Here is a 71,600-nt window from a genome sequence, read left to right as displayed (position 1 = left end):
CATCTATTTTAGCTAGTCTACCATCAGTTACTGGCGTCTGCTGTATGAGTAGGTTTTTTTTGTCGTTGTTGTTAGAAAGACTTCGATTTTATGATTTGTCTTAATTCTCAACTTTTATTTCAGACGTGCCCCGCAGTCTATACCATCGCAGTGTGTCCCAGGACATCAACAGAGCGCTGAAGTGTGCTTTTTGTAAATCAGGCCCATGAGACAGAGGGCCCTCTGGAAGCTGTGGCACCTTGTTTCTGCCTGGCATGAGTTTTCGACCTTCAGTACTTCGTTAAATATCGTCTCACATTTGTTTGTTTTGAGATACATGTAGGTCTCAAACATTCAGAGCTGGGCTGCATGGGCACAAGGCTGCTGACCACCCACACATGCTGTTAACAAAAAGTTCTCCTTTGCTTGTGTAATGCATTGAAGGAATGCATTCGCATTCAAGTGAACATTTTTACTTTTTTGGGCACATATATTCCTGAAGGTTAAAAACCCATGCCAGGTTTTTGTTCTGTATTTTTTTAATTTTTAAATATAGGGTCACCAAGTCGCCAGGTTCTATCTAAAATGGACTGTAAAAATCGTCGCCTTCACGTAGCAATCTAAACTTTTCGTCAAAGGTGTATTTCACAGGTCGGTTTTTTCTTGTAAATTTACAAAGCGTAACTCCCTTTCTGTAAACAATAGGGCCAAGAAACTTGCCAGAGACTATGGCGGGCGGTTCGTATTGATAGATAGCGCTACATCCTTATCGCGGAGGCCCGCGACTACCGTGGTTTATTAAAATGAACATAAACTTTTTGAAATGTACTTTTGGTTAAAAACTAAATGCGGACCATAAAAGCAAAACCTGAAAGTTAAAAAAAATGTGTCTGCATAACGACGGCGCTTTTGCTACCAACGGATTTCGTCTGCTTGTCGTCTGCTTTCTTTTGCTGGTCGGCTGCACCTTCGGACGCTTGCTTTTTTCCAAATAAAGGTATACGACTTTTCAGATGTACTGCCATATTTGCACCTTTCGCTGTGAATGGGAGGGAAAGGTCTGCGGTATTGAATAACCTCCCTGTTCTTAAAAGACACTTTGTGCAACTTTTTAGAAGAGATAACTTTTCAAACAAGTTGCACAATCTGCCTTTTGTGAATAGGAAGCTGTTATATACCACAAACCTCTCACTCCTATTCATAGCTGAAGGGTCTCATTACTAGCAAATTCGTCTCTAAGGGTGTCAAAATTCGTCCTCAAAAGGACGAAAGTTACTTCCTCATTACCATAAAACTCATCTCTAAAAGGGTCAAAATTTTTTCTCAAAGGGACAAAATTTACTCCCTCATTACTGTAAAATTCATCTCTAAAAGGGTCAAAATTGATCCTCAAAGGGACGAACGTTACTTCCCTGTCACTATAAATATCATCCCTTTAAGTGGCAAAATTAATCCCCAAATGGACGAAATTTAGTCCCCAATCATCAGTGCTAATCCTCAAAGGATCAAAGTTCCTCCCCTAATTATGGACACAACGGCGCTTAAGGGATCATAATTAATCCCCTGAAGAGTTAAACTAGTCCCTGATGCCCTGCTGTAAAGATAAAAAAACGCTCCTTTTAGCGCATCAAAACGTTGACCTCAAGGGATCAATGGAAAGGGGCTAAAAGAAAAGGCAGGGGCTAAACCCAGGTTTTGCCGTTTTTGGGAGATCACTCTCAGTGTCATCGATTTAGTCCCCAAAAAGGACGAAGTACTACACCTTTTTTTTAAGAGTGTAGTTGCAAAGGCAAATGACGGTCCAGACCCAACCTTCTTGCTGCATTTCTTCAACGAGCCTCATCGATTCATCCGTGAGATTTTTACAGAATGACATCCACATCCTGGGGTCGCAACCGGGAGTCCACCCCCCGCGGTTCGCCGCAAAGGCTGAGACAAGCCTTCTGCACAGGCTTCGGGCTGGTTGCCCATACACAGCCATGCGGCTCCACATTATGCGTGGCAGAGCGGATCCTAACTGCCCCACCTGCGTCGACCCAGAGGACACAGCACATGCCCTTTTGGATTGTTTCCCACATCAAAAGGCCAGGATAACTCTTTTTTCTCACAACACGCTATCTGTCCTGCCATATGGAACTGTTACAGAACTTTTGAACCCCAGAAAAACCAGAGGCACAGCGAAGAAAGCCTTCCGCGCTATTCTGCGCTTTCTTTATGACACTGGGCTCGCGGATAAACTGATATTCGCTTCCACTGCTTTTCCCAACCAAAGGCCCTGAACTACATTGATAACTATCTGGGCCAAAATTTACACTAGATTAGTTGTTAAAAATTGATAATTTAATATATACTTTTTGTATATAATTTTATCTCCTCTGTATATCCTTTTCCCCCGCCACAAGTTAGCGACATGCCCACTTATTGAAACCCACACATCTCCTGGTTTCCCCTTTTCCCAACGCCTCATAATAAACAGCAATCTTAGAGCTGAATGGCCTTTCCATCAGCATCGCTGCTTCGCTAGTGACCTTTCATTTGCAGAGATCTCCGACTCATGGGCTGTCGTCACGCCCCTATGGAAAAAAAAACCTTCTCTCCGCTCTTGGCACGAGGCCAGGGAAGTCGGGTTTTCCCGTCGGCCGCACAGCGCGGAGAGTGAAGGAAGAGGAGCTCCGGCATCTCGCCAGGAACGACGCGACGAAAGGAGAGTCTTCCGTGTTGTCTGCTTCAAACACTTGTTTTCATATATTATTCGCATTATGCGAAATCCCACTTTGCCAGTATCCAGTTGCTACGCGTAATGTTTGATGGTATTAGAAACTATCACCGCCCTTACCTACTTAATTTGCGGATCACCAAGCACTGGCGGCGGTCTTCAGTGGCATCCACGACGTTAACTACTGCGGCTATGAGAATTAACCAAGTCGTACTTCCGTCCTGAGGTACGTGACGGCACAATACCCCCCGTATTTCTCAACAGTGCTACAGCTACCGCTTTCATTTCTTTTTTTTATAACATAATTTTGCATTTGTCGCGGACGATTACAAAGCCTGTCCCTGGCACGTCTACATCCCAGGCTTCAATGCTGCTAACTGGAGTGTTACTATTCTGATTTTGTCCTTGGCAAAACATGGTGAAGACGCTCATTTTTAGCTCACTAATGTTTTATATCTACCTTTTTTTAAAGGCTTTAATCGACAGTTTCAGAAAAATCCTTCGCCCCACTTCCTTGGAGAACAATCAATGGCACCATTCCTGTACTGGTTTCCTCCCTTGAGATAACCTTAAAATTTCTCTATCCCAATTGTTGCTTCTTTAAAAAGGCAGGTTCGGTCCTGTACCCATTTGCTACATATTCTGGACTTTACCAAGCTGAATTTAGATCATAAGCAACACCACGTTTAATATTTTAAGAACTACAGTGAAGAAGTGAATTCTCCAAGCATATCAAGTGTAAGTGACTGAGTATTTACAGAGTTAATTCAAAAAGTAATGTTACATTCTAAAGGGGGACACAGTATAAAAACCTAACTCGAATTGCAACAGGAATGAGAACAAATTATTATACGCTATTAAAATTTGAAAAAAAAAGACGTAGGGAAGTTTCTAGTGGAAATCGTTTTGTCAAATTATCTTTATCAAAATGTCATTTTGTTAAGATCCTGCATGTGAATCAGTTGATCGACATCTAACGCTTCAATGACAGCCATTCAAGACATTGCACAGATGTAAATATTATGTGATGACCATAATGACAATATAAATTTAAAAAATAGGATATTTGAAATTTCTGTATATGTAACCTGCGAACGAAGAATGTACTTCTTGGTCCACTCATAATTACTGTCAATAAAACCCACTAAACCCTACAATCATAGCCAGTATTTAGGGACGTTACATGATATTTCATCTTGCTGCTCATAAGCCGTCTAGAATAATGAAAACTCATAGTATTGAGCATAAACGTTCAGAAACGCGCATTTTATTGCACGAAGAAAAAACATCTCAATGATGTAGGCGAAATAGTGCAACATCCAGCATAAATGTAGTTTTTTTTTTGTTGTTTTTTTCTTTTTTATCACATTACGCCGCAGCTACTGCATGCTAATGAAGGCAACACTTACTCGAATGTGGGATCCTCGGAACCCGATTTGTTGAACTGACACAAGAGCGTTCTTTCACGGCGAGCATCATAGAGACTACTGTCCCTTTTTTTTTTTTTTTTTACTTTGCATCACCACACGTGACACGGACGACGCGAAGCAAGGAATTTGTGCGGGAAGGAAAAAGGAAGGCGGGGATTATTGGATTATCGTTGGCGTCGAGTCCCTCTAGTGGAATCTGTGCGAAGGACGAAACCGACACTCGCGAAGAAGAGCGAAACATGATACAAAATACAACACGATTCGTCGTGAAAGCATCCGATAATTGTTTCGAGCACACCATAAATCGCACACGCCAACACCCTTTCTGCCCCGTTTCAATGCAATCTCTACTTCCCCACTTGTTTTTCTCTTGGATAAGGATTAAAACTTACACCTTTTCCGGTTGCGTATGTTGTGCCACCGTTGACAGAACAATAACGAACCACCGCGCCGCGTCCGACAGCAAGTAGTCATGCCGTACCAATGTTACGGTTTGCGCGATGTAAACACACTTGGCATTCTCACATTCCGGGTATCACGTGACGTTCATGTGCTGCTCAATGGCGCCCCCTAGTGTGATAAACGGCTGGTGTACCTCTAGAGTGCGCGCGCGGCCAGAACACAGTGGAAGCAAATTCCATGGTGGAAGGAATGGATTTTGTGTTGGAGCCCGGGTGTACGAAAAACGCGCCCTGCTGTTTTCATTATTTCAATAACAATAGTTAAAATAAAAATATTCATACCATTACGGCCCTCATTGATTACAGTAATTTCAACTGCAATTATTGATTGCTAAAGTTTTTTTTGTTTTTTTTAGAAAGCAGAAGTTTATTTTATAGCTGGACATCCAAATAAAGAACTGTGTTGTAATGTTATTAATATTAGCAGTATTAACAATCTGGTATTACCGCTAGTAGCGCACTAAAGTAAAACGACGCCTTGGTGATTAGTAGATACAACGTTTTCTAATATCATGACACAAGCTTACGTGGTGTTATTAATCAAGTAAGATTCACAAATCCGAATATAACTAAACACTCGCAGAGGAGTACGAAAAAAAAAGGATTGATATCGATATAAGTTATAAGCTCAGGTTCGACGAGTGGTGATGTTGCAAGTTCTACCTTGCTCTGGATCGCCGTACACTTGCGGCAATAGACAACTTCGGAATTACTGAAGTGTACTTACTCTCACTGATAGCCCGGGTGGCGGCAGAGCAGGTTTTGAACAGCCTGATTAAATTTATAACTCCAGCCGTGATGACAAAGTGTAGAGCAGAGCTGCACTTTGGTAAACAAAACTTTAACGTCAAAATATTGAGAAAAAAATGTTTAGACGTATGTTTTGTATAGTTCAGTTCTTTTTTCATAAAAACAAATCGCAAACTGTTTGATATTTTTCTCGTTGTTGAGAGCCCAAAATGAAAAAAAAGGCTGCAAAGCCGTTGTTGTTGTTATTTTTGTTTTTTTACATGCCTAGTCGAACATCCAAGATCCCTAAAAAAAGTGTAACTCGAGCTGCGATGAAGAATTGCAAATTATATGTGCACATAGCTAGACAAGAGTTTAACGTCGAAACGTCGAAATGTGCTCTAATATGAACGGAGCTTCTTTTTTTGCGTTTGTTTTTGTAAAGAAGCAGTTGATTGCCTTACACAAACCGCAATTAGGGTATGGGGAATTGGTTGCCGAGTGGGCTAGCGCACACAAGCTCGAAGCAGGTGGATCGAAAGCTCGTGCTGCAAAACCCAGAGATCCTGGGTTCAATCCCCATCACTGCCCGTTTTGCTCTGGGTGAGCTTCGTACCGGCCTTAAAGACCCCCAGGCTAGCGGTTGTACTCGACTGGGTAGAGTGCTCATCTAGCACTGAGACACCAGATGTCCATTGGGGGCTGACTAACTTCTGGCTCTATACAAACATACACACCAAACAAATACTTTTAATCGTATATTGTTCTGCAAAGGCCGCAACGCTGTGCCTTGACAATGCACCGTCGTGAGAAAGTTCCGCCCGAAGTTTGAAATTCACTAATTAACTACGTCCGTGTTTACGTTAACATCCGAGCAAAAGAAAGCACGGACGTTCATAACCGGAGTTTAATATCACATTTCAATCATATCTGAAAGTGTCAAGCTTTGGATGCAGTCGGAAATGCGGACAAACACTGGCCAACAACAAAAACGGAAGGCGCACTTTTCCTAATTTTATGACATCTACTTCCGAGTCTCAAAACTATCCCCAAAACGAAACCTGGAGAATTACGCTGCTCACGGTATCAAAAGCCACCCTTCCACAGTGCAAATATATATATTTATACACAATTAAGTAAATGAATGTGTTATAACTTATAACCACTGACAAGGTGGGAACATAGAGAGGAGCGTAAGTTGTCTCACCTCCAGCTCGGGCTTCTACGACAAACGCTTGGACGTCTCGTGCCCCTCGAGCGTGAGCGCAACCAGGTCACGACAGAAGACAGTGGCTGCGTTTACATGAATGCAATCGTAGCGCATTGAATCGAGCAGGGACCAATCACAGGCAGCTTGTCTTCTTACTTCTTCCTCTTCTACCCAACTGCTACCAATCAAAATCGTGAAATCTCGGCTCGACGCTCTACGGTCCCATCCATGTAAATGCAGCCATTGAGCGCGTTCTGAAGGTCGGGCGTTCTGCCGTTCTCGCTCCGGCAGCAGTGGTTGCATCTGAAACCTAAATTTCAAAAGCTAGTGTAGGATACCCTCGGGTCTTCATAAGTTAAAGGAACCATGAAATGATTTTCCAGCTCTGTCCAAATGAAGACGCCAACGAATCTTGAATGTTCATGGAACCCGGAGCAGGAATCAGTTTTCGTTTCACTGCCTCCAGTTTTGCACTAAAAACAAAATATGTGCACTCAGGTCTGCTTTCCTCCTTTATATCACGTGGCCCTGACGTAAAGTATGTCTTTTCTACCGGAAACGGAAGTTCTCTCAGCAGAGCGTGGGGAGCCGCGTTAGTCAAAGTGTCGCGTTGCGTCGACGTTTCGACGCAAGACGTCGCAACGACGTCACCTACTGAGGTTTCCATGATCGCCGATTGCTTTGAAGGACTCGTAGATCCTCGAGGCTTGTGCGATCAACGCCATGGCTGTGCATGCGTCGCAGTTGACTGAAGTGCAGCTTAAAATGTTTAGGTATAGTGAAAGTATGGGCCTTGTTTCGTACGCCCTGGACGCCCCCGCGACCAAACGAGAACTCGTCCCACGAAGGTGGTAGCAGTTCGGCGCCGAAACCGGTCGCGGAGGAGATGACATAGTACAGAATAGTAGGCTCCCATTTGGACTGCTAACACAAACCGCTAGAAACGAAGTAATATAATTTCCTAATGAAATTTTTCGTAGAGAAACCTCTCGTGCACTCGTTTACTCTCAGACTTTTGGAATCAGATATTGAGCTCGGTAATTTCGGTCTAGGGTATTCATCGACAGTTTCATCGTTTGCGAGCACAGTTCTAGTGACATACTACGCGTATTCAATACAAAAGCTAAATGCACCTGACGTGCTTGGAAAAAAAGGGGAAAAAGGCTGCGACATTGTGGATGTGTCGGTTGCATCGCTAGGTGGCGCAAGCCCATTACAAATCATTTCGCTACAACCTATTTGTTATTCCACACGTTCATACAATCGGCTTTGTTGCGAGCGTTCGAGGGAGAGAGTGTAAGATACAGTCCGCTTTTATTTGCCACAGTGTCGTGCCAAAAATAGGCATTTAGCCTTCTTAATCTCGCGCGCTAGTTTTATTTTTGATCACATAAACAATATGCAGTCAGCAAAATTTTGTAAAATCGTTTCATGGCCCCTTTAACAAGACACTCTAGCATTGAACTGTATGAAAGAATAATTTGATAATTGATGAACTGGGGGATCGGTGGCTGAGAGATTCCATTTTCGTGAAATCATGAGCTCCGAAGGAGCGGCGATAACGGCCCTCGCCGGCCGCGGTGATACTGTTTTTCCCGGCTCAAGTGAGTACAGGTTTCTGTTGCCCCAGCTTCCATCAGGTGATTCAATGAAGAAAGCGGTCGTCCTTCACTGCGACATGGCCGGGAGGCCATACAGGATTGAGGATTTCCGGCAACCGCTCGACGAACTGGGGGTCCTCAGGGAGGTAGCCGGAATTGGGGCGTACCAGATGTCCCATGTCTGGCTGCTTGACCTGAAGACCGACGCGGCCAAGCTCAAGCTGGTGAACGCAGGGCGGCTCGCTGTCAAAGGACGCACCTGCATCGTCGTGGACCCCTTTAGGCAAGAGGTGCGCATCAAGTTGCACTGGGCGGCGTTCGACGTGTCGAACGACACCATTCGCAAGGCTTTCTCGGATTACGGCGAGGTGAAGGACGTTGCGCCCGATCGCTGGAAGGTGCCGGGCTTCGAGGGAGCCGAGTCTACCACCCGGATAGTGCGGCTGGTACTCCGGGAGGGTGTCAACCTTGACCGCCTCCCCCATCAGCTGCGCTTCGGAGGCGGCTTGGTATTGGTCGTCGTGCCTGGTAGGGCCCCAGTATGCCTCCGGTGCAGTAGGACGGGGCATATCCGTCGAGACTGCCGGCTCCCAGGTGCTCCGAGTGCCGCGCCCATGGCCACAAGCGTGACGACTGTGTCCGCTCCTACGCCCGAGCCGTGGGACGAGGAGTCAACGAAGACCACGTCGACGACATGAGGGACGAGGAAGAAGCGGAGAGAGCGGCCGCGCCCGTGAAAACCCAGGCCGAGCAAGCCAAGAGCGATGACGCTTCCGGCACCTCCCCCGAAGTGAGCAGCCCCGTGCTGCCGGACAAGCCGTCGACTGCGGCTCCTGCAGATCCACCTGCAGTCGAGCGCTTGACGGTAACTCCAACAGGGATCGCCGGCGGCGCAGCTGGTGCTTCGCCATTGTCAGACGAGGTCTCCATCACACCAGAGATGGACGCCGAGCTGGGCTCTGCGAAGCGTAGGTTCGACGTCACGGACACGACTGGTCAGGAACTTCGGCTGCGTCAGCTCGAGCGCAGGTGGAGAATGGTGTCGGGCGGGAGCGGAGTGGATGGACCAGCGGTCAGGCGCAGTCTGCGGAGGATCACAAGACAAACTGTCGCAGTGAACGGCAGTGCAGGCGGGTTGGTCCTCACTAACCCATGGTCTCCTTACAAAGTCCTGTCCGAAAAGCGACCCTTAATGTCCGAGGCCTCCCAGATCGCAGGAGGCAGAGGCAACTCTACCGTCTAGCAGTCGAACAGGACCTCGACATCATCGCTGTGCAGGAGACCAAGGTCGAGAGTGAGGACCAGACCAATTTTATGGTTAGACCTTTTACGGCGCATTACGAAGTGTGTGTTAGTCACGCGGTTGGGTCGTCGGCGGGCTGTAAGTTGTTAATGCGCCAGAGTTTGGGTGCAGCAGTCGAGGCGGTGGCGACGTGTGCTTCAGGACACTTTGTTCTATGTGATTTTTCTCTTTCATCGTATGATTGGAGGGTCATTTGTGTGTACCCCTCCAATAGGGTTGATGAGCGGCGGGTGTTTTTTTTATTTCATGCATCAGTATTGCAAAAGTGATCGCCTTATTATTTTTCTTGGCGATTTTAATTGCATCTGCTCTGCTGGGGACAAGCCCAGCTCAACGCCCTATCGCGATTTAAGCACCGAGAGCCTTCTTAGGTTAATCAACGAGTCCGACTTAGATGACGTTGGGGAATGTTTGAGGAATGGCCGCGAAATCTAGTACACCCATTTCCAAGGGTCGAGTCACGCCCGTCTAGATCGAGCGTACACTCTTAAAATAGTTCCACATAGGTTCCGCATAAAAAAACGTTCCACATATTCTTTCTGGAACGAGTCAAAATTTTATCTGGGTCGAGAAAAATATGCGGAACGCCAGTTTTTTTTGCCTTATTTCTGTTTTTTTTTACGTGGAACACGCTGGTCTTATGCGGATCAGCCAGTTGTTCCGCTTACCATGTTCGTTTTTCGCGCCAACCTGTTCCACTGAAAACCATTGCAGTCTATATTTTGTCTTGTTCATGTTCCGCTTAGAATTCTTGTGCATTGCAGTGAAATGTGTCGAAAGGAAGTGTATCAGTATTATTACGTTGATGCTGACTCAAGATATTGTACCGAGATATCTGACTATTTAGTGGATGCAGGTTATTAATACTAAGCTCTGGATGTTTTGTGACAAAAGGTTAAGTGCACTTACAATCGTGTCAAATTACCGGAACAGGTTGAACAAATTTCTAATCGAATGAGAGGCGCGCCGGTCCCCGCCGTCCTTTGATAAGTTTGCAAAACATATTTGTTTATTTTTTCCTCTTAGAAGCACATACGGTGATGGTCGTTGCTTGATTGTTGAGATCTTTTTTAATTAAACTTTCGCTTCAAAGTGTTATAGCAAGTCCAAACTGATTATAAAATAAATACACGCCCTGCTGTGCTCAGTTCTTGTTACATATCTCTTGTCATCTGAGTCCGTTCTGCTTCCTTCACGTTTCTTTGCTCCTGACCATTGCATATATATACATATATATATATATATATATATATGTATATATATATATATATATATATACACATATATATATATATATATATATATATGTGTGCGTGTGTGTGTGTGTGTGTGTGTCTGTGTGTGTGTGTGCGTGTGTGTGTGCGCGTGTGTGGTCGGTAAGGCCGTCGACGGGTGGAGCTTTATGAAATAGTTCTGACAATTGCTATAGTGATTGGGGGTGCCGCGAACCGACCGAGGTTCGAGCTCGACCAGGTTCGACTTTTGCGAACTTTTAGTGGAAAATTCGACGAACCTTGTATTGAGGTTTGACTCATGTGCGCATGCGCCACAGTCTGGGCAGTTGGCTTCGGACTGGATGGTGGTGGCTAAGGAATGAATTAAGGACAGCGCTGATTTGTTATTTCAGTTTATACAGTAAAAAAATTAAGTTATTAACTTCTTCGGTGATTAGAATTGGTTCCTTTTAATTGCAACAGGTTATAAAATTAAAAAAAGAAACATTTTGCATATTTTTTTTTCCAACCTAGAAATGCTTGTATCAAGGCCTGGCCACACTGTCCAGAAAGTCGAACCGGTCGTATCTGGTGAAAAGGTCGAAAGTTCGTCAAACCGGTCGATTCAGTCGAACCCCGGAAGTTCGACCTAAAAATCTGGTTCGACAAAAGTTCGCGACACACCTAATAGTGATAGCCTGGTGAGGCCCCCACAAAACTGCTCAAAACCAACTACTCATGTTGTAAGTGCTGTGTCGCCAGGTTATGTTATAAAAACTTTAACAATTACCCAGCTAAAAAGAATGATCTCAAACTGAAAAGCAAAAATCGTTTTTTTTTTCTATTGTCTGAATGGGATTGCGCTCCGGAACATCGAGTCTGATTGTCACTTTTACCGTTTGACTGATTTGCGCTAACGAACGCAGGCTGCTCAAAAGAAACAAGCGATTTCGTTGAAGGCACGACCAAGAGTATTCTGGTAGAAATCCGCATTTGTCCCTCAACATCATGGTACTCTAATAAGAGATATGTGTCCGATGTATTGTGAAGTCGCGAAATGTCAAACGGCGGATCACTAAGTTTCACGCAGTACGAACTCCGACGCCTGGCGCATTCAGACAGCGGAAAGACGCGCGTCGTGGGGTAAATTTTTTGCTTATTTTTGTATTGAAAAAAGTCGCGCGCCGTGGAGGACGACGCAGGGAGACGACGCCTCGGAACCCAATTTTTCCCACGACGCGCGCGCTCGAGCCAATCAGCGAGCGTCCGGACGTTACTTGTCACCCTTTTCCGGTTAGGACATTTTTCGCTGTTTTTATTTTCGACCTACAATGAAGGCGAAAAGGCGGAGGCGTCGACCTGGTTACGGTGGCCCTTCTAGCCACCGTAACCTGGTCGAGGAATTTGTGCAGTCGCCAAACGTGGCTGGAAGCCGAAACCGAAACCAATCTTTGGATGAACGCTAGCGACCCGTCATGGCGCTGCTGGCGTCTCCCGTTTCTATTATCTTCATGGGTTTTGCTGTGTTGCTTAATAAAGTTGACTTCCTTGTGCCTACGCTCTACCCGAGTGCCAGAAACCATGGTGGTTTGATTTTATTCGCCGCTATTTTCACAGTGTGTGACTTGCTCCCGAAAGGCTGCCTATCGTTCCGGATTTTGCTTAGCTCACATGTAGCGCCCCCTGCCTTCCGCGCTTCGACGACTAGCAGCCAGGCCTGTAACAGCAGCGCGCGCGCGTGAAAATCGGTCCAATCGGTCTTTCACCACGGTTTACGGTTTGCCTGAAACAAAGAAACGTCAGCGTGGGGAAGCCCGAGGAGCGGCTTCCAAATCAAGAGTGGCGTTCTTCACTTCGATGAATTACAAGGTGAGCGGTTACCAAGCTTTTCTGTATTTATAATGCGCAAGAAGCTCTGGCTCCAGACCAAGCTTTCTGTCTTTGGTCACTTCGGTACCTCGTGAATTTGGGGTGAGTATGCGGAGGCAAAGCATGAGTGGTGGCTATCTAGCGCGTGTACTGGAAGCGGAGCCGGAGCTTCTGGCGCAGAGTTAACCATTGCGAGAGTTCATGCACTCCAAGAGCCTCGCGTTTATGGCCTTCGCCGCGGAGTGTGCACGTGGTTCAAATTTGGCTGCGGAGTGTGCACGTGGTTCAAATTCGTTCAAGTTCGATCCCACACCAGGGGCGGCCGTACGTGCATTTTTGTTTGTAGTGTGCGGCGTGCTCGCCACTTAGTTCTATTTTTTTTCTTTGTATATCATGCTCTCTGCCGATTTTTTGTTTTCGATGCCCGTCTTCGTGCTCATGTGCGACGCCTCGCCAGTGTTTTGACTTGTTAAGCTTTTCTTTGTACATACTCATCTTTGTGCATATTTTAATTCTCGCGTAATGACGCCACATCGGTTTGAGCCCGTACTTAAAACAGTGAACACGAACGGTGGAGTAGTACGTGGTTTTTCGGAGCAATCTGAACGTCGGACGGTGAAGGCCTCGGTAACTGTCCGCGTGTCTACCTTTAATAGCGAGATTGCGCGTTCCCACTGTATTGATGGAGCCAGGGGTCGTACCCGGAAAATTTATTTGACAGAGATTGGGGAGTATATCTTGACAGGGCATTTGCATTTTATCTAAATATGAGATAAAATTATCAACCAATATCTTAAAAAATTTCAAATATCGGTATGTATGAGGAAGAAATCACAATAAGTGTAGAGAAATGTTTCACCTTCATTACTGCAGCACCTTTAGTTCGCCCAGCCAACCAGGTTTAAGGAGGACGACATATGGGTTTTTGCAAGTCCTTTTTGGCATCTGAGCCTTTTGTGAAAACTTGTGCTCGCACCTGGAGGCAGCTAACGAAGGCCACCAACCTTTAGTCACGTAACGGGGAGCTCTATAGTTCTTTCAGGCAATATAAGCTTCCGTGGTCTCATTGAAGTCTGGTCGCAAAATGAAATGATTAAGTCAAAACAACTTAAGGGAAATAAGTCAAGAGTTTCGGGATGTGACTAAATGACATCACTAAAGGTTGTCACTGAAGGAACTATATACGGGGGAGCCATGAGAGTGAAATCACGCTTGCTAACGAAAGCATGGCACAAACGGTTACTGTCAATCACTGCAATTAGTCGCTGTGCCTCATCATTCAACAGGTAGATGACCAAACATTCCTTACAGGTGTCGCATCTCTGCAAGTCACCATGGCATGTTCAACCGTCTCCGAGGATATCTCGGGCGTACTGAGAGGTCGCTGCAAAGATTGCGAGTGCAGCGGCTTCACGCGGACTGTGGAGCTCATCAGTCATGAAAGGGTGCCTCTTGGGTGGTGCATTTTGTGTGGGCATTCCCCTGTGTCACATGGGGTCCTCACAGGTTAGTATTCATTTGTCATCCAGCAGTGCTTTATTTCTACTTTATTTGTGCTTTGTGTTAGGAAGCAGGATGATCACGGTTGTTAGATGAAAAAGCGCCAGACAACGCAGACAAAGGCAAGAGTTGGAGAGGACGATGCGCTGCTTTCAGCTGATTTTTATTCCGGAAAATGAACATATATACACTCCCAGGCAAACCTTTCTTTCATAACCAAACTTTTTGCAAGATAAATTTCATTTCCTTGTATCCATTTCCTTCTCACGATAATTTATCTCGCGAGAAGTTTGTTTATGAGCGAAAGGTTTGCTTGCAAGTGTCTACATGTTCGTTTTTCTGAATAAAAATTCAGTTGAAAGTAGCGCATTGTCCTGTCCAATTCTTGCATTTTTCTTTGTTGTCTAGCACTTTTTAATCTAATGACGTACCAACTTGACCAACTGCAGGTTCTCTTAGGATCACGGTTGCCCTTCTAAATTTGCTTTCCAAAACACTCAAGTGTCTAAGCTCATCACATATACATCATTTCTTAACGTTTTTGGCGTTATTGCTCCTCAGCCATCTGTGGGACAGCTGTTTGATGTGTAGTTTGAGGATGCCTCACATCCCGACGCAGACGTTGGACAAACATCCTAGGAACGGAATGACAAAAAAAAACGAAAGCTAATTCGCATACATTTTGTAACAATGTATGAACAGTGTGGGAAGCACTGGACACAGTTGCTGGCTTTAAAACGTATACAATGCAGATAAACATGATGCCATGTTGTATGTGCACACTCAAGTAAACATTTTAAATTGAGGCAGAATGGAGTAGTGCAGCAATTATTCTCTATTTTTTCTATATTGCTTCCTTCAACTTTACATGCCTAAACATTAATGTTAAAAAGAGAGTTCGGTAAGCCTCAGAGCAGCAGCTGACATTAGGCCAAAAGTCTTGGCTTGAGGGTCCCAAAAAGCCAAGCCTTGGTGAAAGTGTGGGCACTACTCTGAGACAACTACCTTAAGAACTTTATAACATTCTTCGTCTTAGCTTTGATCCTCTTTATGTTTTGTTTGCTCTTGTTTAGCAATGAAGTGTTTCAAAAGGTCAAGCATCACCTGGCTGTTTATGTATTCCTTGCAGAGCACTGGACACACCAGTTGGAAAGGACCACAACAGTGCACGAATCTGCATCAGTCGCACCCTTGTTTGGTTCAGTATGTGAAATACCGACTGAGCCTGTACAAGTCGTAGCAGTTCCTCCCTTGGAGCAAATGGTAGAAGATGCCACAACATCTTGTGCAACGATGTGCCAGGAGACACCAGATATTCCAGTTCCACCTTTACCCGCTTCAGCCCACTCATCAGATCAAGCCAGGCTACAGGTACCACATGTGTGCAAGTGCTGTGACTTTGTTACGACTTATTTCAACCATTTTGTGGAGCACATGAGGGAGGTTCACCCTGGGGTTAAACGGTACAGATGTACAACCTGTAAGGCAACTTTTACAGCTCTGTACCGTTACAAAGAGCACTATAATAAGTGTCACAAACCTGTCTCGAGTGTCCTTGAGCCTCATGCTCCTACAAATGAGAACTGTGAAGCAGACGGTGGAGATTACAGCACTCAGCTATCCAGATCGTCTGTAATGACCGATAAAGCAAGACTTTCCGACTTGTGCAGAATGCTAGAAGGGAAGCACAGGAGTGCAAAAAATGTTGTTAATGCTGTTGTGGAGGGAGTGTTTGAAATGTTTAGTGCAAGAGGTCTTGATCTAGATACTTCACAACTGAGCACTGACAGGGACAGAAAACGCCTCTATGAGCAGAGTGGTATATATGTCAGACCCTGCCAGAAAATCCTTCCAAATGGATCTAAGGCATACTACATACAGCTGAGGCCACTGCTGCAAAACCTTCTTAGGCACCCTGAGATAGCAAGCTATCTTCTGCAACCTTTCTCTTACTCGGATGACGGTTTTCTAAGAGATTTTAGTGATGGCATAAGATTTAGAAGCCATACAGTATTGAAGGAAAAGGAGAATGCTCTAGGTGTACTACTGTATTGTGACGACGTGGAAGTGGCTAATCCTTTGGGAATGAAAAGGGGCAGATGTGGAAAACTAACACTTTTTTACATCATGTTTGCCAACATTCCTGTTTCAAAGCGGTCGAAACTCAATTCAATCTTTCTTCTTGCAGTGGCGCATTCAAATGATCTAAAAGCCGTAGAAGCGAAAACAGAACTACTTCAGGATTTCATTTCAACCATGAATGAGCTGTCATCTGAAGGAGTAGTGGTTCAAGTAGAGCAAGGGGAAATCAGGGTATATGGATGCTTGCTCGCATTTCTGGGTGATAGTCTTGCATGTCACAACATTGCTGGCTTTAAGGAGTCTTTCTCACCAAATGTTCGCCATGCATGTCGCCGCTGCAATGCTCTCACATGCAATTTTCCTCACATTTTCTTACATGCTGAATGTCCCCTGAGAACTGACACTGAGATCGAAAGACACGTCCAGAATTTGTTGACGACAGAAAATGTATCTGACCGCAAGGAGATCTCAGCTTCTTGTGGTATCAAGGGGCCCTCTGTTTTGGCTCGCATCACACGCTTTTCATTGACTGAGGACCTGCTCTTCGACCCTATGCATGTCCTGCTGGAAGGTGTTGTTCCAAAAGAAATTTCTTTGTTTTTGCATCACCAAATCCATGACCTTCGCAATTTCAGTAGAAGGCAGCTGAACGATTGTTTGAGCAACTTTCAGTTCAACTCATTAGTCAGTTCCAGCGATTATCCACGTTTATTTGATGCTACACTGAATTTGGTGTCATCTGCAAGTGCGACTGCAGTTTTAATGCTGCACCTGCCATTGATGTTAGACTCCATTGTGTCTGTCAAGCAGTTAGGGTCGACATTCAAATGCTTGATCATGATTTTTAATATCACTCAGCTGATACTTTCGCCAGTACTCAGTGTTGAGGCATTGGGTGACCTTGAGGCAACTATCATTGAGCACCAGAAGCTCTATTTGAGTTGCTACGGGGAAAGAGCCTTTGTGGCAAAGTTGCATATGCTGCTGCACATCGTCGAGCAAATAAAGCAGCATGGGCCTGGGCACCATCACTGGACCATGCGATGTGAGGGCAAAAATGCACTCCCCAAGTCAAAGAAACTTTTCAACTTTAAGAACGTCCCATTCTCAGTGAGTGAGCTTTTTCAAACAAGTTTGTCTTATTCCATGTGGCATGGTAACGGTGATGCTAAACATGGTTTTCTCGACGCTGGCAGTGACTGCACTAGTGGTGTACCCTACTCCTTGACTGATGCATTTGTGCAAGCAGGTTTGCCACCTTCTGCAATTGGTTCCATCGGTTCCTCGTTGGAATCTGTAGTGTCTGACAATGTGGTGGTCACATTGAATGATGTGATGATGACTCGAGCTGTTTCTGGTGGCACTGGGTTTCTAAGGATCACCACTATTGTTTCCTATTTGGACAAGACTTTCTTCCTCTGCAATGTTATGGTGTTGCGGCGCTATGACCCGGAACTGAACTGCTTTATTTTGCGGGGAACAAGTCATGAGACAGTTGTTACAAAAGATGCTTTTTTGCTTCCTTGGCCCTTGTATGTCTACCCATATGAGAGTGACCTGCACTGCTTGACCCGATTTTACACGCAGCTACCCTAAAGAGTGATACGGTGGTTTGATGCCTGTTGAAAAGCTCTGCTAGTTGTAATTGATCTTTGAGCTGAGATATTTGTGTATCGGAGTAAAATGGACCTATATACAAAGAAAGCATTGTTTTTATTTTTAGCAGCCAAATCTTGAATGAGCTGCCTCGCCCATCCTCTCTCTCGCTCTCTTTCCTACCGCTTGCGCTTCCTTCGCTGCTCCGACTTCAGACTCCACGCATAGCTCTCCTTGTGCATTTCGCCCTCCTTCGGCCCCGGAGTGAGCTAGAGTCACTCTAGAGTGACCACCTCTCAAACATTTCTTGGGGGAAACCGTGATGCAGTGTAACCCACTTATAACGATGAGAAAAGCCGAAATTTAAATCGTGATAACCGATTATCGTTGTATCTGGACTAGAAACTGATCATTTCCAGTCTAGAAATTCTAGAAACTGATTATTATAAGCGGTACAATGTTATATGCGGTATCGCTGTAAGCGGGTTGCACTGTATAACTTACCTGCATTACTTCAAGAAGGTGTTTCTGGGCACAGACTTTTATTTTTATTTTCTTTGTGGAAGCACATGTCTGTCCTCACTAGTACATAAATCATTATTTTATGGCCCAGCTGCACAGACCTACAGAAGTATAAATTGTAATATATTTTACTCTTAGGCTGGACGACAAAAAAGCAGTAAAGGACGCTGCAAGCAGTGGGACAACCTAAGCCTCCCGACATTCTCGGAGTACCTTGATTCATTTCTTTGTGGACATGGAATGTTGAGTAAGACCCGAAAGCACATGAAAGCACAACTGAGAGATGAAGTCATTGCTTTCTTGGAGTAAGTAAACATTAATTACTTACTGTAGTGAAATAAGCTGTTGATAGTCGTAGCAAATTATAATTGTCTTGCACAACAAAACATTTTCAGTGAGAACCAGTTGATTGAGAGCTCCAACTGTGCAATAAGAAGATGGGAGTACCATGGCCTTGGTGAAGCATTAGCTCGGTCGTTTCCTAGCGTGGTGTGGGAGACGACAAAGCACGGTCAAGTAAAGAAACTTGATTTTGAGTTCGGTTGGGTGAGTAGGGTCTAAACAGTCCATTTTGTTTGAATCGCAAACTACTTTAAAACATCATAGTACCACTGTATAAATCCTTTGTAATATCATTTCAAGGATTATTTTTTCTTGATGTGAAGTCAAAGGTTGAAACGCAAAAGTCAACCTGAGGGGCAGCTTCCCCTCAATACATTGATGTATTGTAGCTTAACAATATTTGAAATACAAAATATTTAAATAAAAGCATCCAAATAGTACCAGTCACCGTGCTGTTGTAAAACTGCAAGGCAATGTATGCGTTCTTGAAGTAACATGGCTATTTGGGCCAGGTGGTTCATAGCTCGAGAAAAAGTGCCAAAAGAGTACAAGGACCAAGACAAGAGGAAGAAGACACGGCTCCCTCACTCCGTTTTATGTTTGACTTTAAAGGAATGCCGGGGTCTTTTTTAGTACCTGTTACCGTGCAAACACACTCCAGGTGTCGAAAAGAAAGAAAACGTTTTCTGGAATTGTGGTCTCCTCTAACCTGAAATCGGTTCACGAGCCTAGCTTGTCTCCAGCGGGCAAAGTGAAATGGCCCCGAAAAGTGGGACTCATCATAAACGATACTGGTACAGCCTCTTAAAGGGCCACTGCACTCCCAAGGAGCATCTTGTTCTAATCTACATGGATCCAACAAGTGCCTCAAAAATTATTCCTGCCCCCCCCCCCCCCCCAAAAAAAAAGAAATTAGTACAATATTTACGCCATGCGGGGCACTTTATCCAAGTTTGACGTTTTCACCCAGTTCCGCTTCCTTTTTCCAGATTGACTTTATTTTGAGGACCGAGCCAAAGAAATATAGTCAACTTTAAGAAAGCATGCGAAAACAAACTTAAAATGTGCCTGATGGCATAAATATTGAGGTACAAAATTATTTTTGGGGTGGAATGGTTTTTGAAACACACTTGTTTGAACCATGTAGTTTAGAAACTTTTCTTGAAAGTGCACTGCTCTGGCCCGGGACTAAATAACAATGTGGAAACAAAACTGTTGTCCTGCATTCACGCAGGGTTATCTGACATTAATCTTGTCTTTGGTTTGTTCTTTGCATTGCTTTGTTTACCTAATAAAATATGTTCTGCTTCATCCTTAAACTTAGAAAATCGTTGGAAGTGCTCAAAGTTGCCAAGTAGTCATATTGGGTACGAATCAAATATGTCATTCACAAAATCGTTGATTTATGCTATATGCATTCTTGCAGAGATCATTCATGCGATCCGTGAGTTCAACAAGAAAAACCAGAAAACTGCGGTCCAAAAGACTGGTTGTGTCAACAACCGTGCTCTCTACCGACGCCTGTGATGGCATCCTTCGATGCAATGAAGCACAAGAAGAATTGAAGGTAAGGATGCCTCTATTTCAGATGTTTTCTGCAAAATAGGTTGTGCAGCATGTCGAACCTGTTTTGGCGACCTGTCCTCAATTTTTTTTTTCTAATTAATGCGAAAGCATTAAATGCCCCATTTTACAAAATTCCGTCGTAGTTGTTGTGACGGAGTGATGGTACCAAAAATGCTGACGGCGCACGTAGAGCAAAAACACGTCACAAATGTTTGGAATGACATCAGATTTCTTGGAGAAGGTCCCGTAAACAAAGCAAATTAAGTACTTTAAAAATAAATGTTGGACGCGGTGGGAATCGAACCCGGGCCCCCGGGTTGCCAAGCGAGAATGGTTCCCCAGTGCCATGACGGCGCAATGATTCTGGAGGATTAAAGGTGTGCCTAGTGCGTGTGTCATTGCACACGTCTTGTCGCCGCCATGTGACTGACTGGAGGCTTTAGAGATTTACCACTAGACATGGACAAATTAATTGCGTGATAAAAACCATATAATGCTTTTGCATTTAACACAAGTAAGCAGTCTTAAGTGTATGTACGTGTGTGTATTTCCGCGGTGCAATCTCTTTGGAACGAGAGCCTAACTTAGACACGCAAAAACAGGAGAAAAAAAGTGGTGGCACATGCTCGTTTCAAACATCAGAAACTACCATTGGCCCTAATTGACCAATGATGGGTGAAAGGGAAAAAAATTACATGACTACATGCAAAAACGCGCCATCTGGTTTCACCACGTAACAAAGACTAAAAAAGGAAGTCCAAGGGCAATTTGCTCAAGTGGGGCACTGTCTTCTTGGCCTTGCACACTTTTGTCACTGACTCACTTTTCCCCCACGCCTCCAGTCTTTACTTTGAACATGCCACGTGGTCGTGTTCATTGATAAAATTTCGATTTTTTTTTTTTTTTTTTAGAAATGGTATGCATTTTTTTTGTAGCAATTCATGTGATAAATACTAGTCATTGCAGCTATCATCCGTCTTGTGCATGTTACATTTGCCAAGAGTGTTAGCAGCATAAATTACTGTATGCTGTGCATGAATGCTGTGTTGTAGCCGGGTGCACTGTAATTAATTTCTATATGGTTTATATTTTTGCCTAGGCGATTGAGGACACAGTCACTGATCCTGCAAGTCTCGACATTACGAGAATGAAGGCCCTCTTGAAAGCTACGCTTGAAGCTCGTAAAGCAAGCCCAAGTGATGAACTACCGGTCTACTTCTTAAGCCCTGATGTGGTAAAATTGGTTCTGAACAAATTCATCCAGCTTATATTCTGTGGATTTCATATCAATTAGTAGTAAAGCTCAGCCTATGTTTATTTATGTCCCTAACATCAATAATGTACAAAGTAGATGGCCCTCTAGACATTATTTTTTCAGGCAGAAAGAATGTGTCCACCTCGAAAGCTACACTGAGATCCTTCCATCTTGCTAAGGCAAAATATTGAGCTTGCAAAAAATAGGTGGCTTACAGTATCATGTTATGATGGTACTTTAGTAGAATCAACCTTTACAAATTCGTTGAGAGTCATGCATGTCCTTTTATATTTGTAGCTGGCACTTGAGGCAGAACTTCGATTCAAATCCTCACTTGAAGACATGGAGGCCAAGCTGTGCGAAGTTCGACAAACACTGAACAGAGGAAGTTTCCTGGACATTGACTGCTACCTTCGGCCAAAAAGGGCAACATTTTCTCTCATCGCACTGGTAAGGACTTCTACTTTGCTGTCTTTGCCATAGACATTGTGTAGACAGGGTTATAACGGAAGTTCACTATGATGTCCGGGCGTCATATGGTGTGTGACCAGCTACTCCTTCAATTGGATTGATGCCATCACTTCTAGTGTGCAAACATCTCCATTCTCGAGTCGCTCCGACATCGAGGTTCCACCTAATATGCATTCTGCTTTAGTAGAAACAAAATTGTGGATTTTTAACAAGATCATAATTCCGAAGTTTTCATTTGAGTCATCTCGCAGGATCGGAATACCCAATTGAATCTTCAGCAGTTCAGAAAGTTAAAGAACGTGATTCTCAATGCATTGGATGATTATCCAACTCATTGATTATCTCAGTTTCTGAAGTAGTGATTTATGAAAAGTAACACTGCTTGAAGACATTTTGTTAAAATTATAACGTATGGGGGATCTTTAGAAATCATAATTTAGATTTAAGAAATTAATTTTCTCCCAAAACAAACCTAATGACTCATACAAATGACCTAATTGCAATGTTATATTTTGCCCTATATTGTATTGTGAATAAGGTATTGCAAATCTGACTGCGGATTTATAAATATCAATAAGAAATATATCCGCGTCTTTTTTGCGGTTTCTACGTCTCTTCAGGTTCGGGCAAGCCAGCGGGCATGGAGAGAGTAACTAAATATCAGTGCGTCATATTTTAACCTGACGATGCGGAAACCTCCTTCACCGATGGGGGCGACCCGCGGTACCGAAAGCGCACAAAATGTGACGTCCTTGGTCCTGTGCTTACTACTGGTCAGAGCCGCTAAAAGCTTCTTTTTAGTCGAAATACAAAATATCAGTGGCGCGAACCGTTTCAATTATTTATAAAAGTAGTCTTTGTTCAGTATTTTAGATCAGAAAAGAAACAATTGCAGTTTATAAAGGACAGAAACAAGTAATGACCTGTCGACATACCCGTCACCAAGCGGTGGAAAAGGCGGCGCATACTAGAAAGGAGTAGCGGGATCAGGCGCCGACACAGAAAAGTCCCGGATGTCCGCAGCGCTGCGGTCATATGGACAGGAGGATCCGACCGGCTCCGAGCGTTCCGAAGGCCTTCGGCGAGAAGCTTTGTCTTGCGGTTTGGTCGTTTCGCAGTATGGCAGTGCGAAGTGGCTCGCATTCTGAAATTATCTTTACCCCGTGTTTGCTGTCGTTTGTGGCCAATGAAGTGTCATGTCGATTAGTGTTTAATAGGCTCTGGTCGCCCGCTGTATGCAGTGGACGACCAGAGCCGCTCTGGCTGCTCGCTGCGTGCAGCCTATCCAAAACATGCTTTAATGGTGCCCTCTCGCGCCGTCGACACGGAATGCGGCAGCTGTCAGTGCTCGATGAGCTCACTACTCCTCCTCTAGTTCACGGCCTCTCACGCAACCAAGGACGTCATGAGGGAGGTTATTTTTTTACTTGTTTTTGTAATTTTAATTAGCCTATAGCTTTTAAAATAAAGTGAATTTGGAGAAAAGAAAAGTTTTATGAAGTTACTACGTTCAGTGCACTCAGGTTCGGTGCAAATTAACAACCAGTATAAAAGTCCTTGCAGGGCCCCTTTAATATGAATGAATTAGGTGCAGAAATAGTCCAGCCCTCATTTCCCTCATGTTAAAATTGTAACTGGTAAATTGTAGGACATCTATTGAAGCAGATGTCCAACATCTGCTTCAATAGATGCTTTAATAATTAAGAAAAATTGCTTGTCAGCTTCTAAATATAATTTAGGTTCGTCAGTCTTTTGATACTGCTAGCATCCTGGCTATTCATGGTCGTGTATTACCTTGCAGTTTTTTTATTTATGGTGATCTGGTTAAATGATCACATTAGACTACATTATATTTCTCTAAACAAAGGAGGAGCCCGCTGTGGACACGCCTTTTCCGGGACCCTTTATCATCAGGATGCGAGACGGAGAACACAAGATCACCTTTGGGAAGTGCTGTGTTCACCTGACTCCCAGATCCTCTCTTGAATGTGCTTTGATCCTGTGCCTCGCTGCTTACTTTATTTTGAATCTTTCTTACCCTTATGCATTTGGACAAACTTTGGGTCTCCTGCAAACAGTGATAGTCAAGGGCGAGGTGTTTGAGTCATGTCTCATGTCATTTAAACTAAAGACTCTCTTAAAGGAGTTGAAAAATGCGCCCTCGAAATGTACCAGCACAGAAACTAACACAAACTAGATGAGTGTTAAGTTATGTTGAGGTTACTATACAAGCCTTATTTAAGGTACCTCCGAGATGCAAATGCAATTTTTTTTTTTTTTTTAAGACACCTAGAAATAGGTCCTCTCCCTCTCAGATGCAATATTTTTTTTTTTTTTTTATTTTAAGACACCTAGAAATAGGTTCTCTCCCTCTCAGATCCAATATGTTTTTTATTTTAAGACACCTAGAAATAGGTTCTCTCCAGAGTCACATTTTCTTAATGAAAAATATAAATATCAAACCCATTTGAAAGTGGCAACCTGAGCAGTGTGACTTCACAAGTGCCCGAAAGATGTCGGGGTGGTCGGAAAGATGTCAGTCTTCTTTCTCAAGCAGTATTACAACACCGAGAAGCGAATGGAATGGAACTGAACTCCCCCTGCACTCAGAGGAGCAGACAGCAACAAACATAAATTAAAAAAGGCATACGTGTGGTCTCTGGGAGCTGCGCTCCTCCAAGTGCAGAAAGTCTCATTCCGCTCGCTTCTCGGCTCTCTAACACTGGTTGCGGAACAAGACTGCCCTCTTTCCAACTACGTTGACATCTTTTGGATTTCTCATACAGTACACTCCTCAGGCAGACACTTTAAAATGGGCTTGATGTTTTTAGTTTCTATGAAAAAAAGATATGCGACTCTGGAGTAAACTAATTTTTTATGGTGTCTTGGAACCCTAGTCAGTCGCCTCACTTGAGAGAAAACCTTTTGGACGTGTCAAGCACTCCTTAAGTTGACCTTGGATGCATCATATTTTTTTTTAGAAGCTTTATCTGTGAGAGGAGCCTCTAATCCAGTTTTTGGAACAAGCTGCATTTATTTTTACACTTCTCGCAATACTCTAAAAATGCAAGGTCCATTTGCATTGTTTCCCTCAGACTAATTACATTGTTCTTCGCCGCCTAATTATCAACTTTTTAGTTCTGAGCATTTTATAGCTGAGGGACAAGTTAAATAAACAATTGGAACTGCGTTATCACGTGGTTTGTGCTCCACTTACTCATTTTGTTTTGCAAAGCTTTGACCATGCCAGCACTGCATGTGTGACCAACAATGTGTATACATCAGCAGCCCTTACCTATAGACTAGCTGTCTGTTCACCGAGTTACAACATAAAGTTTGATTAAATCTGATCATTCTTGTTTTATTGTTTGTGTCTTGGATTTATTTACCATTTTAGTTTGTCTCAGACGTCACATGAGAGGCAAATCTGCTGTGAGCAAAACACATCTGCTAGAGCTGTGTGTGTACTGATGCAGCATTTCCTTTCTGTTAGTACTTGATAGAAATATTGGGCTCAGTCAGTTTGTTATACAGTTATGGCTACTGGAGTAATGGCTTCCACTGACTGATGTTCAAAAGGTCGGACTAGATTTCACAAATTTTGGACGCACTAACATGTTTTAAGGGCCCGTCATTGCTGCCACAATTTGTTGTTTCGTTTTGGATCTGCCTTAAAACACCAAACAATAAAAAATAACCAGTCCACTTAGCTGGGATGCCATTTCAGATAAAACAGTACCAATCATTTCTGAAACATTGTTTTATATAAAGCAGGTCATGGCCTGTTGTCCCAGGTATTTTTGCACTTGCCTTGTTGACCATTCTAAGGTGCCGTTATATAGAGATCACATAAAAAACAAGGAAGTTGCAAGGAAAGCAGTTCTGCTGCAACTATGTTTCTGATGATGTGGCTTTTTTTTTTTTTTTGTGAGCTCAATGTATTATGAAATGAGGTCACAGTGCATCGCAAAAGGAATGACTTGGGAAGAAGCCTTCTAGAATGGCAGTCTAATTTTCACAAAGAGCCCTAGCTTCTGCAGGGCACTGGTGAAGCTAGGTCTGGTCTCTTAGTGAAACGTTAGCACTGGTCTCTTAGTGAAACGTCAGCTGCCGCTGAGAATTCTAAAATGCTAAATTTCAAGTCGCTCTTCACGTGCGCAATGTGCTGCGAGCTCTTGATTTCTGGTGACGCTGTGCTATTAGAAAGCGAATACCACAGCACCAAAAACCTTCTGTGCAGCATAACTGCTTTCTTTACAGCTTCCTTGCTTTTTTATTTTGTCTGAAACCTTAGAATGGTCTATAAGAAGGCAGGTGCACAAATATGTGGGACAACAGAAGCCCCTTACCTGCTTTATATGAAACAGTGTTTCGGAAGCAGCTAGCTTCTTCTATCTGTACCAGTGTTCCAGATATAAACATATGAAACAGCGTTTCACATAGGTCTCCCATTTATATGTGGGACAACTTTCCATATCCCATTATGTGGAGCACTGTTCCGCAAAACACCTCGGAAGTCTACCTGAAATAGTGTTCCACATATTCTCAAGATATCTGGAACAGTGTTCCAGGGAGGTAAGTGGAAAATTTTTGCAATAATTTTCCACTTATAGCCGGAACCCAAGTGGAACGGTGTTAAGAGCGTACGTTTCTTAAGATTTGATACCATTATGTCTTGAATATCGCGTGCACCCTGTTTCCTTTAGTGATCACTGTCTAGTTTTCTTTTGTATGCGTAGTAAATCCCAAGCCAGGAAAGTCTTCAGCTGGGAATTATGGAAATTGAACGCGAAATGTTTGGAGGATGTTTTCACTGCCCAAGTGCAGGCCGCGGTTGAAACACTGGAGAGCCAGAAAAAATTAGCGTATGGTGTGAGATGGAGGGAGCTTTTTAAGCAGGAAATAAAAATGAAAGCGTTAGAGCGGGCAGGCGTACTTAAAAGCACTGAAAGAAACTACGAAATATTATTACGTAATAATTTGCGGATATCGCTAAAAGAAGAGACTAAAATGCCTGGGGCATACAAAGAGGATATTTCTTTTGTGAAAGATAAACTCGAGATTCTAGATCGGGAACGATATCGTGGGGCGATTGTTAGAGCCAGAGCCGAAAGATGGTCCACAGGCGAAGTGCCAACTAAGCGTGCGCTGAGCCTTGAGAAAAGATATGCTCGGCGTAACGAGATAACGGGGGTAGAGAGGAACGGATCAGTTACAACCGATAAGGAAGAAATCGAACTCGCATTTTTCGAATATTACAGTAGATTGTATGCGTCCTGTCCAGTAGATGTCCAGCTTTTTAAAGATGAATTTTGGGGTTTCATGCCGCGCATAGATGACGAAACGAAAGAATTACTAGAATCGACCATCAGCGTAGAGGAAGTGGTCTTTGCAATAGAAGCCCTAAACCCGGGAAAGTCCCCTGGCCCAGACGGCCTAAGTGCAGCTTTTTATAAGACTTAGGGCCGGTTGCACCAACGTCGCTTAGCGCAAAGCGGAGCTTAGCCGGGAACTTAAGCTTAGTTTCGGTTTCGTTCGGTTGCACCAAACTCGCTTATCGCTAAACCTAGCACTAAACTACGCTTAACTTAAGCGCTCAACATTGGGCGCTTTGCTTCTGGTTGTTTCTTAATCCTGGATTAAAAACATGGCGGCTGGTTTGTCGCGGTCGACGCGGTGGACGAAATTGGTTGTGCAAAGTGTTTTAGGCTACATCAGCGTGAAAGTTTCGACAAAATGACTTTCGATTGTGACAAGGATGCAAAATATTGTCGCGTGAAGTGTTGATCGACCCCTGTTTTCAAGTTGGCTCTCCACTTTCAGTGCGTGTTAGCCCTAACCGAGAAACGTACGGAGCTGTGGGGCTCACGTCTGTATTCCCGTTGGTTCTTCTGTCAACGAGCTTATTCGTATGTACTTACTAATTTTCGCATAGCTGTAACGTATTGTTATTTACCACCTTGTTTATCTACACTTGCAGCGCGTATCCTTCAATCTGATCAGCGCGTTGAATAGTGGCAGTACATGATCTCGGCGATCAGCTGATTGTCGACACCTCTGCCGTTTGCATTAGATTGCGGCGGTTTTAAGTAATAAAACAGCGAAAATTCAATTTCTTTCGTTTTCTGAGTTTTGAGACAATCTTCAGTGAATTTTCCTTATCTCGCGAGTAGAATCTTGGCTTCAGAAATCTGTATCGTTCCATAACTGTAACTTTTTTGGTGATCGCAATTTTTTTTATATACTTTGCTTTATATCTTTCATTCGTTTCCCGAGAACGAGATACTGTTGTTTCCGAGTTGTGCTCTGTGATGGTGTTTTCCCTTTACATTTGTCGTTTGTTGTCATTGTGACGATGGTTGAGACTATTTGCCGGAACACGTTTTCAATAAAATTCAGTTGAAAGTTGCGCCTTGTTGTGTCCTCCGTAACTTTTTTGGTGATCGCGATTTTTTAGGAATATTTTGCTTTATATCTTTCATTCGTGGCGACGACAAATCGTAACGACTACTATGCTAGATTCGTTCATTGCTGTATCGGGGCAGGCTGGGGCAGGTGATGCGAAGAGACGACCGTTCTTATCGGCACAATGTGATGTACTAGTGGGAGTTTTTTTTTTTTTTTTTCTGAACTCGACAGTGTGAAACTGAAGTCCGTTTGAGGCTGCAGCGGATGTTCAACGACGGTACAGTGCAGTTCTGTCACCTTGCTGATAGCCACGAGTGCCGTCGATGCAAGGTCTCGTGACCTGACCTCTCGACGACTTCTATTCGACGATTTCCGGGCATTTTCGCAGCTGCCGTGGCGAGTTCGTCACTGTTTTGAACTTCATCGGTCTCAGGCTTGACTTGGTTTTAGTAGTCATCTTACCTGCATACTTATATCCATGATGTTTTGTCTTCAGCGATGTAGCGAGTAGAGTGTCCTTCTCGCGTTCGATGAGATTTGGGGCCCCCGATGGCTCCTTCGCCTCAAAATGTGCGCACGAAAACTACTACCACTGTCAAAATATCCTGTTATCAACCGATATTAAACACACAATCACAGATGTAAAGAGCATTCGTGTTTATTTGAAGCTTTGACTTCTGTTATTGAAAGTTAAACGAAAAAATGATTGAATTTGGAGACCTTTAATTTGTTACTCACCGAAAAAATACAGCGAAAAGCAGGCGCCGACGACAACTACTACGGCAGTTGTTTTTTTTTGTTTACATCACGTGATTCATCTCCGCCAATCGTATTCGTCGCTCTGAGCGTTCCCTAGGTTGCTCTGTTTGTCCCTAGATTCCCTACGCAAATCCAGCGTTTAGCTAGGGGCGCGTCTGTAAAGCCGGCTTAACGTTGGTGCAACCGGAATTTAAACCCGTGCTTACCTAAGCTCGGTTTAGGGTGCTAAGCCGGCTTAGGAAAGTGCCGCTTTGGGTTAAGGTAAGCGGCGTTGGTGCAACCGGCCCTTAGAAACAAGAGATTGCCGCAGTCCTAGCCAAAGTAATCAATGAAGCATATGATTTAAATATGTTGCCTCCATTTTTTATGTCGTCGCACACAGTGCTAATCCCCAAGACAGATGACGCAGTTAAGTTGCGGCACGTCACAGCGTATCGGCCGATCAGTCTGACTAATGTCGACTACAAAATTTTAATAAAGATCTTAGCAAGGAGATTGCAATCTGTGATATCAGAAATAGTGGGGCCCCATCAAACTTGCGGCATTAAAGGAAGGACTATTTGCACCAACATTCATAAAGCACGCAGTGTTCTGGAGTGTTGCGACGCAATGCGTACTTGCGTTCCGATGCTCCAGGTAGATTTGGAAAAGACTTTTGACCGCGTGCCTCACGACCTGCTTTTAACCATTCTCGATCGTGTAAACGTCGGCGCTGTTATCCGCGAAGGTGTCAGCATGGCGTACAACGGTTGCTCGACAAGACTTATGGTTAACAAGTGGGTTGGAAAACGTATAAAAGTGAATCGACCCGTCCGGCAAGGGTGTCCTTTGTCACCACTTCTTTTTTGCATTTACATAGAATCCCTTTGCATTAGTATATTTAAAAACAGTACTATCAGTGGTTTTAAGCTTAATACGACCGAAGTTAAAGTGTTAGCGTATGCTGATGATATTGCAGTGTTTTATTCCAGCCACGAGAGTATTGTTCAAGTCGTTCACACGCTTAAACGTTTTTGCGAAGTCAGTGGCAGCTCTGTTAACTGGGCAAAGTACTTGGGATTTTGGCATGGAGAGTGGAGCTCTACTCCTTGTTCGTTTGCCAACATGCAGTGAGTGACCAGCCCCGCAAAATATTTGGGAGTACCTCTAGAAAATTATCGCGATAGCGAACCCTATTGTCGCCGGCAGTTGGTGGAGCTTCGCGAAAGAGTACAAAAAAGTCGGAGGTATGATCTGTCTATTTTTGCACGGGCCACAGTTTGCACTTTGTTTTTTGTCAGCAAACTGTGGTACGTTCTACAAGTTTTGCATTGTTCGCGGGTACATGTGCAGAAATTGCACCGGGTATTGGCAGTGCTTATTTGGGGCTCCACGTGGGAGCGATCAAGTAGGACGAATCTTTTCCGACGCGTACGCAATCGGGGCTTAGTTTGACGCATTTATTTTTACGAGAGGTTGTTAATCGGTTCATGTATTTTAGGGACATAAGTGACCCCTTTTTGCGCACTGTTTGTCAAGTGAGAGTTGCAAGCAGGTTGCCTGAATTGATTGTTCGATGTCTGGTGTATTCATGGATATTTAAAAGAAGTCGTTGCCTCATGTAAATTTCTGTTATCTCGTTTTTCAGTTCAGTATTTGAGTGAGGTTCCTCGGAAAAGATTGTATAAGGCTGTGTGCAATACTGTGTTTCCTGTACCTCTATACAGAGCCTTATACGGTGCAGGCCCAGGGCAGGATGTCTTGAAGCGCGTTAAGCGTATGGTGGTGCCCGCAGGTACCAAGACATTCTTCGTTAATTTACATTCAGGTACACTGCCGGTCAAGACATGGCTAAATGAGAGGGGACTTTTTGTACCGTGGGGGGATCACTGCTTTTTATGCAAGAAGCCAGAGACGGTTGAACACGTGTTTCTTGAGTGCTGGGATGGGGTCTTCTTCTGGGACGTCCTCCAAAGTACCCTGAAAAAGGACCTCCTTCTAGACGCGCATGGAATCCGTTATCTATCGGTTAAAAACGAGGAAGGTTTTCCCTTTGACCTGGTTATGCTGTTGGGTCTGCACAGTATTTGGAAGTCCCGAATGGCTATACACAACGCTGACAATAATGTCCATGAGGCGCGGGAATATTTTCGTGAAAGTGTATCTTTGTTAGTTGAAGTCAACAGAGCACAGAAGCGCGAGCCTGAGTGGCTTCCGCGCATTGAGGCACTTTTGTCCATGAAACAATTTTAGCCTCCGACGCCAGTCACTTCGGACTGGTTTAGTTTAGCCTTGCTCTGCTTCCTATGGTTTGAGCGATATGCCTGCCTATTTGACAATGTAAAAAATCCGGCAATAAAAAAAATAAAAAAAAATCGGTGGCCGAGTGGGCTGAAGCGCACACCCAGCTCGACGCGCCTGGAGCGAAAGCTCGCGCTGCAGAACCCAGGGATCCTGGGTTCGAGCCCCACCCCTGCCCGTTTCGATCTGGATGAGCATCGTACCGGCGTGCGGTCGTGTATCACTACTGCGTGGTCGTGGTGCACGTTAAAGACCCCAGGCTAGCAGTTGTACCGCACTGGTTAAATTGCTCATCTACAGCGTGTGACTCGTCGCAACTTTAATGGCTGACCAACTACACGCTGTATAAATATCCCCATAACCCAATTATTTGATAGACTTTTTTGTTTATCTGTTCCTTTTCTGAAAATATGTAAATGTCTAGGCCTGTTTTGTTTAAATAGGTGTTTTAGTATCGGAACAGAATAAACGAGGAAAAAAAAAAGAAGTTCCTGTTAATCCACAGTAACGTCAAAGCTATAGCTGCGACACGTCAGTGCAAAGTCGCTGGGCATCGGCGTCACGTTCGCGCACCATGAAGTGCATAAATAAAAGCGTTCGAAAAAAGAGAATATACATCTCACCATTTTGTTTGGAACGCTCTTGTTTTTCTTTTTTGTTTTGGAGCGCGTGCAAGTGCGTCTCTCCCGGCACGAGCTCTTGACATTGACAGTGCAACAATTTATGAGATCGTAAATGTAGTGGACACTGGGTGTAAGAATAAATCGGGTCTTTAACGCTGTGGCCAGCTCTGTTGAAGCGCCGCCGCTGCGCACGCATTGGACCCATGTTCGGTTCCCGCGGGCGGCGGACGGATCACTATCGAGGGTTTGGCAACACTGACTACGGACGCCCTACATCGCCAGCTACAACGACAACGTCAACCACAAACGTCGTTTCCTGTCGTGAGAAGAGCTCTTAACAGCTGTCGCTCTAAAAGCAAAAAAAAAAAAGAAGAAAAAATAAGGACGGTTCTTACACGAGACACTTACATTTGAAAGGAAAGAGTCTCTCGTCTGTCTTTATGTTGATTTCTTTCGGTCTTTATGAGTCCAAGTATGTCTAAAATCGATACGGAAAACTTCGGTTCGTGGTCCACTCCTATATTTTCTCCTTTTTTTTTTTTTTTTTTTTTTTGATGCGTGTATTATGTTTAGCTGAGTAGACACGCAACAATCAGTAGTCAAGCAGAAAAGCGTACGCCATAAAGCGTTTTTTTTTTGTATGTGGGTATGCTTGTGTGTGTGTTTATGTTTGTGTGTGTGTTGAGGGGGCAGGGGGCTTTTCAGAGGTTAGAACGAAGGAAACAAATGGCGGATGAGCGGGGAGAGGAAGCCTTTCAATTTTGAGGAGCCCTTAGAACCTCAAAGTGCTTTAGCCCCTGCACCCCCTCCCCCCTCCCCCCCCCCCTCCCGGTCCCCTGCTTATATGTGCGGTGTGAGTACACTTGCGGTGTGTCAAAATATCTGCAATGAGCCTCTAGCATACAGTTTCACAACAACAGTACAACGCGCAGCAGAAATTTACGAACCGCCCCAATGGCGACCTCACACGCGTAACTCGAAAAAGTAATCGATTACAATTGCAATAAAGCTTGGTCAAAAAGTATTTAATTATATTACTCGATTACTTGGGAAAGAAAAGTATTTGGTCGTTACTTGAGAATGCACCGGTTACTTTTCCGATCAGTCCTAATATCCAAAACGACGGGATTTTTTTTTTTTTTTCTGCCGGTTTGAGAACGAGTGCTTTTTACTGACCATTATTCATTAGAATCACCGAATTTTAAACTACTTATCGCCGTAATCCAGCAATTTTGGAATACCATCCCGACGTCGGAGACTTGTTTCGAGTATTTCTTGGTAGGCAGCACGTGTTATCCTGATTACTTCCTAATAAATGTGTTCAAATTATTTCCGAAATTTCTTCAAGTCGTAAGTGATTACAAGTATTTCAATCTTTTCCAAGGAGTACAGTATACAAGCGTGTTTAATAGTGCTAAACCATTGACGAAACGGCTGTATGGCACGATGCTTTCTAGAGAGCTTATGCACGTTTGCAAGTTTGGCTTCTGGGCGCCGTCATCTTGCTCGGCTGGAGTGCGCTTGGACGCATTATAATCTGATTACGAAGCCTTGCTAAGGCGTCATAATTGGATTATGGCTGCGCTCAAGTGCATCACAACTGAGCAAGATGGAGGCGCCTTGAAGCCTGACTTGCAAACGTACATAGAGTTGAGAGACCAAGGTACTCGAACTATGGTGAGCGTTGGCAATAAAATAGCGGACGCCTCCCCTCGCAGATTGGTCGCAGCAAGTTGCGTCGCGTTGTTCCGCGGTGAGAAGGAAAGCGGGTGGACAGACAGAAGAGACGCTCGCAGACGATCGAATCCTTCATCGCGTTCTCGCAGCTCGTAGTGCTAACGCGGCCCATAAAACATGTGACCCCATCAAGCATAGTTGGAAACACTCTGTAATCTAGGCGCTCTTTCATGATACCGGTGGCGGTGTGGGGCGGCGAGTTTATTGCCGCCCCAAGAGTGCGAAAATGTGGCAAGAGGTGGTGCTATCGTGCAGAGAGGGGCGGGGGGGGGGGGGGGGAGGGCATCGCATGCTTATCCCAGTGACCGAGAGCACTCATAAAATTCACACCTCGTGTGTCTCTATTCGCGACTCCACCAAAACGAACGGCACCTATCGGGAAAGCACTGAACTGGCCGGAACAGGTCCCTTCGCGATTTCTGCTCGTCTCTTCTGGCTCCCATGTTTCCATGTTGTCGGTGGTTTGCGTGATAGAACAGTTCTACCGGTGACCGTGTCGTAACCGTAGTATGGCCTTGTGACCCAGGTTGCTCTGCACGCGACATATGTAGCCGCGTGAACCAGACATTCTGCATTTATCAATCTTCATCGGCACCGTGGAAGGACAGTGGGCAGTCCTTTCCTCGTTTCCTCGAAGAAAGTCAAGCCTCTGGCAGTTCGCTTACCCCAACACATCGCCGCAGGTTCGAACCGTGGAAGATGAAAAGCGGGGCAAACTATTTGGAGTTCATTGCTTTCTTGCTGGTGCCCCAGCGTTGCGCGTTGAGCTGGCACATGGCACGGCACGACCTGGATTTGACCGCCATATTGCCGCGAGTGCAGCTGACCTAGTAGGCAGCGCCCCCGTAGACTAACGGTTATCGCGCTTGCCTTCCACGCAGAAGGCCAGAGCTCGATTCCTTGCCGCGGCTACATATTTTTGTTCACACTGTAATGTGATGTTCCGGTAAATTCGAGAACCGTCTTGCTGATTCGAGGTTAGAATCTTCTACGCACCGAACCTTCTACACCGAATGTTCCCGAAGCCCACGCGCGTACAGGAGCCCCGCGTGTCACGCCGGGATCAGTCTCGCCCCAGCGCTCGATCCTGCGGTTTCGCCGACATCGACGCTCTGCTGCTTTCTCCTGTTTCCTTTTTGTTTTGGGCACAAGTTCGCCCCATTAAACGTTTAGTTTCGTCAGTTATCATCGCCCCATCAATTGTCATTCGTGACAATATTTGCCCGATAGCGGCGTCCCCTTTAGGCCGCTGGAGTCGCGAATGACCATGGTACCATTGGTGAGATGGCAGCAACGCTACAACAGCAATTTTTTTTATTTTTTTTATTTTCTTTAATACAGTTTTAAATAAAAGGGCAGACAAGAAATAGTAAAAATATATAAGGGGTCGTGTTTCTATTTACGGCTCAAGAATACCTCTACAGAATGCGATAAAACACTCAATCTGCCCATTTTTGTTTCCGTCTACTTTTTTTCCAGTTGTGGTACACAAGGTAACGCTGCTTGAGGCACGCCGATTATGACGCGTTCGGCATGAACCGCGGGACTGCTCTGGCGCGAGCTATAATTACACCTCCCCGTCTAACCGCCACCCCCCCCCCCCCCCCCCCTCCCCGCCCCGCTTTAGTGACGGTGTCGCCTGGTTAAAGCTGGACGCCCATAGCGAACAGTGATTGGATAGACGACACGGCTGAACTAATTTACTAAGAACTAAGAAAAAAAAAAAAAGATTTAACAAAAACGTTAGGCTGAACAACCGCTTTTCATCGGGACCAACTAACAGCGGTAGGTCGACGTTACTTTTCCAAATCACTGTAGAATTTACTCGTGCCATATTCGCTTGATCGATATTCAACCTTTTGGAGCACTCCGAAAAGTCGATGCATATTCGGTGTGTCCAAGTCTCTAAGAATATTCAGGTTGTTCTTTCAGAGCGATCTCAGTTTGTCGTATCGCGCCGTCCTACGACTCGTCACGCTCTGAGGCGATTTGACATCTAAAGCGCCGTTCAGACTCTTGCGACCGAGTAAAGGGGTGTCCAAACAAGACACCCCTTAAGACCGAGAGAGACCAGACCGGTTTTTAAGCCTTTTGCGACTTCTTAGGACAGGGTGCGCTGCAGCGGAGTTGGTCCTAAGAGATCGCAAGAGGCTTAAAAACCGGTCTGGTCTCTCCCGGTCTTACTCGGTCGCAGGAGTGTGAACGGGTCTTAACTGGGGAGCTGTGGGAGAGCGTGCCAGAGGACCGGTCACATGACCTTAGCCACTTCCGCTCTTGGGATCAAAGAGAAAGAGGGAAAAAGGCGATACAACCGGGAGGCTTGCGAAAACCAGCGTCCGAACTGAAGGCTGCCATTTTTTCGTGCGAGCGTGCGGACATGCGGCAGGTGCGCTGGGCGGATGTCGTAGACCGCGTTTCCCCTTCCGCTAAGCCCTACGCAACGAAGAAATTGCTACTGCGCCTGCGCGCCGATAGCCTCGACTGTAGAGTTCCGGGTACCGTAGCGGGTTGCGGAGGGCGTTGCGGGATGGCGATAACGATCTACAAAAACTCCGTATTGGCTAAACCCTTCGTATTGGGCGGTACCTTGGGCCATCGCAGGTGAACGGTCGTGGAAGTTGCCCTCTGTATCCGGTTTCGTTTCGGTGATCGGACCGCTCAGAAAAGTTTCCGAGCATTCGGCTGACGAGCTCTTATTGGCTGATTGTAAAAAAAAATAGTGAGTAGGCCTGAAGACATCTAGCATTTAGGTCTACCCACTATCCTTCCAATCAAAGCCAATCAGAGATCGGCGTCGTTCTGACGTCACCGAAACTGCCGCGCAAGAAGCAGACGACTTGTCCTCCGCATATTTTGCCCGCCGCCGAGCCGACTTCTCGAACGCAGCTCAAGACCGAATAAAGACCGGCATGTACAAAGATTAAGTAGCAGCCGGCGCATTCTTAGGCTCCCGACCACATTGGCTGGCGCAGTCGATCACGACACGAAAGTACTCCAGCGATCGGGAAAATATTGCGTTCGCACGTAAACGGACAGAGCGGGCAGTATTAGATATGACGAGAGCAGAAGACCATCCCCGATTTGAATTCGGAGTAAATTTTGCGCCGGAAGCAGCGTTGCGCCATGCTCTAGTGCAAGCACCCTATACGAGGAGAAACTGAGGGAGAGGAGGAGATGAGAGGGTGTGGGGGGCTTCGGAGCGCCGAGCTCTGACTGAAAGGATACGCTTGTAAAGGCTGGCTTCTTTTGTCTCACCGTTCCAACGCGAGGAGCAGGTGACGCACTTGTTCGCTCTGATTAGAGGGAGGCAGCGAGTGGAGACAGAGGCAGCTAGCCTTGACCTCTACCCGCTAACCCTTTCAATCGGAGCTCGGCGCTCTCACGACCCCGCACGCTCCCATTTCCTCCTCTCCCTCATTTTTCTCTCCGTATGTCGAACTAAAACCAAATTTGATGGTCGTGTTTTTACATCGTAAGGTCAGTGTGCCTTTGAAGTGCGGCGACGCTGGTTTACGCGTTAGGACGATAAATTTAGCCAGTACAGTATTACTGCCAGCTTAGGGGTCTTTAACGTGCATCACTCAGTAGTGGTAGTACACGACCGCACGCTGGTACGTTACTCATCCAAACAAAATAGGGCTGGGGTGGGGATAGACTGCTTCCAAAAATCCGTGCACGCCGCACCGCGCGCGTGGTTGCATTATGGAATTTATTCGACCATGGAAATGAGTGGCGGCATGGTTTCGGATTCGATTGCCCCCTTGACGAAGTATAGTGCATCCCAGCAGTGCATGAAAATAAAGAGTACGGGGACGCTGCCGAGCACAGTGAGCTAAAACATGAAATTGCAAATAATATGGTTGGGCTTCTCGGACAGGAAGGTATACACGAAGTTTCGGGCGGACGCCCTTCTTCGCCCGCCTTCGTCCCCTCGCTCGCGTTCTCCCCGCCGCTTGCGCTGTATCCTATAGCCTATACCTATACTCGTTTTCACCTTAAGAAAAGGGAAAGATTTTTTTTTTTTTTTTTTGCACTGTTAATATGCCGCGCGAAGTTGTTCTTGGTATATTTGATTGTAGGAGGACGAAGCGATTTTTGTTTTTTGGCGTCTGAAGCGTGTACGTCTCGACAAGGTAACATTTATTTAATCTAAATGCAGGGTGTTTCAAATAGCGGCCAGGCTTCTTACATCGACCTCAAAAATCGGTTTTTTAACCTATCGCGCATCGATTTCGTGCAATGTTGCCCACTGGTGGTGCATTTTTTTGTATAAAATTTGCAAAGAGCTAACTTAAGCGAAGAAAAAGTAAAAAATGAAAGACGTTTACGATTCCCTGTAATGCCTAATTAAAGCGCAGTTCGTGAGGAGGAACAGGAGGGGAGGGTCACGTGTGACGTCACGAGGGTGACGTGACACGCTGTGTTTTTATAAAAGATAAGTTGTTGTTGTTGTTTGTTGTTGTTTTGCTTTTTTAGGTAAGTTGGGTCTTTGCAAGTTCAATAGAAAAAATGCGCCACCTACAAAAACGCTGCACAAAATCATAGCGCGATAGGTTAACAAAACCGATTTTTGCGGTCGATTTAAAGAGCCTTGCCAGTATTTGACATCCCCTGTAGAATGCACCCGGATACATCTTAATTATCTACATAAAGGGGAAAATTAGTAATGCCGCGCAAAAAAACGCACTTCATTTTTTTATATAGTTTTTTAATTTTATTACGTTTTTTTTTTGGTGAAGACAGGGATATCGCGAACCTGCGCAGGTTCGAGGTTGAACAAGTTTGATTTTTTCGAACTTTCAACGTGTTGTTCGTCAAACGTTTGACTGCAGTTCGACTTTTGTGCGCATGCGCAAAAACTTGAAAACGAGCTTACACTACATGATGGAGAAGAAGTTAAATATTTGTTGGGTGTATTGCATCTTTGGTTCACATTTCTAGCTAACGAAAGCGTTAAAAGTACCTTTCTGCTTTCATATCGCGTAAACATTGGGCATCGTTTTACAAACTTTGAAATAAACTACTTTCTAAATTATCTGTTTCCGAAAGTTCTAAATCCTCGTATAGAAGCTGGACCACGCTGTCCATAAGTGACACTTCGTCGAACTTTGCGAAAATTTCGAAGGTTTTCCTAACCTGCCGAGCGTCGGGCGCGATAAAAGTTCGCGACATCCCTAGCTACAACCGGATCTGTGCCTACCGTTCCCGGCACTCCTTTCGGCGCCGCAAACGGCGCTGCGAGTTTTGCAACAGGTCTCTTGCTATTGTCGCAGTGTTGCAGTCGATTTCATACAATACCCTGCCAAAGGTTCCTCACGCGGAATATTACACCTTTCGGCTATAGCACTAAATTTTGCCAGCTCGTTTTGCCGCTCATTGTACTTCGGGAGTGTGACGCTATGAACAATATGAAACAAAGAAAAAAAATGACTTGATTGGGTGAGCGAGCCTGCTTAACAAAATTCAAAACGGAGACTGTAGGTTTTCGAGGACGAAACTAATAAACAAGTAGAACGGTCACGCTGCAAGAGCACGTTACCACGTCTGTTTTGCAGTTACATATATCCTTCAGTTTTATTTAAAACAAAAATAAAACAGGCGAAACTAGGCTCATTGTTGGTCGTCCCATCATTCATTGCTCGCGGTTTCCTCATCTCTTATTCATGCAACTTTTCGAGGCATGGCACTTCCAATAAGACCGCGGGAAACGCCAGCCTCGCACTATAGAACCTTGTTTCTTGCCGCAACACACCGGACAGTTTTAACTTCTTTTTTTTTCTTTCGAAAATCGAGGCAGTGCAGCACAACCGCTAGGCCGGGGTGTTCAACGTGCATCACGCAGTAGCGATACACGACCGCACGCCGGTAAGATACTCATCCAGATCGAAACGGGCAGAGGTGGGGATTGAACCCGGGATCCCTGGGCTCTGCAGCTAGAGTTTTCGCTCCACGTGCTCTGAGCTGGAGCCCTAAACACTTGGCGAAAAAGTCGGCGAGAAATTCGGCAGCTCTGATTGGCCGGCGCCAAGGTCAAGTGCGGCGTTGGCCAATCACAGCCGCCAGATTTCTCGCCGACTTTTTTTGCCAAGTGTCCCGATTAGGGCCCCTGGTGTGCGCTAGCCCGCTCGTCCACCGATTCCTCCACACTCTAATAAAGCCCGTGCATTTATTAGAGTGTCAAGTTATTTTTTCAAAGCTAAAAGCTGGCCGTGAACTATTTTCGTCTACATATACAGACACTGACGTACATTACAATTTTAGACAAAGAAATTTTAAAACAATCAGAACCAGAACTAATTCCGGTACACAATTATTAATCTGGAAAATTCCTAACCTCCTGAATTTTTACCCTGTCTTAGTTGACATGATTGACAATAGCTCCTCACTGTTGTCCTTCAGAAAACAAGCAAAAATGTATTTCTTCATCCGCTGTAGTTTGCTGTTCTGTCTGTTCTCATCATGCATATCAATGTATTCGAAATTATGTTGCTGTCATAATTTTTCTCTATATTTTTCTATGACCTCATAGGTAGTATATGTTGATTGCTGCCTGTGACGTGAGTGTATAAAACAGGCAAAAATCAATCTGCTTCATCCGTTGTAGTTTCTTTTTCTTCTTTTCTTTGTGTATGTGTGTAGGTTCTAATCATATATATCGATGTATTTGCAATTATGTTGCTGTTATATAATTTTTTTTCGTAATCCTATGACCTCATAGGTAGTACATTTAGAATTTTTTTTTTTTGCTGTATGTTTCCCTGCTGCCTCTGTTGTGAGTGTAGCCTGGTACAAGGGGCCTGGTCAGGCGATTTATTGCCGCCTTTTGCCGCAGCTCCATGGCAATCTCTGTATTGTCAAAAACTTCAAATAAACAAAACAAAACAAATCTACTTTGCCGCACAACACTCGGAGAGCCAATCACCGCAACTTAACAGACTTGCGACCTCTTAGAACAGAGTGCCTTGGAACCTCTAATTGTACCTTACGACGAGAGGACACACTGGCCCTATCTATTGGGTAGAAGTCTAAAACATGGCGGTCCGGCATATTTTCGATTTCACTGGCGCATTATCCTCTCTTTCCAGGCTCAAAAAACTCTTGTCAATGTTATAACGAACCTTTCTTTTATACCGACACGCGGAGCGGCACTGTTTACCAACATGGCTGGAAGGTCGCGCATGCTCGGAAGCTGTGTGGGCAAAAGCGGCCAGGCTCTCCGTGTTTTCGCCATTGCGTTGCGTGGAGTGCGCTCGTTGTTTCGCGTTGCAGGCACGCTTCTAGCTTTATTTCTGCATCAAATTTCCTGAGAACGTATATGTCGAGTGCTACGCCCGACTATCTGAGCTCGCTATGCTATGCCCGACTATCTGAGCTCTTATACATATCAATAAGCACTAACTAAACGTTTGCATGCGTGTAGTTTTTTTTTATTTAGATGCGGAGCATCTCGGGTCTATGTCCCGCGGCGTCGTAGTCCGCACTCACACTACGCATGCGCAACTCTCCTCCTTCCCTCTCTCCAACAGCTGCGCGTTACTCCAACACCTCCTAGAAGACAAGGCCGTAGCGCTCTTCTCGTGACGTCGCAAAGGAAGGCCATCGGGGGCGCGCGTCGAAGCGAAGGCAACGCCCGTGGATCGACCGTCGTAACACGTTTTTAGTCACATACGCGTGTCATATTAGCTAAAATGAAAGCTGCACATAGCAACGGGTATAGAAAACATTTTATTACATGAGCAAAATATTACACCGCTAAATAATCGGTACGAAATGGCACGAGGTATGCGTATAAGACATCTATAGAAAAATGTGATTGTTTTAAGTCGAAAACATTGAGTCATGCCATTATTGTTGTAGGAATGCATATTTTATACAGAAATACTTCGACAAAATGGCGAGACACGCAGTGATTTGGAAACAGCAAAACAGAACAGTTAAAAATCAGGTAGACGTAGTCAACGCGGACAAGGCAAGACAAGTGTTTCTCACGATCATGTAAGCGACGTTATCGCGTGCAGTCACTGAATTCTTGCATCATACCCCGGCCAAATGGCAAAATTAATGTAATTTCGATCGAATGACATTTTGGGGTCAACAAATCCGCTTGCGGCGTTCCTATAATCACTCAAGACTGCTAGCTGATTAAATCCTATATGACTGAATGAAAATATATTAACTTTTTCGTGTGGCAGGGGCACTAAGCGTACTACTTAGTCTACTAATTTACTTCTCCCTATGCGCTCGAGCTGTCTTAGAACAAAACATAACTTATTTTGTATATAATAATACTATTACCTTAATAGTTAAGATTATAGTATAAACACGGTAAAGGCAATAATAACCTTAGTATAAATAAACACAGAACCACAAACAACGCACTTTCAATAATCACAAAAACTTGTTTTTCACCTTTTAGTGAAAACTAGATTACCGCGCATATTTACAAATGTCGACGCAACTGCAAACAAATAACGACAAAGAACAAAATTGCAATCTATCATGCGATTAAAAAAACGATTGCAGCATTTTACTTGCGCCCTACATGACCAAGAAAGCCCGTAAACAAGTTGTTTCTCACTTGTCGATCGTATCCATACGTCCCACAATATCCGTGACGAACACATTTGAACACGAACACCAAGCCTCTTTCTGTCGGGAGAGGTCTATCGATTAATCGACCAGAGTCTTCGTTGGCTAGTTGTCACACATGTCACTCAAACCGTAGCAGGACTTGTTTCACGAATCCACGTAAATGCCGTAGTATCCAAGCGAACACAAAAAAAAACTACCCGAGACTACGGTCATGACAGAAATACGACGGGAAACAAGTCTCAAAAGTACCACACACGAGAGCAGCGGCGACGAAAGGCTTAACGTTGTCGACCCATCTCTTGCTGGCGTGCGCTCCCTGCGACAATGACTGGATTTCTTTTCGGTATCCTTCTCTTCTGAGATGTCTCAGCGTTCCTTTTCAGAGAGTCAGCAGCTCACACACAACGTAAATTTACCAGAATCGGAGCCATGTGGCATCGGCAGCATCGCAGCCGGTCCTTTCGAAAAGTGTGGGGTGCTGCGAAGCTGCACGTAGTCCCGCGGTTACGGGGATATTCATAAATATAAATTTGGTACTCTCAACCTTGGAAGCGCGTTGTATATTACGTTTATATTATATTTATAATAAATTGTACAAGACTGCGCCTTTAAAACGTATATTAATGTCGGATAAACGCACATGAACGAACACCACTGCGCCGCTTGTCAAGGATAATTTTTTTCACGTCGATAGCGTATTCTCACGTGGTTGCGCCATGGACTTCCTTCCTCCGCCATTGTGTCGTAGCCTCTCAGAGCGCTATGGCCTTGTCTTCTAGGAGGTGTTGGTTACTCTCTCCGCTCTCTCTCTTTACCAGCTGCGTGCACTTCGCGTGCGTTCGCTTCTACTCACACCGCGCGCGCATGCGCAACTCTCCTCCTCTAGTCTCCTCTCCTTCAAGTGTGAATATAAGCAGCGGTAGCCGCGCTGCGCGCGTTCAGTTCACCGCTGTTGACTCCACTTCGCTCCGTTCTTCCGATGAAGTGTGATGGAAGCAACAGTCCCGTCAGTTATACTCGGCGACAACTTTTCTTGGCAATGCAATGGAAGGTATGTCCCGCGTCCCCTCTCCCGTTTTGAGTGTACGCAGGCTCTCCTCCTCCCCCATTTCCGGGGAGAGGAGGAGAGCCTGCGTACACTCAAAATGGGAGAGGGGACGCGGGACGTACCTTCCATTGCATTGCCAAGAAAAGTTGTCGCTGAGTATAGCGGGTTGGCGCAAGCAAGCGTCAGCACCACCCCACAAACTAACCGCAACGCTACGTACAAAGCTGCGCAGCGAAGGGCACGCGGCGCTGAGCGCAAACGCTTGAAGCGAGCGGCAGACCCTGAACTACGGCAACGGGAAGCGGCGTCCATTCGTCAACGTCGAGCGGCGGATGCTGAACCATGACAACGTGAAGCAGCGGCGGTTCGAGAACGTCGAGCAGCAGAACCTGAGGTTCGGGACCGCGAAGTTCAACGTAAACCTACGAAGGGAGCGGCGGAACCCGACCTTCGAGAACGGGAAGCCGTGTTGGTTCGTGAACGTCGAGCAGCAGAACCTGAGGTTCGGGACCGTGAAGTTCAACAACGTTGCTAACACCGTTAATAACACCGTTAATAACGATCCGCGACGCTCCGCATCACCCCATGGTTCCCCTCGGGAAGATGGTGTAATTTTTTATTCCATGGCTTTGCAAATATTTTGTGCACCGCATCCTACGGGCCACATTGACAAAATTATCAATTTCCGCTATCCTCGACAAAAGATCCTAATGTTCCCGAGGACTGTAATTGCCCTAGTATCGTAGAAGACGAGTCAATAAAACTTTTTGTGTGCTTCATTGATTACGTTTACTTCCTCGGAATGTCCCCGAACGTTGGCCACGCACGTCAGCCGCCATGTGACCTGAAGTGAAACGAAGTATATGCGGAGCGCAGGTTCGTCTGCTTTTTGCGCAGGGGGTGGTAGTGGTGACTTCAAAACACCAAGTTCTGACTAGCTCTGATTGAAAAAATAGTGACAGACCTCATTCGCCATCCGCCCTGAGGTCTACCCACTATCGTTCCGATCGATTCAATCAGAGCTCGACGTTCTGACGTCACGGCAACCCCCTGCGCGAGAGGCAGACGAACGGGCGCTCCGTATAGACACCGATATGTTGTGAAACGCAGGTTGCGACTTGTTAGTTCATACTCCTCGCCTCGTGATTAGTTCATCGACGTTCTCATCGACCAATGCCGCGATCTCATTGGCTATCGGGCGCCCTGCTTGTCTGAAGCTGAATGGATGGATGGATGCTAATGGCTATACGCTTTGTAACGGGCGGTAGCTTGCGCCACCTAGCCTATGTCTACAAACGCCTATCAACGGGGCGAAGCAGGCGAAGCCACTAAGCTCTGGAAGCATGCGCGGCGTCTGATGCACTGTAAAAAAATTTGCACCCTCAAGGGTACTTTTTTGCTGAGGACACCCTTTCTACACCCTTTTGTTTTGTATGTTTTTTGAAAATGGGTGTAGCCATCGCCTGAAAGCCCTTAAAACACCCATGCACCTTTTAAAGGTGCGTAGGTGCAAAGGTGTTGAAGATTAGTAGGGTGTATGGGTGCATTTATAGATATATTCGCAGCACCCTATCCTATAGAGCTCATGCAGTTACCACTTATTTTTAAGTGGCAGATTTCAGACTAATCTTTGCATGGACAGGCTCGCGAGCGATGCACACATATAGTACGCGCTTGTTATTAAGCGTATGGCTTGTTAATTAAGAAAATTAAGAGGGACTCATAAGTGTATCAGCACATGCTTACCGAAATTTCTTCACCTTGCTGCCGCGCATGCTGATTTTTAAGCTCTGTGAACCAAGTGTGACATGCACACACCGGGCGTCTCAGGTAGCATGCAGCAAATTTGAAGAGAACGTCTAAGTACCCTTTAGGTGGATGAAACCAATCGGGTAAGCAGTCGTGCTGAGATGGCGTCACCATTTGTTCTATTGTGGCTAACTAATTATGTAAAAATAATTAGTCAAACTTTTTACTTATTGATAAAAGAGCCCACTTGAGACTTAAAAAGATGTAGAGCAGCATGAGAAACACCAGATTGCGGTGCTTGCCAGCAGAGTGGGCTTTCCGTACTTCAGTTCACAATGGAAGAACGAAACGCCCACAAAAACTGAGAAAACACGTGACCACGCGCTTTCAAATCGTGGCCCACTGGGACGCGCTTCGTGGACGTCCTTTCTTGCCATGTAAACAAAACCATGCAAAGCACACCTTGTTGGAAACATCATAATGTGAGGTTTCTCATAGCGCTCTACAACTTTCCATGTCACTCATGAGGTCTTTAATGACTCAGTAATTCGATCTAGTTAATTAGTTATCCTCAGTTAAACAATAGTGACGCTATCTCAGCACGACTGCTAACTAGGGCTGAGCAATCGATCAATTAATCTACCGATTAATCGATTAATGCTTTAATTGCAATTAAATTGTTTAACCGGTTAATCGGTAAAATTTTGACGAACCAAAATTAAATAAAAATGAAACGTTTTCACTATGCAGACATGAACGAGCACACCAACATGAAGTGGAAAATTTAGGTGAAGTATTAACTTAAGGTAAACTGTAAGGGGGAGATTTGTAATTTCAGACATGTGCAGAAGGTTACACATTTCCCAGCGACTTCAACGCCGTGCGAGTGACCGTTTAGCGCAGCAGAGATGTGAGCAATAAAAGGAGGTCGCCCTCCTCGGAGAATATCAGCGAACATTTTTGCCTCATGGAGCTGAAGTAATAATGCGTGAGCGTGAGTGTTTTTTAACTGTTCTCAACTGTATATCGAAGTTGATTCATAAGTAAAATAATTGCGTCGTTTAACACATATTCAGCAAAAAACGTAGATGCAATTTTTTAATCAATATTATTATGCATAGAAATGAACGAGACCAATTAATCGATTAATTAATCAATTAAAAGGTGGAGATTAATCGGGTTAAAATTTTTAATCGACGCCCAGCCCTACTGCTAACAGTTGGTTTCATCCGTGCTTACAATCTGGGATACCCCTATAGGTTTTTGAATTCTATTAGTGAATGCATGCATTCAACTCGCGCTTAGCAAAGCAAGCCACATTTTGTTATTGCAGATCACTCCATTTCCTTTTGCAAATAAGTTTTTTTTTCTGTGTGTTGACTAATATGTTGAAAATCAGACACACTTTCATGTTAATATATAAATTTAAAAGGGGGTATTCCCTTGAAGAGTACAGTCATGATCTCGCTTACCATGAACATGGGTACGCCCGGCTATATGCTTCCAAGTTCACGCTAAGCGAGATCATGACTGTACATCTCACAAACAACACAACGTTGCAAGGCATGAAGCCAACACTCCAAACTACTTTTATTCATTGCAACAAGAAACACAAGAAAAAGTTCAAATAATGTACACTGAGCAGTTTCTGGGATGTGAAATCTATATCAGAGCATGGCGTACAGAAACAAGGATCCTGGTTCCTAAAACATGAATGGCCAGTGCGTCTGTCTGGTGGCTTGATACATCAGTCAAAATGCTAGTTTCTGAAGTTTTCCTGATCACGTTTGCATGATAATGTTCATCAAATTCTATTGTCTTAAGCTTCTCTACCTGGAGCAAGAGATGCCGGCTCACTGAAAAAATACCAGTGACCATGACAAAATTTGGCTGGTCGGAAGATAAGTCGATCACTTTAACACTGCCAACTGCATGTGCAGTGCCGCCAATATCAGCCGACACCAAAGAAAAGATGGTTTCAGTGCTCATCGCATTTGCACATATGAAATTCTTTACAACGAAAGGAAGATGCTCATACAGTAAGGGCTTGCATCCCCTGGTGGTCATGTTCATATCGCCGGTTTCACAACACTGCAGATACATCTCATAAGCTTGATGACGATTTGCCAAAGTGGACACGATATTCTTGAAGTTTCTAAGCTTTCTGGCTAAGTCCTTAAAGTATTGATGCTTGCCCTCATAGCGCATCGACCAAATCCGAACAAGTGGCCCATACATGAGCATGTACCTAGGGTAATGAATCAGGAAGTGTAATTTGCAAGGTACACGAACAGCTGGAAACACATCTTTGAAGTCTACGGAGAAGCATGTGATCAGGCGTTCGAGGTATGCAATATACTCTACTGTTACTCGCTTGCTCATGATTATGTCTACTACCTTTCTGAACAAAAGGTACAACTCCCACACCTTTTGGCCCCTTGGTATGCACTCCCCCACATAAAAAGGCAAGTACCGAAATAAGCAGTACAGCTGCGAAGCACTCCCTTTGATAGTTCCTTTTTTTTGCAACATACTAGTTGACACCGGTTCCGGCTTATTACGCTTATCATCCTCACTGTATTTATACGTCACAATGGCAGTGTTTAACAATTCCAAAGTAAAAGTGCCATCCTTGACAAAAAAGGAAATAACCTCCTTTAGCAACAGTGGTATAACTCCCTCGTGTAGATCGTGCATGACGTCAGGCGGAAGGTGTTGTGTAGGCTCAAAGCCAGAAAATGTGACAGCACATTCACTGCGCACGCCATACAAAGGCAAGCAGCTGACACCACGAGATAGCAAGCTGAGGTAGTGGTTGTGGAGAGATGGTGTTCGCTCCTGAAAGTCAGACGGTCGGTGCTTTGTTCCTATCTCATGATGTAAGGCCATGCAGTGTCGGCATATCCTACCATGACTGAAGCTGCACCTGAAACCGCCTAATCGGTGCAAAGAAAGATTATCCCCTGTAACGAAGAACACGGACCCTTTGAGAAGTTCTCCGTTAACAGTAACGCCTACTGTTTCTAACAGCGCCACATCATTTACAAGGGGTTCAAGTATTCTCTTTAAGCCATACTTTGCTACAAGTTTTTCTTTTGCTAGCACTGCCAAGTGGATGGAGGAAAGCTTCGATCTAGAGTCAAAAGGAGCATTCAGTACTGTGTAATACACTGCCATCAGTTTCTGCTTTCCTCGTCTGCTTGCAAGGGCATCACAGACCTCAAATTCGTCGGTGTAAAGTTGAATGCACAGCTGTCTATTATCACCCCGAAAGTATGCATGATCTTGAAAAGCTGTTCCGTCAAAGACATCGACAAGGTACTCATCTGACCTTGGTGAATGTGAAGACCCGACATTGCCAGAAACGTTTTGCAGTGAGTTCTCTAGGACTTTTGTCACAGAAATATAGCTGAAAGTCTCTTTTTTTCCTCTTGAGTCTCTACCAATGCAAATACTTTCTGGCTCTACAAAAGGCAGGCAGAACTTCCAATACATTTCTCGTTCATGCTCATTTAGTGGCTTTTCAAGCTTACACTCAACAAATGATTTCACATTATTCCTTACCAGTTGCGAAGGAGAAAGGGAAAGCTCAAACATGCTCTGCAGATACAAAACAACATCAGTGGATATATCTTGCAAGGTAGAACTTGGCAAGCGCTTTCCCTCTTTCCACTTCAGCTGCAAGAGAGAAAATTGCTTGAACAAGTCTGGCCCATCCCGAGGTGAGTCAGGCACACTGGTCTCCATGTCTCGTGAAATATCGGCATTCGCACTGAACGGGATAACTGGAAGGCTGTTGAGTTGCTCCCTCCTGGTGGATGCAACACCATGCTCCGACTCCTCGCTTCCTTCAGTGTTGTACTGAATGTTGTTTTCCTCAAGGATTTTCGCATGATACCTCGAAACGTGCTTCCGGTATGCTCCATATGTGACATATGTCTTTAAGCACCCTTGAAGGCCACACAGCCAGTTTCTTTCGTGTCCGTGCTCCGCATGAAGGTGCCTAAATAAGGACCTGAATGTGACCTCTCTTTTCTTGCACTTGTGGCACTGAAGGAAACGGATTCCAGGCATCTGTAAAGCAAAAACTCTTTGTTCAAACAATAGAGCAACTTTTCAGTGACAATCTCAGCCTTTTTTTAAATTTGCGATAAAAAAGTTATCCTAATATACTAACCTGTTAATATCTTTAGAAAATTATCTTTGTATGTAATGACCATATAGGTCGGTTTGCCCTAAACACAGCTAATTTAACCATGGTTAAAATAAAGTTATAGGAAAAAAGTTCCTAGTAAAGCACAAATAACAACAGGGTAAATAAGTTTTCAACACTTATAAATGGGCGTTAGTTTACGTAATGTCATGGCTTGAAGAACAGCAGCCATCATCGCCTCATCTTATTTGTCAGACATAGTTTTTTCTTACCGACTCCTCTCCTGATCCACCAGATAGCAACTAGCGACGTTAATAAAAACCCACAGCACTCCAGGTGTCCCTACTTCTCGTCACCCTATAACAAATACAGTAGTAGTTGCGCATCAGTATGGTTTTCGAAACAAACTTTTAGCTTTTACTTCGTAAACACTGGCTTTAAAATTAACACATGGCTTCTTAAAACATAATACTGATTGCTTCGCACCTCAACATTATACAAATTGTTGATATGATGTACCTTAAATAAATATAAATTTTGTACTCGTAACAAAGCTGCATTTTGTGTCTTATTATACGCACAGCGCCAAAAGGCCGGACAGAATGGGAACAGACATTCACTGACTTACAACTCCTTGTAAAAGTCAGTAAATTGTGCGTACTTCTCTCCTAGTATTTTGGCACTGTACGTTTAGCAATCATGCCTTACCAACACGCACAAGCTTCCATTTACGTCCAAATCCTGTAAAATAGCTTGTGAACCCAAAATACATACATGGTAATCTCGCCACTTCCGGCCGCCATGACAGGGGGCCGAGACAACTTTCGGTTCAGGTTTTGTTTGCATGCTTTCAAAGGGAAACATCACCACTATGTTTCGTGTTTTCCGCAATTAAATCAGTATTTTGTTTTTACGTTTTCCGCTCTCATTGGCTTCTTCAAGTGCTGTAATGTCTATTAACTGGGAAACTTTGCTATGGCAGATCTCTGCGAAATAAAAGATGCAGCAAGCCGCGGCCGTCGAGCGCGAACAGTCTCTGTCACGCGAGCGTCAATTTCACGCTCACAAGGATCGCTTCATTTTGAAATAAAGATACACACATCCGACTCTTCCGGACATCGAAGATACATGATCGAACGAATCACACTTGAGTTCTTAGGAAAATAAAGATTAGTTGGAAGATTAATTAGTGTATACGCCCAGATCCAACTTTTTTATTTTAGTCTTAACGTAGGTTTTCATAACACAGGCAAACTTGGCACTGCATAAAATTCTTAATAGATAAAATAAGTTTTTATCATTTTTTTATATCAGAGCAAAATTATTTGATGACTTTACTTTTCGTGTGCATGTGAACTTGTGAACAAACGCTTTATGTGAGCCCTGAACAAATTCCATGTCGTCGAACATAATTGCGCTTGTGTGTGTGCCTGTGTGCGCCCAAACAGAACAGTTCGAACAAATGCGATATTGCCACGCTCGTCGCAGAGCGAGCGCGTACGTGCCGAGTGGTTACCTTGCTGGGCTGTCGAGCGGAGGATCTGGGTTCGATTCAAGGAACTGGAATGTTCTTTTATTTATTCTTTCTGTTTGGCGTTCTCACAAATTTTAGAACATCCTCGTCTGATCGAGTTACGAATGTTCTACGCGCCGAACGTTCTAAGCCGAATGTTCCAGAAATGCACGCGGCTACAAAAGGTGCCCCGCGTGGCAAGCCGGAGTCAGCTTTCGCCCCATGCGCTCGATCCTGCCGTTTCGCCGACATCGACGCCTGCAACGCTAACCTACCCTCTTTTGTTTTGTGCAAAAGTTCACACCATTAAGCGTTCAGTTTATTCAGTTATTCGCCTCCTCACCACTTGTCATTCGTGACAATATGTCCCGCGTGATCGTAACAAGTTGGACGCAAAACTAGTGTTATAGAATCCAAAACTGACGTCCGCGTCTGCACCTGTATCCGCGTGAATATCGAGATCGCCGTGGTACGCCGACGTTGCCAGAATTACGAGATCTCCACGCGTCTTCGAAAACAAGCCGCTTGCATTTTGCGGGGAACGAGCGGCACAATTGTACTGTACGCTGCACGGCTTTTTCCCAATCACGTATCACACGTCGTCGAAAACGCACCCCTCACTTTTTTTCCAGGCACGACCGAGCACCATTGGCAGAACCCTTCGCACCCACCTTCAACTACGTCCAACAGGGCGTAGTTTCGCTTTGGCCAGCTCGAGCACTCAAGGCGACGCCGCGCAGTTGATGAAGCGATACTGTTCTCGCACACGCTCTCCCGTGCACGAAAAACACGAAACAATTACATGCCGATGCCTCGGTTGATTCGTGGACACTTCATTGAATGTCTCACGTGTACGCAAGCTTCCACTGCGCCTTCAGGTAGGGTTACGTCACTTTCGCCAGGGAGGTGAAATAAAACAAGATGCGATGCTTTTTTTCTTGGACCCGTATGCTTCAGAAATACACACCGATCTACCTGACGTCCGGTTTTCGACATACCTTTTGCAATTTTCCGCTGAGAAAAACTTAGAAAATTGCGCTGCTCCTTCCTGCTCGTTCAGATATACACATCAAGATGGTCAACCGAAAGTAGTCTCGGCCCCAGGAAGTTCCGCCATTACCTTGGAATACCCTGTATATCTTTTTGTTTTTCTTCCGGTTTCTGGGTTTGGCGAGGGCGCTGTTTCCCCCGGTTAAGATACGCTCACGGGTATATTGTTCCAAATTTAACTGTTGAAGTGCAACTCGCTTTTACTTACCAGCAGAAATGTGCTGACATCAGTTGTAAGGCGGCCTCAAAGCACGGGTCACGCTCGCTCGATTTGTGCGATCTCATCTGACGTCTCCCAGCAAATCCTTTGGCGAAGGCCGCGCGGCGTGGAGGGGGGGGGGGGGGGGGGGGGGCGTTGGTAGCGCCGCTGGAGCTCAGTGAAAGAAAAAAAAAAGAAGCGAAACCGCAACTAACTCTGGTTATGCTGAACCTGGCCACGTCGTAGTTTCGAATTATTTTTTTTTTCTGTCTTTTACCGTTTTTACGAACATAGTAATTATTTAGATAAATATGTTTTATATTGTGATGAACTTTTTGTTACATTTTGACCAAATTTAATTTTGTTATTAACGAAGCACGACCTTAAGCAACTTTTACGAAAGTGGCCGGCTGTAGCCGTATTTACGTCCGGGTGTCGCATTAGCATCGTGGTTCGCGATTCGAACGTTGCGTGTTGCGTTGGGTCGCAATAAGGACATAGCATCGTGGTTCGCGATTCGAACGTTGCGTTGGGTAGCAATAAGCAACAATTAGCTCATTAGGTAGCCGAAGTTCGGCGCCTTCAGATACCGAAATGTCGGTTACGTGCCTCCTAACAGTGGGCACTAATGGTGCACGTCGTAAGTTGACACTTGAAGAAGCGAACCTACGTGGTATAAAGGCGTCCGCGAGCACCTGCAGTCTCCTGGCTTCAGAGATAAACTTCGAAAGCGACAGATTTCAGGTAATGTGAACATATTTGAAAAAAATTCGAACACTGCCCGTGCATACATAGGTTTCTTAATGCTGATTTCTTGTGACCTGTGATAGTGTGTATTTTTGAATGAGTAAAGCTATACGCACTCCGGAGTGCACTTCAGACGAAATGGCTATACGCACTCCGCTAAATTCGAATAAAACGAATGGTCAGAACGAGTTTTCTTATCGGGGGCATAGCATATGTTAAAACGTCCGCTTTCTACGTAATGGGAGGCGGGTTTGATACTCGGTGGGCTTACTTTTTTTTTTTTTTTCTTTTTTTCTCGAACATTTTGTTTTGTCGAGGCATTCGACGATATTTACGACATTCTTTTTCGCGATGAGCACTAAAACAACCGAATGTTGTCGACGAAACTTTTCCAGAGGTGCGATCGGGGACAGCGGGGCTTGGGTTGCCGGCTGGACGCCGCGAAGCTGCGTGTACTGGTTAAGTTTTGTAATTAGTAGCCGATACTGTCGCCGCGAAGCGGCGTGAACGCAGGCGGTGGGCTGTGTTAACGAGCTCCCCAGTGATACACGCGCCGTTCGAAAAGGTTGGCCCGAGGGGCATGAGCTCTCGGCTTAGTGCGTATAGCCATTTCGTCCGAAGCGCACTCCGGAGTGCGTATAGCTTTACTCTTTTTTAATTTCTATAACGTATTGTCGCCAATGGCTTGCACCCAATTCCCGTCCTGTGTCGTCATCTGTACGAGCCGTGGGTAAAGCAACTTCTTGTCAGCCAAGAAAGGCAGTTTTGATGGTGCGAAATTATGCTTGTGAGAGCTAGCTGCAGGTGTTCGACACCAGTGACCACATCGATTGCCGCCAGTGAATACGTCCTATACGTAAGGAAAAAATCAATCTCAACATTGAATTAATCAAGACCTAAGTGACCTATGTTGAGATCGCGATCACTGGCTTGTGCAGGAATTTGTGAATCTTGCCTGCTCTCGTTCTGTTGCTGCTATATATAGTCGTTCACACGCGTTGTGAACGCTTCACGTCAGTGCGTTCCCTCCCGCATGCAATGAGGCATACGAAATGATGCTCCAAGTTTGACGTTTTAATTTGCAATGATCAGTGGTGAATCACAACAACTTATGGTATGCTTGAGCTTCGCCAAGTTGCCTTTGTAATCCGGCTTGCAAAACGTGTGGTGCTCTCTTAATATCATTACTAAAACCCGGAGATCGGGAAAATTGAAGGACAGCACAACAGAAAACCTTACCGGGGTTTTGCAGTAATTATGGTTAATCTTCACCTGCTGGTTTGCGCACTAACTTTTTGTGCTCTCTTAATTTTCCATGCGAAATAAAGGGATGACTGCGACGATACTCCGGAGATTAGTCACAGCATCATTGGACATTTTCAGCTATTACCAGAGCTAACACAGTTTCGAATAGACTGTTGTGGCTCTTTGCTAACGCTGCAATTCTAAGTCTACTGTTTACGTTTTGGACAGGTGCTCGACAAAGATTTTAACGAGTATGTGGACATACTTGACGAGGACAAAATTCATGACATGGCCCTTCTTCGTGTCGTGAAGACAGCACATGGCGGTGAAACTCCAAGTGGAGAGGTCAGTGCCACATCTTGCAACATTACAATGTGTATTATACTTTCTCTTAACCTTTCCAACCTAATTAAATCCTGTAAAAGTAAGGACATTCACTTGTGCCTTCTTATTACTAGCTGCTGTGACATTCATTCTAAAGAAACATCTCTACTTTACTCTACTTGTCCATTGTATCAATGAGAAATTAGTTTGCCCGTTTCCCCTTGCAAAATGAGTGAGACAGAATCAATAACCCAGTGCATTCCTCTTTTCTACACTTGTTATGTTTTGGTGAAAAGTGTTATTGGAGCTGATGAGCAGATTTTTCTAAATGTATTTTCATGGTAACAAGAAACTAAATATATTTATTTTTTGTTTATAACTTTGAAGAACCTGTATAATCGTCAAATTGTCCTCGTACGCCTGATAAATTGTGTTTTTCTTGTTAATTCACGTATTTTCAGGGAAGCTCAGTTGATGAAAACACTCCAGGAACCAGCCAGGAGCGGCATTTCAAAATTACACCAAGGTATGCTCAACGGCCTGCACTTATCACGCCCTTGGCGACGCAATTGAGATACAACGGCTTTCCAGAGAATATCGTCACTATAAACGACGGCACCTCGTTTCGGAGCGTCAAAATTAATCTCACATACTCCCACTCCCCTCTGTATAACCTCTTGCCCTGAAGGTAATCGAAATAAATAGACTGTCCCTTTTTTTAACCCTTTCCTATTCAGTCATGGTGACGACGATGGGGCAGGATTTGTACTTCCGGACTTCGACTTTCTTAAAGCGGCTGCAGCAGGAGGCAAGCCACTCGGCTCCTATGTCACAACGAGAATTGTCGACGTTTTGTTCCAAGAAATGGCAACGCATACATTGTGAGTAAGCTTGCATCAAGTCGTATACCTCTGAAGCTGTCGCTACCTGTTAAGGCCAGTGCTGCAATGACAGCCAAATATGATTTTTGCAGGTACCCATCCAGAGCGTTTTACCAAAATGTGGGGCGGCCACTCGTATCTCAATACCCACAGCTGGCAGATACCTGTGGAAGTGGCCATGTAAGTGCCTTGTTGAGATGCATTTTCTGTTTAGTCTATTCTCCATAGTAGTACAAGCTCCTAATGGGCAGCTTTTTTGTTTATGACTAAAAAATATGATTTTTTAGTCCTAAACATGTTCCTTTGTTTGTGCTGGAAGAGTGCAATATTTCCTTAAAATCTGCTGCAAATTAAAACTTTTACCTGTTTAGGGAAGGGGCGTAATGTAACAAAATCTTAGTCAAAATAAAAAAAAAGGAACTGCAGAAAAATATCAAACTGTTGCTGTACATGTTGCGTTTTGTTTTTTTGCATCAACAATAGTGCAATTTTTCTGCATTGTTTGCAAACACGTGTGTTTGAAAACATGGGATTAGAGTTGTGCTCTCTGAGGAGTGCTTGCCCTGTTTTTAACTTCGTGACAGGTTGAAATAAACTGTTTTGCACTTTGGTGCTATACACAAGTAGGGGAAAAAGAAAAAAAAGGGAAACGCATCCTGCATGCTGGTTTTCTTGACTGACAGCGTTGGAACATAACCAACTATTTGACGAAAGTCACAGGTCAGAGTTGAATTATAGCTTTGAGGGTAGAAAGGGAAAACCATTTGTATCACAGAGCCACCACTGAACTGTAGTTATTGAATTATCTGATATTTCAGGATTCTTGGGTCATGTTTATAAGGCAGAAGTTCAAAAATGAAAGGAGGAAACTGTCAACCGATCGTGTAATGAGCAGCAGAGAAAAGTATGGCAGTACCGCAAAGAAACCAAGAACTTCCAGTGGAACCACGACAGAAGAGCTGCAGCGTGGCAGCATTGGACAAACTTTGGTTAGTGCTTTAGATTACGGTTGTGTGATAGTTTTTTCTTTAGTTTCACTAAACACAACCTTATTTTCTACGCAGGCACAAAGTTCGACTCCTTGTGGAGAAGATGCGAGTAGTCTTGCGCAGCATGAGGCATGGCTTTGCCAAGAGTGGAAGAAACCAAATCCTGACAATCAGCAAGTGCGCTGCAGACTGGAACTGACGCATCAGGCCAGAGTGGAACAATTAAGCAGACTGTCGGTTGCTGTGGCCGTCACCAAATATCCATACTTACGAGACGCCGATTTGGTAAGTGCTTTATAATAACCTCAGTAGTATATTTGTGAGTTTTATTTGTCAAAGTTCAGATTCGGCACATGATAAACATAAAATAAGGAAAAAAAAGATTTGACAAGAATTTAGCAGAATCGAAGTATGTATCTATGTCCCTACGTTGTGAATACACATTCTCAGGTGTCTGCTGAATCGTTTTCGAATCAACATCATTCAAATGTTACTAGCAAATTGTTTTATTCATTTAGAAATACGTTTTGTTACCTTTTCTATCAAGACTGGTTTTTCTGCGCTGCTGTCACAGCTGAGACCTACTCTAAACAAATATATAAGCCCTCAGGTATTATCTTCGTCCCCCTGCAAGTTTACCCTACAAGTTTGTTTCAGTTATAGCTGTCCACGACGGCCAGCTCTGCATGCGAATACTGTATTTGAAGTGTGTTTCTATCTTTTTTAATTCTGCAAGCTTTTTGTTTTCTAAAATATTTCAGTTTTTCCACGACTTTAATATGCTACTCAAGAAAGATGGAGCTGCAGCTGTGGTAGAAGGGATGCAAATTGTCCTGAGCCTAGCCCTCGGGGATCGCTTGGGAGCCAAAAGAAAGGACACTATGCCTGTCCTGGAGGCTGACAAGGCGACAGCTTGTGCAAGGCGCAAGAAACGTATGTTCATCAAGACTTGTTAAAAATTCAGTGCGGCCATGTTATGTCGCTAGTGTTTGCTGTAGCCTACTAAGAATTCCATTCTGCTTTGTGCAAGTTTAGAGTCACCAGAGTGCACATTAGTGTTCTATGATACAACAGTGACCCAAGACATTCTTGGTATGCAGTGTATTCACTGAAACCGATCAGCACAGAAGCGTCATTACCATTGTAAGGTTCTCTGAGCAATTGAGTTAGTGAACTTATCCACCTCGAGATGAAACCACACTGCCACTAAAAGACAGAAATGGTAACTGCGTTTTTTTACTTTTTTGCTGATTGTTGTGGAAAAAGATGCATTCAAAATCAGTTGTTCAGCTTATCCGAATAGAGGCTCAGCGAGCTTTTACAGCAGACGGAGGTGTAATAGCTGAGGAAGCTGATGTTTATAATTGGAAATGCACGTGGTGGACATTTAATTCGATAATGCTGTGATTTACTGAAGAATTACATATTTCCCACTAGAATTACTTCAAACTACAATATTCAACAGAATACTTAGAATTCTGTGGCGAATAGTTTTAAAAAGCCGTATGGTGACCTTGTATTGTCCACGCTTTGATGGTAGCGCGACGGTAACGCCGCCTCCTTGTGTATCTCGGCGAATTGCCTTTATAAAGATTTCCAAATTTGCCGAGCAGTCGTTTTTATACTTACAGTGCTCTAAATCTTGCTTTAATATTGCAGCTTATAATGCAACAGGTCTGAATTCGCTACCAATATTTGTCTGAGAGGAACCAGCTTGTTTTAGGCAAAATATTTACAAGATACGCTTTGCATGGGGGGGGGGGGGGGGGGGGGTAGGAGGAAACAAGGGATGGCCGGAAACGAGATGAGGATGAGAAAAAGCGTTAGGTAAAGAAAAGACTAGTCTTACTTTCCAGTCTTTTTGGTTCTTAAACAGCACAAAGTTTATATTGAAAGAAAAATTAAGGAGTATGTGATGTGTTCATATTGCAGACATCCGGGCTGTACGAACCTTGCAACTCCTGGCGAAACTTGTTCATCAACCAAGAGCAATGGAAGCAATGTTTGTGCCTCTGGTAAGTTTATGCAACATAGGGCTATCCTGAAAGCTTGAAATTGAAATGCAGATATACCATCCTGTCATAACTGTGTGTTACATTAGCTTAACAACAGATCACGTTTTCTAACAGGTCCGTCTCTCACGTGGATAAGACAACAATTGTTGCGGCGATTAGGTCAAGCAGCACTGCACATATCCTGTTGCTTAAATTCTTTGCCTTCTTTGCTGTACCAGATGTATCGCAAAAGTTTAAACGGGGTTTGAGTAAAAAAAAAACAACAGGAAACTCTTTTCCACAAAAATGTTCTATAAATCACAAAGAGCTGAAAATTCGAGCTAAATATGTGACTGAAAGTACAATCAAAATCTCGCTTTGCGTGAACATTGAGGTACATGACTGGGTACTTTCGCGTTTAAAGAAAGCATATTACGACTGTACATGATCGTTTGATAAGCACTAGGTGCCTAATTTTTTTTTTCTGGGGTGGGAAAGCCCAAGTCAATGTATTACATTCAAGCCCATACAAAAATGTCCTATGGTCGGCTATAGAAAATTCTTTGTATGGTCGGCTTTAGCTATTTGGCCCAATTAGCTCAAGAATTTTCTATGGCTGCCTTTAGCATTTTTTATGGTCGCCTTTATGGGCCTTTTTAGCTTTGTCTATGGCCCTATCGCTGTCCAGCCATAGCGCTCTTTAGCTTTTCTAATGGTTGGATAAAGACTTCTCTGTGACTTTCCCTATGGCTCTCTTTAGCCAGCAAACCCTAAAAAAAAATTTACTTGAAGTTCCCCGACTTGCGAGCGCTACATGGTGTATGTATATCTATGTGTATATATATATATGTGTAAATCAATGTATAGATATAAATACATCTCTGAACACACAGAACACAAGCAGAACACTTCCCCACACAGCAGCAACAACGCAGATCTACAAACGCTAAAATTGGTTTGCTCTTTATGTTTATACAGCCTTGATGGAGATGCGCCTCAACGGGTAATCGGTCTCTTAGCTGTAGATGAGAAATTTAGCCAGTGCAGTACAACCGCTAACCTGGGGTTTTTAACGTGCATCACGCAGTAGTGATCACACGAACGTGTGCCGGTACGAAACTCATCCAGATCGAAACGGGCGGGGGCGGCGGGGATCGAACCCAGGAGGTTCCCAGCGCAAGCTTTCGCTCCACGCTCCGAGCTGAGACGCGTTAGCCCACTCGGCCACTTCCTCCCCTCTACAAACGCTATGTTCGCACTAGCTGTATATATGGCAGTCTAATTTTTGAATCCGACTTTGCCGGTGACCCATTATTTGTCGCAAAAACACTGAGAGGCGGAGCAAATATTACTCGTACTTAATACATTATTTGAATTGTCTCTTGGAATAGCCCGCATCTCTTACTTCAAAACCCTGAAAAAAGCAAATGTAGATCATTAGGCTAATTAACTAAAATGTATTATTTATCTTTTTAATAAGTTTGATGAATCACGTTGACAATGCAGTGATGACATGCAGTACACTGGTACTGAAGATTGCAATCAATCTATTGCTTGATTGCAGTGTTCGGCGCCAGTGTAAGTTATTTTCACTTTTCGGGGGTAATAATTTTAATTGTTGCACAAGCATTTTAATGGGTTTTTCAAACAAACAATATTACTGGTTTTCACGACTCGTTGGAACAGCAGAGAACATATCTAGGGTCATGGTTTGTCACCGGCCTGACAGAAATTTAGTATTGATTTAATTTTCTAACGTGGAGTTTTTTTACTAAAAAAAAGTAAGCGCCGGTAGTGATTTTCTGTAGGCGTGGAAAGAAAATTTATTGGTTCTTAGTCTTTAGACTCGGGGCCATAAATTTTTCTATAGACCGCTAAAGACAATTTATTGCTTTCCAGTCTTTAAACTCGGGGCGAAGGAGTTTTTCATAGGCGGGAAAAGAGCATTTATTGGGTCGCTGTCTTTAGACACGGGGCCATGTAATTTTCTATAGGCGTCTAAAGAAATTTTATTGGTTCCCAGTCTTTAGACTTAAGGCCATAAGATTTTCTATGGACGGTTAAAGACGATTTATTGGTTCCCAGTCTTTAGACCTGTGACCAAAGAGCTTTCTATAGGCGGGTAAAGAAAATTTATTAATTCCCAGTCTTTATACACAGGGCCATAGATTTTTCTATAGCTGGCTGTAGCTGTCTTTATGGATCTCTATGGCCGACCATAGAGGGCCATAAGGGGTGATAGCCTGCCATATAAGTTTCCCCCCCGGAAGAAATGAATGAGTATATTGTAATGAATAACCAACTAGCCCCACAGTTATTTTTGAGTCTATTGCACCTTAGCCACGCCAAAGAGAAGTTTGAGTCCGTTTCGGTCCGGGGAGTGTAGACGACCATAGACCATTTTTGTATGGGAAGGGGCTCTATAGTTATCAATATAATTTTGGCATAAGGCGTGCAAGTCTGTCTGCTGCTCGCGCACCTACTGTGTTTGTTTAAACCCGGCTTGTAGACACATGCTTTCGTTTACGTCCCGGTTTTAGCCTATGACAGCTCACAATAAAATGACGAGTCATCGTGCATTTGTAGTGACTCCGCGCATTTCCAAGGCGTATCTTGATTGCCGTGCTTTTTTCATTTTTTTTCACTAAAGCTTCCACGAATGTTTTCATGCACAAAAGACACATTTTTGTTTGCTTGAACGTTATATCGTTAGTGTTTCAGACTAGATGGTGGGCAGGCCTGGCTTGCTCCAAACTGTACAATTGTGATCCTGTGACTCTACACTGCTGCCCCGGATTGTCTTTTTCTATGCAGGAAGGGGAGAAACCGTCTACACCATGCATTGCTTACAGTGGCACCTCTGTTGAGCAGGCAGACGACCTGTTCCTTTACATTGAGAAGCAGCAGTTACTGCGTGTGATTGATGCTGAGCAAGGCATTGCTGCAATGATGGCGGCGTACTATCTTTTTGACATCAACTATGCTACAGCAGCACACAGTTTGTGCTGCGTTGTAGAACATTTATTTTTTGGTGTTCGTGTAACAAAACCAAGGTGCGCAACACAGCGCTTCATCTCTTCTTACGTGGCAGAGTTCTCCAGTGTTCAGCTGCAGTCTTCTGCCAAATAAGCAATCTGCTCACAAACCAACGTGTTTTAAAAGAACAATAAATTTTTCGAGTGATTGTTCCGCTATGTGTGTTCTTTAAATGACTATACTCGAGCATAGCTTTCTGTGGCAATGCAGCCGGAGCTGAGGGTGGCGTGTGGCAACTGGGCGCCGGTGCGGAGCGCAGCCATTGGCTGCGATATGATGGCAGCCGATGACTGCGCTCCGCACCGGCGTCCAATTGACCTCGGCCACCCACAGCTCCGATTGCATTGCCGCAGAAAGTTGTCTTTGAGTATTCCAGACCTACAATGACCATCAGATATGTGGCATGCATCTATAAGGCTCAATAGGGGTTATAAGGCTTCCTAGAATTTTCACCCTTTTAACACCCTCATAACACCCTTATATCAAAGGGTGGTGACAGGCTGCAAACACCCTTTATCGATAAAGGTGCACCTTAAACCACAACACCCATGAAAAGGGGTGTGTAGTCATTCGGAAGCACTCTTTCTTAGGGGTGCAAGGGGGTGTGTTATAGACACGAAAATGGACCTTTAAGGGTGCAAATTTTTTTACAGTGTACTTCGCCAAAGATAGCTACTACGCATGCTGAGAACACGCTCCGCAGCCCAGTGGACAAATATGGCGACGCGCAGAAGACGACTACGGCGGAATGGCCTATACGGGTACAAACCGAGGGAGAGGAAGAGGCGAGTGCGTGCGAGGACGTCAGAACACCGAGCCCTGTTTGGAATGATTCGTAAGTAGAGACAAAGCTATAGCTATCTCTTGTCTTCACTCACTCCTCAAACGCGTTCAAACGCGCGAACACGTTCGAGGAGTGAGTAGAGACAAAGGCAGCTGGCTACATCCAACCCCTAATCATTCCAACTAGTGCTCGGTGTTCTGACGTCCCCACGCCTGCTCGTCCCCTTCGCTCCTTCAGTTTCTACCGGCATACAAGAGGTTCTTAGACTCATCAAACACAATGTTAAAGATGCGAAATTTCGCGAAATGCGCCGATTGGGGTTTAGCTACAAAAGATCGGCGTCATCACCTCGAGAGTTTAATCGGCGTGCTCCGTAAACTTCGCCCTTTGCTTCGTGTTTGACGAGTTCAGTTCCTCCGGTTTGATCGCAGCCTCCCAACTGCAAAAACAAATGAAAAAAAAAGCTGTGACAGCTCGTTTGTGCCATGGCGCGCTCTGTACTTACTGCATGTTCATAAAACAAAAATGCTCGGTCGCATAAGCGAGGCGTCGTAAACAGAAAGGGCGATGCTCTGTCATCCTTCCTTTTACTGCTCATTTTATTTCAGGTCTCTGGGCTCTTAAAAGAGAACGTGTCATTTGCATGACTCATTTTGCCTCACCGCACAGAGTTAACGCGAGAATCACTTCTACGCGTATCCGACTCTCAGAATAGACTGATGTGTCTTCGCATATTCCGTCGGCAAAGGACGAAAACGCTCGTCGTTTGCGACGGTGCCGAAGTAAGGACAAGCGATTGTTTATCACAACGCCGAGTCGCTGTTCGCGACTGCCACGCTTTTCCACGCTTTGCCGCCAGATCGCGAGCATTTTGTGCTACGTATTTCGACTAGCGCAAGCTGTACGTTTCTAATATACACGTCTTTGCCGCTGGGTGGCGTGGCGTCCTCTAAAGCGGAAAGATTCTGCTCACCACTAATTCAACACAACAGATATTTCGCTTTTCGATTACGCCTAAATATTTCACAATCGCTATCGAAGAAAGTTTAGAAAGATCGTTTTATATTGAACATAAAAGGTACACAGTAAAAGTTTTTACGCCTTTAAGGATGTAAAGGGGGTGTTATGGCGACTTGCACCCTCCGCTACACCCCTTTAACACCCTAAAATCTGGGAGTACACCCTCATAAGTTTACCGAAAAGGGTGCTGTTTCGTGTTACACCCTATGTTTAGTGAAGGTTGTAAGGAGGGTGTAGAAGAGGGTGCCAAATAAATAATATGAAATGGTTTTGGAAAGTTTATATATGGCTCTGTCCATAGAGTACAGGTAAGATTTCTGCTTGAAAGGCAACAGTTGTTAGCAGCCTAGTTTTTTTATAATGTCAGTTGTAATTCATGCAAATAGTAATAATAAAGTGCCCCTTTTGCGTACAATTTTTATGTTTGCAAACAAATGTTTATATATGAGTTTATATTTAATTTTCTTACAAATCACTCCATGCTCAGAACTTGGAAACTAGGGTGAAATACTCAATACTAGCATTTTTTACAAATATTTATTGATGGAAGTGTACAGTAAGAAAATCAGTTAGTCTCGAGTTTATATCTGACAACATTAAATCAAATTATAGTGAAAATGTTTTACAAATATTCATGCCATGCTGCTAGAACCTGTCACATGACCATGTCAACCTGGGCAAACTATTCATTTGAGAATATGATGACATGCACAAAAACTCGCACACATAAAGAGACGAATCTCATTATAAACCAGTCCGAGACATCCCATACAAAAATGGTCTATGGTCGTCTATGGAAAATTCAATGGCAGGCTATCAGCCCCTGTAGCTTTGCATGGTCGGCCTTAGAAATTTATAAATATAGTTACAGCCAGCTATTGGGGAGGAGATCGAACAGTCACGCCACTAGCGGGATGCCACAGCTGTGTGGACAACAAACCTAATTTTATTGTTTGTTGTTGATCAGAGAAATTGAAGATGACGATTCGAAGGCCGCTCCTCGTGCTCCAAAAGCACTGGTCAAAGTGAAGCGCTCGTGCCCAGACCGTGCTAGGCGAAGTTCAATTTCTTTGTTTTGCTAGGTTAGTAAACACCGCGCTGCGTGGACAACAAGCTCGATAAAGCGCACCCTATAGTCCGATCTCCTGCCCAATAGAAACGTTCAGGACCCTGTGTCTAAAGACTGGGAACCAATCAATTTTCTTTTCCAGTCTATAGAAAATGCTATGATCCCGAGTCTAAAGACTGGGAACCAATACATTTTCTTTACCCGCTTATCCGAAATTCTATGGCCCTGAGTCTAAAGACTCGGGGCTATGTTTCAATAACAATAACAATAATAATAATAATGTTAATCAATAAGTTAGTACTTTAACAGTGTCCAGGGACATCCAATTGGTCTTCTTACTGGCGCAGTGCAATAGAACGCACAAACAGACGCTTGCGCGCTCGCAGTCACACATATACACACGCGCACGCACGCACACGCGCATGCACACGCGCAAAGGCACGCCCGCGCGCAGTCGCACATGCACGCACAAGCAGAGACGCACACACGCAAACACGCGGACGCATCCACACGCGCGCGTACAAACACGCACGCGCATGCACGCACACACACGCAAACAAATACGGCAGAGGAAACGTTGCTTGAATTGTTTTCGGTCTCGGCGTATAAAAAAAGAAACAACTTAAAGTTTAAATAAGACTTAAGATTTACTCACTTTTTGTAATGTTTTACATTATTATTTTAGTGAAATTCTTATTGTTACTAATAATAATTTTCTTAGTATCGTTCTGAAAAAATTTAAAAAATAATTAAAAAGGAAAAGAAACTCTTGAAAACTGCTCAAGGCTATTGCTATTGCAATCAGCTTTCGTTGAGTTGCCGAACTTGATGGCCGTTGGAGTTTCAGGGGCTTCGGGAATTTCCTTCTTTTTTACGTTATAGACGTTTTAGCAGATATTTTGGATATTTTCCGTTTGAATACCGTGTCCAAGAACAGCAAATAATGACTGAGAGCTGGGAGACGCTGTGTCTTGCCAACGCCCGTGAGTTCAGGACAGCATGGACGACTCGTGCAAACGCCGGTAAGCAACTTTCTTTTGTTTCCGCGAAGTGGGCTGCTGTTTCAAACTTTGTCGTGTACCGTGTGCTTGCTAAGCTATGCTTCTATCCTGTGTTATTTTGTTATTTAAAAAGAGCGTATCTTCTTTAAAGCCTGTGTCTCGCTCCACAGTGTGAAAAGAATTCCCGTGCGGCTGAACCGTGGGCATGTTCTGGGCACCGTCCAACGACGCTCCTCCGACGACGCTTTTGCGGAGCGTTCAAGTGCCGTCTGACGGACGTTCAAGCATTCAATCACCGTCCCAAAGTGTTAATCACAAGTCACGCTAGTTCTGACGTCTTGTACCAAGAGCCGCTCGCCACCGATTTGTTTCATAGCGAGAAAAACTTTACAAAAGCGAGCAGCATGATTTTTTTGCCTAAGCTAATGCCTGTGCCCTGGAGACGTGCGGTCTCTTCGCGTTTGCCGAACCGGCACACTTTCAAAGTTCACGATTGTGTGATGTAAAAAAAAAAAAAAAAGAGAAAAAAAAAAGGTTTGGATGTCACGTTTTTTATACTCCGTTTCATACATAGCGTGCAACGCAGTCAAAGCTAGCGCAGCGGTTTGCATCGCCGACCGTGTCTACGTTCGCCCCATATAATAGTGCGTCCCCTGCAAAAAAATATAAAAAAGTCGAAAAATGTGCCTCCTCGTAGCTAGTAACTGATAGTGGCGTTATGATTTCGACGGAGCACAATTAAAAAAAAAAAAAAAAAAGATAATGTAAATTACTTTGAATTGTTTTCGTTTCCGTCCGTGCGGCAGCCGCTGCGGGTTTTCGGGTTGTGTGGCACTGGCTAGTTTTGAGAAGATGGCGTCTTACGCAGCAAGCTCAAGTACGGTACCTCTCCTGCTCGGATATTTTCGAAGATTCGTTGTGCGAAGACCTCGAAAGAGTGCAAGCAGGTGATCGCCAACGTGTACGCCAATAGAAGAACGCGTTTCCCGGATCGGTCGTGAAGTCCTGGAGACGGCCAGTAACAACACCGGAGTATGCGCCCGTACTGTCGCGAAGTACAAGGCGCAGTGTCTATCTGGTAAGGTGGCGTCCCCGAAGCGAAAACCTCGCAACGTAAAAGTTTCGAGCACGGGGACCGTCAAGCATGACGAGTTCACGCACAACGCCATTCGCCTGAAGGTGCATTGCAAGTACCCCGAGAGGGGGATTCCTACCCTTGACAGCTACTTCAAAATAAACTGTACAGGCCAACGAAAATAATCCGCGGAGAAGGGGTGAACCTTTGCATTTAATTACATTATGATTGCAGAGGCCACAACTATTGTCGATTAACGTCGTATCATAAATTTTGGGACAAGGCGATTCTTCATTCCACGCTGCACGAAAGAAAATTATAACTAGTAGCTGGAGGCAAATAACACTTGCAAGGCGGCAGAGCAGATGGTAGAAATGTGGCCTCTCGGTGACCTATAAATAAAAAGCAAAAAGAAAGGAGGAATTGAAATATGCAGTCCGGCAACGCGCACAATCTTGCACAAAAAATATGTCTAAAAACGAAAAAAAAAAAAAAAAAAAACTTTGCGCGTTAAGTGGGTTTGAACCACCGAGACGTTCGTATCGCTAAAGCAGCGCCTTGTACCACTCGTCCACGAAACGCGCGGAGCAGCACATTTTGTTTTTCTGCTTTTTCATTCGCACCATTTCAGTACCTTCGACAGCGTTGCACGCTGTGTATGAAACGGAGTATAGTGGTGGCGAAAGCCCTCACAAGAAGCAGAGCAGCTAGAAAAAGCATGAAAAAAGGTGGAAAAAAATTAACTGAAACGCTAATGTCAAACCTGAATATTCGATGGAGTTGAAAGACTACCACCGTGCCAACTCGCCCATATATTTTTCTGTCAAAGACTAATAGCCAAAAGTAATAAATAAAAATAATAAATGCCTGCTATTAATTGGTTACAAAGTCGTAATTGATGCAGTACAGCCCAACCCGGCTTTATTGTTTTTTATGATATCAGATGATGTCTAAATGTATACGACAGTTCATAGCAGCCACCCCGCAGGGGGCACCTGTGAAAGCAGGTGTTTGGAGAGTGGCTTCTCCACGGACCCCGAGCCATGCGGGTTCGCCCGCCCACGTCTGGCTGTGCGTTGCTTTCCCGTGTCCGGGGAAAAGGGCATCCTGGTGGTTGAGCCGAGCCCGGGGTAGGTTTGGACCCTTCGGGGCCCCCCGGGCGAGGCAATACACCACTTCGGCCCCTGCTTCTCATAGACGGGAGTCCTGGTAAGGCCCGGCCAGAATGATTCAGTCTAGTCGCCACTCCTTCTACTATCCCCTCCCTTCTTTCATTTTTGTCTTCTCCTTCTTTTCACTCTTCTCATTTCTCTTCTTTCCTTTTCAACTTCTTTGGCGGCAAGGGCTAACCTTGGGTGGTGACAGATACTCTCGTCCAGATCCACACTTGGTTATAGTTTCTGGGTAGTGCTAATAGAGTAATGCTTCCAGCAATGTCATATTTGTTATGGGGTGTTACCTATTCCCTCGTTGGGCTCCGTGGTGGGGGGCGCGCCGCAGATTCTGAACACCCTTTGCCTTTTTATGACTCCCCTCTCTCCTAAACCCCCGAGCAGAGCGACCCCTCAAAAGGGTTCGCCCCGCTCCCCCTACTTTTGAAAAAGCCAAAGAACCCGACACCTTTTCACGTTTTCTTGTACTTCATGCTGCGAACGACTGTCTACCGTTATCAAAGATGTCACCTTTCCTTGTTTCTAAGGTCCTAGAGCAGACGATCGGAAAGAATTACAAGGCAAAAAAACTTTCTGTGGACCTCCTCGTTGAAGTAGAAAATAAAACTCAAAGCACAGCGTTACTCAAGTTGACTAGCTTAGGCGAACACCAATTTTGTGTAACCCCGCACCGCACTTTGAATACTGTTCGTGGCGTCATCTCTGAGGATGACCTCCTTCAGTGTACTGAAGAGGAAATCCTTGAAGGGCTGCGTCGGAGTGCTGTTGTAGCCGTACGGCGAATCACCCTGCGACGAGACGGACAGGAGATATCAACCCGACACCTAGTCTGACTTTTAAACTCCACTCTCTGCCTTCCACCGTGAAGGCAGGGTATCTAAACTGCAGAGTTCGTCCTTTCGTTCCGAACCCACAGCGGTGCTTTCGTTGCCAGCGTTTTGGGCATGGCTCCCGAAACTGCCGCGGCCGAGAAACTTGTGCGAAATGTAGTGCCACTGACCACGTCGCTGACATATGTGAAAACGACCATAAATGCATAAACTGTGGCGGACCACACCCCGCATTTTCACGCACATGTCCGAAATGGAAGGAAGAAAAGGAGATAATTACATTTAAGGTGAAACACAATCTCAGCTACCAAGACGCTAGAGAACAGCTTGCCTTCAAGGCAAGGGGTTCATATGCCGAGGCAGTGCGAAGGGGACCCCCACTGTCTATGGCATCCGTGGAGACGCAGACTTCCCCAGAAGACCTGTCATCTCCACAAGGGTCCTTTTACGTACGTCCGAAGACGGTGGGCAACCCACTGCCTTCATGCTCCCATGGGGTTGTTGTGCCCTCTAAGGAGGGTGCTACACCCTCCAAGGAGCCAGACGTGCCGTCACCGGCACCAGCTGGCCCTTCTGGACGGGGGTCGGGGGCTGCCTCCCCGTGCCTCTGGCAGCTCTTCAAAGCCTGGGCGGTCAGATTCACCTCTGCCGCTCAAAGGACCCAAGGTCTCATTGGATGGAAAAATGAATGTGAGCATCCCACTCTCCGATGAGGACCTTCCTCTCTCTAGATCAGGGTCTGCTTCCTCGGCCTCCTGCGAGGCTGGAGGACGGCCTAAGGACACTGTAAAAAAGAAAACCATCCCACGGATTGTGGCACCAAACGACATATAAACTATATTTCACAATTTTTGTATAACACACTTATTGAGGCGTTTCCTTTATAGAAGATAAACGTCTTTCTTCCTTCAGTGAAACTGCAGAGGCCTCCTGCCTAACTACGATGATGTGAGCTATCTTTTAGAGGATCACCGGCCCATTGCATGTTGCTTACAGGAAACGCACCTAAAGACCACCCACACTAATGTTTTAAAACACTTCCAGGTGTTTCGTAGGGACCGTACACACGCAGCTCACGCAGCTGGAGGTGTTGCAGTGGTTGTGCAACGTTCAGTTCCTTCTAACGAGGTAGCCCTGCAGACTTCACTGGAGGCAGTGGCTACACGCATTTTCTTAGATCGAATAATTACAGTCTGTTCTTTGTATGTACCTCCTAATTATCAGTTACATATGGAGGAGCTAGAAGACCTTGTTAATCAACTTCCTTCACCTTTTTTTTACTTTTAGGAGAGTTTAATGCACACAATCCCCTGTGGCGTAGTGACAGACGGGATTCTAGAGGGGCCCTTGTTAAACGTTTTTTGCTTTCTGCTGGATTGTGCCTGCTAAACACAAATGAACCTACATATTTTAGCTCAGCAACTCACACTTTCACTTCCATTGACCTATCTATTTGACACCCATCATTATTCCCATTGCTTTCATGGAAGGTCATCCCGAATCCTCACGGAAGTGACCACTTTCCCACCATCTTAGAATTTAACCATCCTCTTATGACAGTCCCAACACGTCCTCCTCGTTGGAAATTCGAAAATGCCAACTGGCCTACTTTCAAAGAATCATCTCTTTTTGCATGCACATAACTCGACGATCTCATATCGATAGAGCCACTGAACATATCACTCAGCACATTTTACAAGCTTCCATTCTCTCTATCCCCATGACGTCGTCGCATCTACCCAGGAGGCCAAAGCCCTGGTGGAACAAAGATTTCCGATTGGCCAAAAAAGAACAAAATCGAGCGTGGGGTATAATTAGGGGCTACCTTACAACACACAATCTTAATGAATTTAAAAGAAAAAGGGCCCAGGCGAGGTGGATTCGAAGGCTAGCGAAGAAAAAAAGTTTTAGAGGGTACGCTTCTTCAATTAACAGCACTGTATCTGCGAAGGAAGTCTGGGATCGCGTACATAAAATTGACGGCTCTAACCGAGCATTCACTGTCCCACTCTTGAGTCGGAATGAAGTGTGTCCTGCAAGCCTTGAGGAACAGGCCAACATACTCGGTGAGCACTTTGTGTATGTCTCCAGTTCCGAACATTACACCCAAACGTTCAAGCGACACAAGATCTATGCAGAAAAAAAAAAGCTGTTATCACATCAGGTGGCACGCACGAACCCTATAATACTCTTTTTACATTATACGAACTTCAAATGGCACTTCTTTGTTCCAAACAAGCTGCCCCTGAACCAGATGGTATTCATTATAAAATGCTCGAATATCTTCATCCATCCACTATGGAGCTGATTTTGTACCTTTTTAATAGAGTTTGGCTCGAGGGCCACTTTTCATCCTCCTGAAAGATCGCTGTAGTTGGACCAGTGCTGAAGCACGGCAAAGATCCCTCTTGTGCATCTAGCTACAGACCAATAGCTCTAACTAGCTGTCTTTCCAAGACATTAGAAAGGATGGTTAACAAGAGACTCATGTTTTTTTCTAGAACGAAACAACTGCCTTGATAAGTTCCAGTGTGGCTTTCGGTCAGCACGGTCCACTGTCGATCATCTCGTCCGCTTTGAGACCTTTGTACGTGAGGCTTTTGCCAACGGGCAACAGTGTCTCTCCATCTTCTTTGATTTGGAAAAGGCATACGACACGGTCTGGCGTTACGGTATACTACAGGATTTGTTCGATCTTGGTTTCCGTTCCCGAATGTTGAGTGCTATACAGAGTTACCTGCAGCACCGTACTTTCCGCGTGAGGCTGGGAGAAATTCTCTCTAAGGAGTTTTTACAGGAAAATGGAGTCCCTCAGGGGGGTGTACTGAGTGTCACTCTTTTTATCGTCAAACTTTATTCCATTGGCCGTGCAATTCCTCCTTCGGTGCAATATTCTTTATATGTTGATGATCTCCAGATCTCCGTTTTATCCTGTAATTCCTCAATTTGTGAACGTCGCGTCCAACTTGCGGTCAATAACTTGGTCAGATGGGCCGATACGAAAGGTTTTAAATTTCCTCCCGAAAAAACAGCTTGTGTCAGCTTTTTTCGTCGACGTGGTGTTCTTCAGGAACCGTCTTTGAACATGCATGCTTCTCCTATTGTTGTAGAAAATGAACACAAGTTTTTGGGCCTTGTGTTCGATTCCAAGTTGACTTTCGTTCCACACATTAAGAGCTTAAAACTCAAGTGCCTTAAATCTCTGAACATTCTTAAGGTCTTGTCACATGAATCATGGGGCTCTGACCGACTGTGTCTGATGCGTATCTATCACTCAGTCATTCGCTCTCAGCTTGATTATGGCTGTATTGTCTATAACTCTGCTCGGGCATCAGTTCTAAAGATGTTAGATCCTACTCATCATCAAGGACTGCGATTGGCTACTGGTGCATTTCGCACCTCCTCAGTGCTTAGCCTTTACGCAGAAGCGAACGAACTGTCCCTTGAGTATAGGAGGTTTTCCCTGGGTTTTATGT

At 44.6% G+C, this 71,600-nt stretch overlaps 3 protein-coding genes across 3 annotated transcripts; 2 read left to right on the top strand and 1 right to left on the bottom strand.

Annotated features, from left to right (window-relative positions):
* The first annotated feature begins 12,397 nt into the window (after positions 1-12,397).
* LOC115329431 lies at positions 12,398-24,104 on the top strand. Its single transcript, XM_040220093.2, has 9 exons — positions 12,398-12,512; positions 13,824-14,018; positions 15,142-15,383; positions 18,351-18,517; positions 18,608-18,758; positions 19,981-20,121; positions 21,220-21,354; positions 21,673-21,825; positions 23,714-24,104. The coding sequence occupies exons 2-9, from the start codon at positions 13,847-13,849 to the stop codon at positions 24,041-24,043; spliced, it is 1,491 nt and encodes a 496-aa protein (XP_040076027.1). The 5' UTR covers positions 12,398-12,512; positions 13,824-13,846; the 3' UTR covers positions 24,044-24,104.
* A 22,528-nt stretch (positions 24,105-46,632) lies between these two features.
* On the bottom strand, positions 46,633-49,116 carry LOC115314770. Its single transcript, XM_029973867.4, has one exon. The coding sequence runs from the start codon at positions 49,114-49,116 to the stop codon at positions 46,705-46,707; it is 2,412 nt and encodes an 803-aa protein (XP_029829727.3). The 3' UTR covers positions 46,633-46,704.
* A 3,332-nt stretch (positions 49,117-52,448) lies between these two features.
* Positions 52,449-61,309, top strand: LOC115327256 (sterile alpha motif domain-containing protein 3-like). The gene is made up of 10 exons (XM_040220092.3): positions 52,449-52,701; positions 54,178-54,294; positions 54,735-54,799; positions 55,011-55,154; positions 55,247-55,334; positions 55,973-56,143; positions 56,219-56,428; positions 56,905-57,076; positions 58,076-58,158; positions 60,952-61,309. Exons 1-10 carry the CDS (start codon positions 52,552-52,554, stop codon positions 61,264-61,266), a joined length of 1,515 nt encoding a protein of 504 aa, XP_040076026.2. The 5' UTR covers positions 52,449-52,551; the 3' UTR covers positions 61,267-61,309.
* The last annotated feature ends 10,291 nt before the right edge of the window (positions 61,310-71,600 follow it).

The sequence above is a fragment of the Ixodes scapularis genome, unplaced genomic scaffold (assembly GCF_016920785.2).
Source record: "Ixodes scapularis isolate PalLabHiFi unplaced genomic scaffold, ASM1692078v2 PGA_scaffold44__24_contigs__length_19508400, whole genome shotgun sequence".
Taxonomy (NCBI): domain Eukaryota; kingdom Metazoa; phylum Arthropoda; class Arachnida; order Ixodida; family Ixodidae; genus Ixodes; species Ixodes scapularis.
This window is presented reverse-complemented; position numbering and strand designations above follow the sequence as displayed.

What these genes read in the sequence shown, in the direction of transcription:
- LOC115329431 (XM_040220093.2), top strand. Translation starts at nt 13,847, where the DNA reads ATGGCATGTTCAACCGTCTCCGAGGATATCTCGGGCGTACTGAGAGGT. An exon ending in TTGATTTTGAGTTCGGTTGG is followed by an intron (nt 18,759 to 19,980) that starts GTGAGTAGGGTC and finishes GCATTCTTGCAG; the next exon opens with AGATCATTCATGCGATCCGT. An exon ending in CATTTTCTCTCATCGCACTG is followed by an intron (nt 21,826 to 23,713) that starts GTAAGGACTTCT and finishes CTCTAAACAAAG; the next exon opens with GAGGAGCCCGCTGTGGACAC.
- LOC115314770 (XM_029973867.4), bottom strand. Translation starts at nt 49,116, where the DNA reads ATGCCTGGAATCCGTTTCCTTCAGTGCCACAAGTGCAAGAAAAGAGAG.
- LOC115327256 (XM_040220092.3), top strand. Translation starts at nt 52,552, where the DNA reads ATGTCGGTTACGTGCCTCCTAACAGTGGGCACTAATGGTGCACGTCGT. An exon ending in TCGAAAGCGACAGATTTCAG is followed by an intron (nt 52,702 to 54,177) that starts GTAATGTGAACA and finishes CGTTTTGGACAG; the next exon opens with GTGCTCGACAAAGATTTTAA. An exon ending in AAGCAATGTTTGTGCCTCTG is followed by an intron (nt 58,159 to 60,951) that starts GTAAGTTTATGC and finishes TTTTCTATGCAG; the next exon opens with GAAGGGGAGAAACCGTCTAC.